Raw genomic sequence first — 60,948 nt, forward strand, 5'->3', positions numbered from 1 at the left:
TCATGACAAATTTGTTTCAAAGATGATGTATGAAAGGATCTTTTTCATTCCCCTCTCGTTTTTCCCCCCAAAACCAAACATATTAACCTGTACAATGTGTCCTACCTGGTTAGTCGGGGCATTTATTTTCTGACTGAGGCGTTCAAAACACAAATCATCGGAATCACCATTATTTTTAGCCGCCTTCTCAGATTGCACTGTAACTCCACATGTTCTACAGACAAAATGAACCGGGGTGCTCTCAGATGAAATGTCACAGCCATATATCCTCAGGCTCATTTTAGTGTTGAAGCAGCCACAGTGTGGCTTGTTGAGCAGCACGGGCAGAAGCATGACATCCGTTCACCTACCTAGCTCCTTCTTCTCCCTCCTCCTCCTCCTCTATATGAATCCTAGAAGCAGAAGATTCCCAGCAGAGGAAACACAGACGCTCTCCAGGTTCTAGGTTAAATACAGACACCACAAGGCCGCCACGGCGCTCATCGCAAACCTCTCATCCCGCCATACATAGTGTGCCATCTTTTGGGCGCTCGAGGAACTGCTTCCTCCTTCCTCTTCTCTTTTCCTTTTTTTTTTCTTCCTTTTCAGGAAAAGATCATAAAATCAGTGAAATAAAGTGAAATGGTTGTCTGGGGATGGATATGTCCCTTGCAACGTGAAGTGGAACTTGAGGAAATCGACGGATCTCCTGCAGCTTTGCGGAGGACTATTGCTGCAGGGCTCTTTTCTTTTTTTTTTCAAACCCTTACAATTTATGCAAGGCTCTCCAGCCGTAAAAACACACATTTCTGCCTTCTGATGTCTCACACGCTCGCTCCTGATGAGAGGATTGGACGAATGAATGAGCCGAGAGCTGAAAGTAATTATGGCAGTTAAAAACAATTAGACATAAATATTACAACTTCATATAAAATCACATGGACTCGTGTGCGTATATACGTGTGAATGCGCGCGTATGTGTGTATGTGTGTGTGTGTGTGTGTGTGTGTGTGTGTGTGTGTGTGTGTGTGAATGGCAAGCATGCATACACTTCCACATTGCAAAATACAGAGAGAGATAGAGATATTCACCTTCGAAGGGTCACTCTCTTCTTCCTGGCTCATTAAAAACAGCCCCATTAGCAGTGTTCCTTCAGAGGCTGACTGCCGACAGATATGTGAGTGTGTGTGTGTGTGCGTGCATGCGTGTGAGTGTGTGTGTGTGTGTGTGTGTGTGTGTGTGTGTGGAGACACTGGATTGTAAAGACATGCAGCGTTTTGGAGGCCTCTGGGCTGCCGAAGAATACATTAAACAGCAAAGAGCCCCTCTCCTCTTCCTGACTGACTCCTGCTGGGACTACTTAGCATTTCTGGGGTGAAAACTTCTCCAGCAAGGTTGTCAAACACTATATACAAATTACGGCAGAGCTAAATTGCTCCCGTATTTAACTTTTGTGGTGGCTCGTGTGTGTTTTTGAGCGTGTGTTTGTCTTGGCCTGATGAAGGCTGTATTCCCTCGATGCACTACGGGCAATGTCGCTGGAAGGTAGAGAGCAGATTTGTAAAAAATTGTGAATGAGACGTTCAAAGCTACAAATCCCACTAGAGTCCAAGACATCTTCACAATCGTTTGCTCATGAAAATTCTGGAGGTTTTAATGTGTTTTTGGGTCACAGATGGCAAAGGAAGTAAAAATATCTAATTTCTTTGCACTCACTGCATCATGATCCATAGAGAATTAAACTGAAAGATTAGAATTAAGATGAAATGCTAATCACAATCAGTCTACATGTAAGTTTGTCCTTGTTGCCTCATTGAGCTAACGAGTGAGGTTTGATTGGCAAAGGCCAGATCTCAGATCAGCACTGGAAGTCAGTCTCCAAACTACTTTAAAAGGTGTCTGTACTGTACTTCCTGCTTTATTGCTATATTTGTAAGAACTACTGCAAGTTTGGAAGTTTCAGAGGTGGAAGAAGTGGCCTACTCTGATTCTTTACTTAAGTTTAAGCAACAAATACAACATTGTAAAGATATTCCTCATGTAGACAACCTCCGTTCAAAAGTAAAAGTACAGAAGTATTATCAGCAAAATGTACAAAAAGTATCCTACGTAAAAATAGTCAGTCTGCAGAAAACTGGCACAATGCATCAACGTGTAAATATCATTTTTCAGCTGTAGCTGGTGGAGATGGAGCTACTTTTCACCATTTTAGTTCCTAGTTTATTCCAGTGTTTCCCAAACTAGGGTTCCGGCCCCCTCCAAGATAAATCGGAGGGGTTGTGAGATGATTAATGGCAAGGAAAGAAGAAAACACAAAGCTTCGCTACACAAGTTTGTATTTTTTTTTCTCAACTTCAATTTACTTTTTCTGTGAAATGTGTGATAGTTTTACCTCTTTCGGCCTGGATCAGTTATTTAAATGGAACTATATGTTATATAGGTTTTTAAGGGAAATCAATTTTTGGTGTTATTGCTGACAACTCGTAGATATCCGAAATGAAAAAGATGACACTTTTTTGTTCTTTTCAAAAAATAAATTATAAGAGGTCACAAGCCTCTCAACACTGTGATACTCTTTAACAAGGTATTTCCACCATTGGGAGATTTCAATTTTTCTTTTTTGAAGGTAGTTTATGATACAGACTTGAGGATTAGGATGTGTTCATTTAGGTTGAGAAGGAAATCGCCTCTTGAATAAGAATTTAAAAAATGTCCCCTATATAATCATTTAGTGAAATTCAGTTTTGCATGTGAGGACAGTTATTATGACTTTATCTATTTTGTTATTGATATATTTATATTTTAATGGAATTCTAAATTAATTCTAGCTTAGAATACTAGAATGAATGGTGTCTCTTGTGATCCTTAGAAGGACATAAACACCAATGTGTGCGTGTGCGTGCGTGCATGCATGTGGACGTGTCTTGTAAGACTGATAACAAATCACTCCGCCACTCACCACCACCGGTCATCCATTAAAACTGAACCAGGATTCAAATACTCGACCCATCAGAGGTGCCAATAACGAGGAGCCCCTTAGAAAATTACAGGGGGATTTTAGTATGCTGGCTAATGGCATTGGCACCGACACTTTGCCAATACATGTTTAGCGCTGTGGTGGTGCGGCTGGCCCGGGGTGCCGGCGGAGACTGACACATCTCTCTTGAGTCTGTCCAGGCGGGAGATTGGCCTGTCTGTCAGCGGCCAGGTCCCTGCCCATTATCCGTGATCACCCCCAGCTCTTCTTACCCTTTTAACCCCCCCACCCCTGCACTAACATAGCCTCTCTTCTCCCTTTGTCCACATCATCCCTCTGTGTTTTCCTCTCTCACTGCCACCTCTGTCCTCCATCCTTGTATTACAGCGGTGTTGTGGTGGTAAACAAAAAAAGGTGTTTAAACTCTGCCCTCCAGTCGATGATCTTAGTGAAGGAAAACAAGCGATGTAATAAAAATCAGATAAAGCTGCAGAAAAGCTCTAATTAAAGGGCTTTTTGCCTTTATAAAACTCAAATTGCTCTACCACCATTTGGTTTATATGATACATTGAAATTATTCTGGAGCACTGTCAGTTACGTTACAGTACAATACTGATTAGAAATGATACCGCTAAAGTGCCAATGTGTGTTATCTTAATTTGATTGCACTTATTGAATTAATATAAATTCTAAAAGAAATGTAAACAAAAAATGAATAGGATATAAGTTCAACTCAAACTCTTAGTTTTTGCTTAAAATCTTACTCAATTTAATTAAGTCTGGTTCATATGCAAACTTTTTTGGAGTTGGTTAAACTCATTTTATTGACAGTTTCTTATATGACTCATTTTTTTTTTTGCATGAGGTCAAATCCATTTCAGTGAGTTTGTCCTGCTCAAAAATATGCAGAAGTTCACAAGGCTTAAAAAATGGTTGGAAAATCTGCCCTCCAAGTTTCATCAAAAGAACAGTGTACATAATACGAATTTGCATTTGAATTAATTAAATTTAATCTAAGTTTATAAAGTAAAGGTTACATGAGTGTCTGATGGCTTACACCCATTACATTCCTGCACCCCCCCCCCCCCCCCTCAAAAGTATGATGAAATGTTGTAGCTGGAGAGGCTGATGCTGAACCACCTTCGTCACACGCTCGCCATGGGATCGTGTGACCTCCCTGTAGAAACACATGGGAAAAGCTCTCTGCCCTTGAACAAGGTTGGAGACCATCACTAATTACCAGAGAGCAGGGCGGAGGGCTGCTGGAGACTCTCGTTTGATAGCAACACAATGCTCATTTTTCACGCAATAATCTCCTCCATGTACAGATATCTAAGTGAAAGAATGATAATAAAATGCCAGCATGTCCTCAGGCCCTGTTATCCTCTGTGATTTGGCTTTGCTGGGGGAAAACTATAGTGGAGTGAGGTTCGAGCCGCTGGAGGAGAAGAAGAGATGAAGGGTATCGGACGGCATTTGTTTCAACAAGAAGGGCTGAGGGTGATAGAACAGGCGTTGAGCCAGAAAAGAGATGACCCCCCCCCCCCCCCCTCCCTTTTCTTAATCTGCCACGATGGTCGTGTCAATTGGTAAAGGGGGTGTGACCGATAGAATAGATTCACAACTTAAAGGCTTTAAACGACTCCCTCCATCCCTCCCCTTCTTTAATTCTTCCTCCCTTGTTGTCTTCCTGCAAAGGACCGGGGAAAAAAAGTAAAGTGTAAAAGAGGACGACTGAAAGATCTCTGCCAAAAGTGCAACGTGAGATTTAAGCTGCAAGAGGAAAGCCAGCAGCATTAGCTGGTTAAGTATCAGCAGCAGAGAAGGGGTAATGGATGTAGAAGGGGAGACATATGAAATGTCATTAATGTTAATTCTAATCACTTTTTGGCTATTAAGCACAAATTAGTGAAGGCAATGTTAAATGTCATGGTCTGTCCTGGGATTCACATAAGAGAGGGTGGGGGCCACCGAATAGGTTCTCATTTACATACTTAAGATCCAACTTAATTCTCACAAGGGGTGATGGGAAATGAAGCCGAGTCGTAAACCGACGACGATGAAACGCAGGCCGGGGAAAAACACAAACGTTTTCTGGCGGCTGATTCTTCATTGTTCGTCCTCAAGGTTATTTTCATGAGCCTGTCGTCGAACGTCATTCCCTTGAATAATTCCGCTCAGGCTTTTTCCTCCCTTTGGCTTTAAGGTTTGCGCTATTTAAGACCAATCATGTCAACGTGGAAAGAATTAATCCTGCTTAAAAATATCTTACATGACTAGAATGTACGTTAACAGCCCCCTGATCCTGTCTCTGGATATAGACTTTAGTTTGGTAGAGCGGGAGATAGTTGAAGTAAATAATCATGTGGGCTAGATATCAAGAGGAGTTCATTGTCAAGTTCACTTATGTGCTCACAGGCGCTTGTTTTCATGTAGGTACTCCGTATCTGTCAAGCACTCCAGTCCTGGAAAGAAATCAAGGCAGTGAAGAATGCAGCATTTTAAAAGCAAGTCGAGCTGGAGTCCCACAAAAACCATGTCATGTAATTCATTGCGATAGATAGATTAACCTCAGTGCACCGCAGAGGCCTCTGCATTCTTGTCCACATTGTTCTAATGGCAGCCCACGGTCTTTGGGAATATCCTGTGTTTTGTTATTTTTTTATTTTTTTTTGCTGCTCTCTCTCTTTCTTTCCTCTGTGGCTACAGTTGACTGTGGGAGAGTAAATAACATTTGATATGCATAAACAGCCCCTTCCTATTCATTACTGTCAGAGCGTTGGAGTGCAGGAGGCGGAGGTCAGCATGTGAAGGTCCTCCTCAGGCAGGAGAAACGCCTGTGGTAGCTGTCACTCCTCAACTCCCCCCCCCCTCCTCCCCTTGCCACCACCGCAACTCAACCCCCAGCTCTCCCTCCATCACCTTCTCTCCTCCCCCCCCCCCTCCCTCACTCCCCTATTAGCACAGGCTCCGGGTCATAACCTTTCCGTGGCATTTTGCGATTCCACAACCCTTTGATTAGTGCAATATTTACATATTTCACAGTGGTGAGGGCGTTCTTGTGTCGCAGACACTTGAAGTGTTGTAAATGCGTTTGGCCTTTTGCCTGGGAGATGCGGAGGAGTCGGACTCTCTGGTGGTAACTGTAGTCAAGGCTGCCGCGCTGATATATACGGCGTAGTGTGTTTTAAGTATATTTACCCCTCCACCGCCCACGCTGCCGCAGCCATAGCACATGTACAAGTGCCATTTGGTCCGCGATGTGGCCCCTTGTCCTCCTGAGGAAGGCCGTTTAGCAGCCATTAGAGAGGGGTAGTGCTCCCTGGTGGCAGATATAGATCATGCCCTCTGCCTTGGACGGTACACAGCAGAGCTCTGGAGGGTTGCATGCAAAGAAGAGGAGGGGGCGCTACTCCAGGCGGATGACTACAGTTCATTTTTAAATGCGAGAACAGCGCTAGAGAGACCAGAGAACCGTGGCTGAAATGCAAGGTATGCTTATGGTGAGCCACACAATATAGTGTACTGTGACAAGAGTTACAGATCTTACACATACAGGTGTAACACTGACAAGTGTTGGTCAGAGAGAAAATTAATCAAGTGTTATTTGGAAGGATTTTTAGTCTCACTAGCAGTGTACTTTTTAAGATGGCGGCCTGTCAATTTATCAGTCCACCACTTTGGTCTCTACATCTGTTGGATCAGGGGCATGGGTTTGCATATAGACGGTAGACATGTCCCTACCAATATTTTGGAGGACAGGATTGTCCCTACCGATATTTGAGTGGCCTCAATCGCATTATGTTTGGAGTGAAGTCATATTTGATCATTTCAACGGGCCCTCCCAGAGGCTACGACTCCCAGACGACCAAGCATGCTTACGTTTGATTGGCTGAAAGGGAGGGGCCCACCTGAAGGGTCACTTCTCATCGCGAACATCGCACTTACTGCCCGAACTCAGGAGTGAGCTGATCAGTGTGCTTCAGTTATTTTGACATGGGAAAAGTTCGGACTGCCGTGTGGCGTCTTTCCTCTGACCTGTAACTCTGTGTGGCGGTCTCTGTGTCCCCCTCACTTAGAGACGACCTGTAGCTCTGTGTGGCGGTCTCTGTGTCCCCCTCACTTAGAGACGACCTGTAGCTATGTGTGGCGGTCTCTGTGTCCCCCTCACTTAGAGACGACCTGTAGCTCTGTGTGGCGGTCTCTGTGTCCCCCTCACTTAGAGACGACCTGTAGCTCTGTGTAGCGGTCTCTGTGTCCCCCTCACTTAGAGACGACCTGTAGCTCTGTGTGGCGGTCTCTGTGTCCCCCTCACTTAGAGACAGCTTTGCCCCGTTTGGGACTGTCTCTGTACCGGCTGTGAGCTGGATCGGAAGTGGTGAAGTAAGATTTGTGTGGACACTAAGCCACAGAATGATGAGATTTATGCCTGATCAGATGTGTTTCCTGTTAGTTTCGGCTTCTGGAAACTTTGTCTCATGCAAAGAGTCTCAAACGGGGTTCTGTATCTGTCAGACGGTCTGTGTAATGTAATGCACATCTAAAGTCAGAATGTTTCTAACTGTTATGAATGGCCAAATTGGAATGCAGGGTGAAAAGCTGTCATATTATATTGTTCAAATGAGGATAACACGCACGTATTTGTACAGCCTCTCCTTGAAGTTATTCTTGGTGTTGCACTCGTTTGAACAACACGAAAAGTGATGAAAGTATTTGTGTGGAGAATGAAAGAAGAGAGTAAATCCTGCCTACTTTCTTACGTCAGTCCCGTGTGAAATGGGCTTGCTTTGTCAGATTGGGTTTTCGTAAAAGTTATGAAAATTGTCAGACACAGCCCCCTCAGATCCAAACACCAAAAGGTGTGGAGGGAACGGGTTTCCTGTGCTGTTCGACAATCCAAAAAGCATTTCTTTTGAAGCATACTGATGACCTTTTATGTTCCCTGGAAGTCTAAATGTTGTTTTAGACTTTCTAACCTTGATCAGAATATGATTCTGAATGAAACACGAAATCCTTCAAATGGTCACATAACATCCATCACAATGAGATGTCTCTCCAAAAGCCCCTTCTTAAAGACCTGTACCTGTTGCACCCAGACATAGGTAGAATAGACAAGCATTCAAACAGGTAAAAATGAAAACCTTCTATCTGCTCGAATGCAAAGGTTATCTGTAGATATAACCCTGTGGTAAAAGCAAAGTCTTCCGAAGAGAACAACAATGGCTTTCTTTTGCGACATAAAGACGTGAAATAAGAAAAGCACATCATACCGTGTTCTCCACCACACCTATCCATCAAATCTGAGTCGGCCTGACGTTCGCCGTATTTTCCGCCTCAGTCAGTCATTCCGTCAGTCAGTCAGCTTCTCTCTGCTGTGTGACAGAGAGAAGAGATGTCAGCGAACAGGTTTTCCAGGGAGCTCAGGGCCGTAACGTCTGCCTCCGCAGTGACTGATGAGGTTGGGAAGAGTGACGGGCAGCTGCAGTCTTCTCTCAGCCCGCGGGCCTGCCTGGCATTAACGTTATGTGCCATGTTCTCAGAGGGAACCTGTCATTCACCCGTCGCTCAAACCGACAGACAGATGGTGCACATAGACACCGCACATGAAAGAGACTGGCAGAGTAGCGACGAATCCCTAGGTGGTCCCTCGTAGTTGAAGGGTGAGGGTTTGTCATCACCGTTGCTTGGCAGCTCGACTTCAACCGCACGGCCACACATGGACATCAAGGTGCCAACGGGCCCGGACCAAGATCAAAGTCGCTATCCATCAAACATGTCACATGCTATGAAAGGGAACAGCTTGCAGTATGGCTTAGGTCTGATCTGTTTTCACCTCATCGTCATCAATCATGACCATTTTCACTGTCTTCTGCAGGTCGTGGACATTGTGTGGGGAGCCAAATCACAGCCCCATGGGTTTTAGAAAATAGATGCAATTAACAGTCAGCTTGTTGTTTTGGGGGATGAAGTGGCAGATTTGACCACAAATAGCATTTCTCCAAGGATGGCAAGTTTGTTGTGAGTGTGGAAATACTTCTGTAAGAGCGTGTATTCCATAATGAGACACTAAAAAGCCAGGTATGGGAAATATGTTCGACAGAGTGGTCAGACCCGTCTATTCATCCATTCAACTAAGCGGATTCCTATCCCATTATTATAGAGGTCGTGAAAATCCTGGACGCTGGATACGTTGGTCACAGGTAGTATCCATGTTTGAATAGATTGATATACCAGAAAAACGACATCAGAAATTCCTCATGTGTACCGTAAATGTTAAAGTGGCTATAAACAATACTTTTATAATAACTATGTATCCTTTTCGGTTGTAGCAAGCTGATTCTTTTCAGTAATAAAGCTCTGAAAACTGCAGATCGGTGAATGTGGTTTCTCTTACCTGTAGCTGGTTAAACTAACTGTTGAACAGGAACTTAAATAGGAAAAGTCCCTATTGTATAAAAACAAACCAACAGACAGGCTATTTGTTACTTTAGAGTGAACAACACCAGGTCACTGGAAGATAAAAGGGCCTGTTAGGAATCTGAGGGTCTGCAACCTTTGCAATGACTGTCTGGGAGGCAATATCCAGAAAGTATACACTACATGTAAATGAGGTTCCACACTATATGCAACCATGGTCTTGAATCAATGAATAGGAATCTGGTCATTTAGAGCTTCCAGTAAATCTAACCTGGATGTACTGAGTGAGGAACCCAGATATGCTGGGACAACATATAAACATAACAGTGTGGGTCCACTGTGTTGGATTTTGGGGTATTTGCAGAAATGAAATATAAAACTGTATTGTTTTGTTTTCATTAGTGTATAATCACCTGAAACTAAGAACTGTTGTGTTTTCATTTGCTTAGAATGAGCCCTTCATAACTTCATAGGGAGCGGCTCCTCTTCGCGTAGTCTGTCGTGTTGCGCCGCCATGTTTCTACAGGAGCCCAGAACAGACAAACCAAACACTGGGTCTATCGAGTGACTTTCACACTTTTACGTTATCGGAAGGCTACTGTAGTTCTCCGACATGGTAACACCAGCCTCCGTCTACCTTCTGTCGGCCCTAGTAGTGTTATTATTGTAAGAGTGGCCTCTGAGTGAGGCAACCTTATGCGGCAACCTCAGGGTCAGAAAATAGAAGCCAGTGCCTTAAGCTTGCATTCTTTTTAATGGCCATGAGGGGGCAACTCCTGTTTGAAAGAAAAAGTCAGAATGTCTATGAGAAATTTAGCTTACTCCTCACTTGAATTATTGCTCAGTGAACATTTTGAACATGACTTTATGGTCTCAATCGCTAGTTTCAAGTCTTTTTCAATACAACATCATGTGAATTTCGTAAATTATGGTCCATTTAGAGTAAAATAGACCAGAAAGAAGGTATGTTTTAGGGCGTAGCTACCTTGTGATTGACAGTTCGCTACCACGGCATTGTCCGGTCTGGAAGTTATCCGTGTTTTTCACAACATAAACCCTTTCACAGTGTGTTTTCACTTTATGAAAGTTAATTGTAATAGTTTGGTTGCCTAAAAATGTCTTATTCAGGACTCTGTTGTACTTACAAACCAGTGAGTGACGTCACGGTGACTACGTCCACTTCTTAAATACAGTCTATGGGTGAACGGCGTTACCACAGTTTTGCACTGAATCCTACACACTCGCCCTTTAACATTAAAGCCCCATTTAGTTTAAACACGTGACTGCCTTTATACAAGGTGGCAATGCTAACCATAGGTAACATTAGGGTGTATCAATTCATTTTAAACCTAAATTATAGCTAAATCAAAGTTTGTTGCAGGTTTTTGTGTACTGAAGGATGAATTGTGGACATGAATATTTAGGATTGATATGCCAGTACAGCTTGTGTGCACAGTGCTGACGGTAACATCTGACGACAGTGAGTGCCTGTGGCAAGAATATGTTGTATGAGTGACACAAAATCATTTTTGAAATATGTCCAGTTTTTAATAAGAGATGGTGCATTTTTTGGTTGTTTGTAAATTCATCAGTGGTGTGAGTAAAAGGGAAAAAAAGAACATTTGCAAACTGCTAATCTGTTTGAAGCTTTTTCATCTAAACTTGGACGTGTTCAGTCACAGTTGCTGAGGTAGATTTTATACAAACAAGCAAACCCAGATGAAACACTGCCAACAGGTGCCATTTTGTGTGTCTTTATTGTGGACATGACATTACATCTTTTTGAAATGATGTACAAAAGTGTAACAGAACTGAGAATGGCTCAGACGAGGTAGAGCTTTCACATCGGTTGCTGGCATGAAAACTACACGGTATAAAAACAAAAACAACCCGGAGAAATCAAATTAAACAAACGCTCCTGTCTGCCTCTGTCCTCTAATCCTTTTTGAAGTGATAATAAATACAGATATCAACCAAATACATTTGGAATAATAATGTCTTCTAAGGTAAATTAATCATGAAGTTCACAACAAATAAAAAAAAGCAATACGGACACAAATAATACAACTTAAGAAGCATGATAAAAACCCAACCGCAAGAAAAGAACAACGCCTGCCAGCCCCTCTGGGAGGGCCAGCCATGACTAGCTACTGAACAACTCCTACAGTTTAGCAAAGAGAAAGACAATAAACACACTCTTACATCTTTATGAAAAAGTAAGCACTGGTGCACCTAGCATTATCACACTTTCAATGAGGAAACAGAGCTAAAAAAGCCATCAAAGAACAAATCATTTGTCATTAATATCTATGGAATCATCCTAACAAAAAGCCTCTAAACCAGAAATGACATTGAAGCGTGTTAGCTGGCACCGTTAAAAAGACACTCGTAAAGAAACCTTAGCTAGAGTCGGACAAAAGGAGAACGGTTAAAGCAGTAACCTAGTCTAAGTGCACTAGTAATGCCATTTGGTTTCTACCGCTGTATATAAGGGTTTGGTAAGAGTGGATTACAGATAAACAGTTTATATATACAGTCACTCCTGCTTCATAGTTTTTCTAAGTCACACTTCGGAGTACAAATTCATAACTGAGGAGTTAATCTTAAAGGGAATTCTGTACAACATTGGTATTAGTACTACACTACCTCGAAGGCTAGAGTATCCGTTTCAAGTATTTTCACTACCCACACCTTCAATATACACATTTGTGTATTATTAGGCATATTCAAGCACACAACGCTGTATGCATAACTCAACAACCCACTGGTATAGCAACCATTTCATCATCATGGGAAAAACTGCTGAGGTCTCAGAATAGATGGGAAGTACAGTACTCTGTTTGCTCCGTAATCTTTAACTGTTTTGAAATTTGGATTTTTATGCTTATAAAAAATAAAAAATGTCTCCACATGTTCCACTCTTGCTTTATAAGTCTGAGCTGCTTTCAGCTGCCCTGCTTTTCTTCCTCTTTTCCCCGACGTGTCGAGGCCGTTGAGGAGAGAAAACCAAGCCCAGGACACGAAAACAGCATCCCCCCCTCCTAGCAAAGAACAGTCCCGGCTTCACACCAGCCTATGGACTTAAAAACAGGCTTTCATTGCAAAGGAGTACACAGGAGTTAGTCAACCTCTCATACAGTATGGAGAGGTTTGAAAAGAATGCACATACTCACGCATAAATGCGAAACTCTTACACACACCTGTGTTAAGGCTGTGACGGCTCGACAATTCAATAGGCTTCAAAACGTCTCCATCTCGTCTTATCATACCTGAGCTCCCTGGAAGCCTGACCTCCTGACCTCCTGGCCGCTCTCTGTCTGTCTGTCTCTCTGACCTCCTCACTCTTTCCCTCCCAGAATGCAAATCTTCACATCTCCATTCAAGAAATTAGACCGACAGTATTGGGAGTGTGGCTCATTAGTGTGTTTAAATGCTTTGGTAACAAAATCAGCTCTGCGTCTCTGGTTGTTCGCTATGTCGGACGTGCATGCTGATACACAACGGACATGCTGAATTAATATGTCTGCTTTATCTGTTCAAAGGAAGAGTTTGGGACATTTTGGGAAGTAAGATTGTTCGTTTTCTTGCTGAGATAACACTCTCATGTGTCTCTCCACTAAATATACAGCAAGCAGCCTGTTAGCTTAGCTTAGCACAAAGACTGGAAACAGCGGTTAACAGCTAGCCTGGCTCTGAATTTCCATTCTCAAATTGTTTAAGTTGAATAACTTTCAGAGGCATTTTACAAGATTAGAAAATAAACCTAACATTGTGGAGCAGAAGTTTGTTTCTGAATCAGGTTACATTGATGCTGAGGTATGATGTGCTGCTGACAGGCATTTTAACCAGAGAGACTGGGTAGGTTTTGGTATCAAAGCGTTCATCACATAAAAACCAACAGGCCAAAGAGTCAGTGTTGCCCTTTAGCGATATGGAATCAAGTTGCATCTTTGCTGGTTAACACTTGCAGTACCATATTCTCCTCTGCAAGCGCACAGGTTGGTAGATCTATCTGTGCAATCCACAGCTGAGCCAGCGTCTTCCCGTCATCCCCGCTGTTTTGAAGTCAAGTCGAACTCAAAGTCAGAAGTGTCGGAGTCGGAAACACTCCTTAATGCGATGGAGTTATGGAGGAAAACTGCCTCCACTCAGTCCCTTCCTCTTAAATTGACAATAATTGAATGACCATAAAAATGGTACGCTCATTTATATAGGCTATTAAAAACGCACACTCTTTTTAATGAGCACTAAAGCAGACACCCCCATTAGCGTTCTCTCTCTCTCTCTCTCTCTCTCTCTCTCTCTCTCTCTCTCTCTCTCTCTCTTTAAACCTACCTCTCTCCAACTCTCTCTCTCTGTCCTTCTAATCATCCGCTACACAGCCTCAGAGTGGTCATTGCACTCCTAACATTTCACTGTGGAGTGGAGGGAAGTGAGTTTAACACACACGTGCATGCAGACACACACACACACACACACACACACGCACACGCAGACAAATGCACGTCTTCATCTTCATGAACCCCGAGGAAAAATGAACTTGCAACGCGTCAATTGTCTGTTGAGGAATTGCAGAGCATCTTCTCTCTCATCTCATCTCTGATGATTGGTGTCCTGAGGAATGCACAAACTCTTATACAATAAAGCTTTAAAAAAAAAGAAAAAAGAAAGGGAAAGAGGGAGGCAACTACAGCAGCCATGCAATGCAACAATCCTTGATTAAAACGCTAGCAGTTGCATTCAAGTTCAGTTTTTCCTTCGCTTTTCTTGTAAAGCTGCACGAGGCAACTTCACGTGTTGGTACCTCCGAAATGGCAGCAAGAGGTAACTCTTTGAATTTTGAGGGCTTCCATATTCAGAATCCTTTAAGGTGATGTAAACTACACACAATCTGCTTAATTTTGCCAACCTTCAAACTAAAGAAGCAAAAGATCAATCAGCTTTCGCGCCGAGGACACAACTTTATATTTCACTCTTCAGCTGTGTGCACACCCGACACCTACATAACTGCAGAATTTCACCAGAAATTCTTCCTGTTGGTAAATAAGACACTCTTCTCTGCCGCAGCCCCACATTGTGATTTTAAAATGGCCGAGCACTGCTGTATTTAGCTTCGTATTAAAAACTACAAGAGCCTTCATTGTAGAAAATTCTTCTAAGGGCATTAAAGGATGATGGGTGAAGAGGAGAGGCTCAAAACGTCTATCATGGGTCTTGGGTCCTACTTCCAGTCCTCTGATTTTTAGGAATGGCCGATGATCTTTTCAGGATGTACGATTCCCTGACTACTCTGGTCCCAAGTCCGGATCCTGGTCTATCAAGTGGTCTCTACTGCTGTTGCTGTTGTTGCTGTTGTTGTGGCATTGGTGAGTGTTTGGCAGCCAGCGGTTCTTGCTCCTCCTGGCTCAGTAACAAGCTCCTTGTGTCTGGGTACTGGCTGTTGTCAAAAGGCATATGGTGGACACTCTGGACGTGCGTCTTTAGGTTCCCTTTCTGTGATGCTCGGTATGGGCAGAGCTGGCAGCGGAATGGCCTCTCCCCTGAGGAACACACGCAGTAAGTTCAAAGGTCAGGCAGAGGCCAGAGAGGACGTCATACATGGGATTAGGAGAGGACAAGGCTTTTTAGAGAGTTTTGAATATACAGGGGATTAAACGAGACACAACGATGTAAGCCACGGATGAGACTCTCTGCAGTACAAAAAAACCAGGATGGAGAAGCGAGCAAACACACAGACAAACATAGACACATGGTGGCATTCAACTAGAAATAGAGGAATATTATGCAGGTCGAGAGTAGCATTCACATTACATTTTTTACACCTAATTTCACTTAAAAAGTTAACTTTGCTTCCTTGTGCTGCCGACCCAGATGGACAAACTATTCCTTTCTCGTTCCTGCCATCTGGAGAAGTGTGCCACACATCCCCTGTCTGAACAGTCCTAATGTCGTCTCCATGTGTTTTTTCTCAATCACCCGGACCACCCTATGCCCCCACACACCCTTCCAAACACACTCGGCACACACCCCGTACTCTCTCTTCTAATTAGACTGACCTACAACGGCACAGACGCCTCGGCAAAAATATTTAAAAAATAATAATTTAAAAAACTCAGCAGCACACACCTGAACAAAACAAATGAGATTGCCATTTAATTGCACCTAATTATCATTTTGATAAATGGAAGAGTATCAAAGCAGGAAAACAAATGACTCCCCGTGCCCCTCCCGCACCCTTCTCCCTGAAGAAGAAACAGGGAAATATAGCTGTTATCATACATCATCAGAAACACAACCGAGAGAAAGAAGAGGAGGGGGTTGGCGGGGTAGGGGGGGTTGAGGAAGAGAGAGATAAAAACTAAAAAAGGTATAATTAATCACACAAAATGCAAAAAAAAAAAAAAAGCAAACAGCTGGAGAGACGGTGAGGGCGAGACGTGAGAAGAAAGCGAGAACCTCCACGACATCGTCCTGCGAGGAAACATCGCTGACGGGACCGGTGCACTACATTATAATAAAGGTTATCGTCACCGTAAAGCAGCGTCAACACTACATCTAATTGGACCCCTCCGCCGCGCCTGCTCCCATCATTCATCGCGTGCGGTAAATCTGAGTCCTATGTGGGTGTGTGGGTGTGTGTGTGTGTGTGTGTGTGATTAATTAAGATGGAGGTGCAGCGTGTAGAACCCGGCTCTCTCCGAATGTCAGAGCAGAACAGATTTACTCCTCGGCTCCTCCTCTGTCTCGATGACTGACTCTAACAACTCTTTAAAGACATTAAAGAAACTACGGGGAATGTGTTTCTTTAAGTTTCTTACATGTTTGTGCTAAAACCCATTTACACTTTTCTGGTCCCTAATGGGGACAAACTAGCTTTAAGTGACATTTACAAGCATCTGGTGACTTTTCCTCACCTACTAAAATAACCGATAACCCTTCAAGTGTAATTAAGACCAAAAAGTTTTCTTTCTTTTTTTCAATAAGACATCTGCGGTGTGTATACTGGATACACACAATAATGTCAGGTGTGATCCAGCAGCATATGAGGATGCCAGGTGTTAATGCCAGGTGCAGAGAGTGCCACATGTGACTGTTACACATGAAAAAGAACGAAACGAAATGCTCACAAAAGGATGGGGGGTGCGGGATTGACACAGACACACATGCGGAGGTGAGACATTAAGAATACGAAACATGCAGAAGCGATGAGGGGGCCCAGTGGTTAGCCATCATGCCACATACTTGTTTGGGAGCCTCAGAAGCGGTGGTGTGAGCGTCAGTACCTCTGTGGAGTCCGTTAAAATCAAACCCAACTGTTGGCGGGAGAAGGAGGATGGGGGGAGGGGGGGGTGGGGGAGGAAAAGGAGGTGGAGGGGAGGAAGGGGAGGAGGGCATTCGGTTAAAAGCTCTACCAGATCCACACAAGCATTTTTCTTTCTCCTTGCACCGCCACCACCACCAACCCCCCCCCCCCCCCCCCGCACACACTAGCGTTTGCCACCAGCACCCTTGCTAATAGAGGGGAGCTGGCAGTGATGATGGTGATGATGATGATGGCGGCGATGATGGTGATGGAACCTGGTGGAGGCAAGTCAGTGATTTAATATGACGCATGTTAATAGAGGCCTCAGGGTGGCTGGCCTTTTCTGCGTGTGCACGTCCATGCTGAAGACAACCGTCGGTGACAACATTAATTACAGCTTCTGCGAGTGTTTACAGACCCTATGCATGGGCGTGTGTGTGTGTGTGTGTTTAGAGCAGGGCTTGGGGGGAAGCTGAGCGCTGCATCACTTACCATTTGGCCTCTGTCACTTAGAATCACTGGCTGTGCCACATATCATTCACACTCTCTATAAAGAAGCTACTTATCTCATTGTCTACTGTGATCACTGCCGGGTCCGCTTGATGGACATGACAGCACGGGAGAGGGAAGAGGAGGAGGAGGAGGAGGAAGGGGGAATTGAAGAGGGAGGAAGGTAGACAAATGGGAGAGGAGAGGAGACAAAAGTGAGAAGGACAGGCGAGAGGAGAAAAGGTGAGATGAGAGGAAAGAATTAAGGAAAAGGGGAGAGAAATAGGGGAGGAGAGACCGAATAGGTGGGTAGAAAAGAACAGGTGAGATGAGACAGGAAAAGAACAGGTGAGCAGAATAAATGACGGGAAACAGGAGAGGAAGAGGAGAAAAGATGAAATGAAAGAGGAAGAGGACAGGAGGAACGGTGGGACAAGAGGAAACAAGAGATGGGAGGAAAAAAGAAGAGGAGAGGAAATTAAAGTGCACTAAGGAAAAGTAAACAGGAAATGGAGAAAGTGGAGGAAAAGGCAGGATGTCTAAATCGAGCTGTTTCGTAAATGGCGTCGGGATGCATGCAAATGGTTTCATAAGGTTGGCGTGGACAAATGCTGTTCTGCTTCATTAGAATGCGCAATTCCATCTCTCTAATTGACATGTGATTAATAATGTATACAATTTGTCACAGGTCAGTATCCGCAGCAAATCATGTTTCAGTTTAAAAAATAGAGACAGCTGCCCAGCCCAGGGCGGGTGAAGGGACTCACAGACTGGCTGTCACACTCAACTGAACAAAAAAAGATCTGTTTTGATTTATTTTGGAGAATGCAGGGGACGCAGCGGACGTATGGAGAGTCGGACGATGAAATATCGTCGAGAATGTGAATCCCCATGCATATATTCTCTATATCTCATGTGAGTGTTTCTGGGTGAATGAATAGCGGCCAGGGGGATGATGATGTGCGTGCACAAGTGGCGCGGGAATGACTGTTGAAGGAGTGGCCAAAAAAAGTGGGAACATCTAGTGAGACATGAATAATAGTGGAGGATGCTCCACAGGACTGCTCTTACGTACGGTATGCTAAATTGTCATTGCTGTTTCTTGTTCGCTGAGGTTGTTCGTCTATGTCTGTCATACCTTGCCCTTTTAAATAATTCTACAGTTTTTGTGACTCTTGCTGTTTGGGGGGGGGGGGGGGGTTACTGCATGTGTTGACATTGAAAACTAATGTTAAAGGACTCAATTGGTCTGTTTGGGGTCCTGGAGACCCAGGGCCCTATATTAGCACAAAAACAAACATACCTAACATTGTTTCATCATACTTGATACGTCATGGCTTCTCCTAATTTGCAGAGAATTTGCTTGAAGATAATGAGTCATGCTCATTTTGGTGTTTTGTCACCTTAGTCATATGTGCACGCTCATTTTGTGGGTTGCTGCTTAAATACCTTTCTACATATTGGGTTTTAATAAGGTGAGAAGAAAAGGAAAGAACACATCAAAGGGAATTGCTTGATTTTGTAATTATTATTATGATTATTTACATACAGCAGGGGGAGTCTATGTGATCCCAAAAATGAGGAGGTAAGGCCGATTTCAACAAAGCACAAGGGTTTAAAGTTGTGATTTAGAACGCATTTCTGTCAGGTGTTTCCATTAATTCCACCGAGCCTCTGGAAGTACGCGTACGTATGTAATCTGTGTTCCTGTGGCTGTGTTTGTGTGTCACCGTCTTGTGGCTGTATTTACCTGTATGGGATCTCATATGTGTACGCAGGTGGCTGGGCTGACTGAAACTCTTCCCGCACTCATGGCAGAAATACTGTCCCTGCCGCATCAGAGACCTCAGCATCCCTGATGACACACACACACACACACACACACACACACACACACACACACACACACACACACACACACACACAGAGAAACATACGATTAAGCAAGGTACCACAGAGCAAATCTCAGTACAGTTCAATCACAGGTTCATTATATTAGTGGTCAAAACAGATATGGATCAAATGCAGTCTATTCTTTAAACACTGGTGAGTTAAAGCAACCTTTAAATATTATTCCGTATCAGTATTTCGTTCTGGCTACACCCATTTCTATTTTAGCAGATCATATTTTGCCAATATTTTACGGAAAATGTAAAGAAAAGGTACATGTTCACATTTAAAGGCTAGTGTGTGCTTTGTATTCCTGTGTGATATTTCACATGTGACTTTTTCTTCGAGGATGTCCACCTTAGAAAAAGGTGGACATCAGCAACAGTTTATTCCGAGGCGGAAGACGCTTTCAGATTGAATGACGGCGTAAAGGTCAGTAATGGGCAGAAAGCGAGTGGGTGTACGTGTATGAGCTCAGAGCTTGGCTGCAGCGGTGGAGGTGGGTAGCGTCAGTAGTGGACTCGCGCATGCAGGCATCATTAGTATGTCTAATGTGTCATTATGAGCGGCTAGCTCCAGGGGCTGGACTGCAGCTGTCACACAGCATCATCTCAGAGGCTGACAGCCAGACACACACACACACACACACTGCATAAATTACAGGCAATTAAAACGCCCCGGCTGTGATGTGCCCGCTCCGCTGCCCGTGTGTCACATGTCAGGTGTGTGTGTGTGTGTGTTTTAAGAGTTGTATATGCGTGTGTTTGGTCCGAGGGAGGAAAGTGAGGCATGGACTGGCTACACACACACACACACACACACACACACACACACACATACACACACACACACTCATAATGACACAATGACACTGCCATTACATGCACAAGTCCGATTTACATGTTAATGGCCTTAATAAATGGCAAAAGAAACTTGTTGAATTTTGATGACTTCAAATCTCGTAAATCCTATCACCAGACATGACACGTGTAAACGAGAAATCCGAAATATTTTTTCTCTCAGTCGGTCTCCTAGTGGAGGCGGGGAAAAGATTACATCGTTGTTGATAAGTTGCTTTACTTTCTTGCCCTCTCAGTGTTCATGCAAGCCTTTGAATGTTCTTGAAGCTTGCTCAGTGTTCATAGCGGATACAACAATGCAAACTGGATGCATTTACCATCCAGTATTATTGCAACAATTCACTGAAGTTATTCTACCTGAGATGAACTAACTGCATTTTAAATTAATATCATGACACTCACGTGATATCAAAACCTCCTCAAAGTAACTGTACACCTGGGCACACCTTGCACTTCTTGTTTCAATACTATAATGCCTAACAAGAACATATTTATGCTAATTGCAGGTAAACAAATTAAATGTAAAACTTTATTTCAATTTTTTGAATAGAGCTAAACCAATACATCAGCAGGCCCATATATATCAGCCGATATCAGCTTGTTGAAGATATATACTGTTATCAAAAAACGCAAAGTTGTGTCATTACATAATTTGTCCACTAGAGAGCACATCCAGGTTGATTTTCTTTTAACTGTGAAATGTCTCGTTCAGAATGTTTCTTTTTGGAATAAAAACAAACATTTGAATTCAAATGGATCCGTATTAGATTGTATTAGATTAGGTTAGATCAGATTGTATATTGTCTATGTAAAACAAATACTGTTAACTAATTTGACTTTAAGACTTTAAAAACAACTAAAAAAGGCAAAACCAAATGATATCTCACTCAACACAGTCAGTAAAAGTTCTGAAACTTTAATGAGGCACTATGAGAAAAATCCCACCAGGAAGTTAATTGTTAAGGGACATGAAGCCCGACTGTGTTTCATAAAGCAGACAAAAGGCATACTGAGTGGCCATTCAGCAAATGAACATGGTGTTACCTGGTGAGGAAAGCGGACTGTATTTAAAATATTACATTTTATAACTCAGATAACAATTGAAGGACCTGTCGGTCATGTTATAATCATGTTTTCAGGTGTGTGTGATTGTGTGATTGTGTGAGTATGGTCAGAGCAGCTGGAGCCACAGAGGAAAAGAAGGTTTTAGGTTCAAAGATAGTTGGATCCATTTCATGTCATTGCGACCACTACCAATACACACACTCATGCACAGAAACACACACACACGTACACGTGCACTCCTGTGACCTCTCCTGCTGACAGATAACAGGCCTGGGGGTTTGGTGGTGCTTTCGGTGAGGGGGATTCCTACGACACGAACCCCCGGCATCATCAACACCCACAGCATTAATGCTGGGCATATACCTGGGCAGTGCCCAACAGTTGTGTGCATGCTTGTGTGTGTGGAAAGTGCTGGGGATTGGAGGGACACAGCAGGACAGGGAGGACAGGGAGGACAGGGAGGCGGAGGAGGTGACAGAGAGTGTCTCTGGCAGCCCGACTGCTGGCCTCTGGATACTCTACTTCTACTCTGGGCCGCCAGCCCTTCTCACTGATGCACTAATGAAAGACAAGACAGAGCTGGACGGAAAACACAAGCAGACACACACACACACACACACACACACACACACACACACTCGTACACATATTACAGGGAGAAATGGGAGAAAGACTCAGTTGCTCAAAAAAAGGTCACTTTATAGCATGTGACTCAAAGGGCTAAGGCGGATCGTGACGATATGCGCCTGGACGGGTGACAGCGATGTCACGCGTCTGCTCTGGGGCTGTTGTCTTTGACCTCTGGCTCCATACAGCCCCACTTGACCTTAGAGACACAACCGAAAATGGGCAAATAATACGCGTGTTCGGTAATGACCATTTCCAAAGCAGCTGGTGGGGTAATTATTCTGTCTCATCTCTCTCTTTGCCTCTTATTTTCCCTCTCTCTCGCTCCGTTTTCACCTCCCTCCATTCGCATCTGTGAGAGTCTCTCGTCAGGCAGAGCCCTGACCTAAACAGTTTGTGACAGCTTTCTGGGAGAGTGGAGCTGGAGACTAGGCATGCCTCGCAGACCTGAGAGTAGCAAAGGTTCTCTCACGTCTCTCACATGAAATTAGAAAAAGCAAAACACACACACACACACTCATTTTGCATCTCAAAACCCAAGCACATATGGACACACATGCACGGACACACATGCTGCCCCAGATACATCACATCCCACAAACGTGTAAAGCACACGGGTGCGTGCCCATCTCCTCTTCATTATTCAAAAAGCTTGTCAGAATCGAGCAGTACGTGTGTCCGTCAATCACTTTCTGCCAGATGGCGAGTTAGTGTGAGAGAGGGAGTCGGCATGTGTTAGAGAGGATAAATACACACGCTTAATTGAATATGGCTCATACGTTTTGGATCTATGTTCGTGTCTTTTCCTGGTTTAGCCTGTCGAGTTTAGGTCATTTTACTCATGACAGCTCAAAACCAAATGCTAAGACACTGGAAAACATTTCTCCTCAACTCCTGACATTTGGCATTTTCTCCAAAGCAAAGATCCTGATGACGAGGGATTTAACAGGACTTTCTCCTATTCCCAACGATGGTATTACAAGGACTTAAACAAAAAAAAACACAATTTGGGTTTTCTACACATTTTTTTCATGTATATAAATCAACGAATTGAACAAAAATTGTAATTGGTCCCTACCAGTGGGATCCATCAGTGCATTGGCTGCACCCCAGCGGTGGTAGAGGGACGCCAGCTCATGGGGGTTGTAGTTTTTGAGGAAGCCGAGGATGTCAGTTGGCATCTCTGGTGTCTCCGCGATTGGCTCCTGCTTCACATCTCCGCGAGCCTCGGAAGGCAAAGATGTAGAGAAGGAGGAGGAGGACAAGGAAGAATTCACCAGGGTGCCCCCGTGCGCCTGGGAGGCTCCGTAGTTGTGTCCTGCTGTGGAGCTATGAGTGATGGTGCTGGGCCTCGTCGTGTTAGCCCGGCCCTGGCCGTGGGAGTTGGAAAGCGGCTGATGAGGGGAACCCCGAGCTCGGCTGTACTCTGCTAGGCCGTGTTTGCTGGACAGCATGAAGCCAAGGCCCTCTTGGGGCATCAAGTAGCGGTCAGCAATCCGGGACGCAGTAGCAGAGCTGGGGCTTGGGGCTGAGGAACGTGAGAGGGCGCCAGTGCTCTTCTCCATGGAGCTGGAGGAAGACAATGGGCCTCCCCGAGGGTACATATCCGTTTTGGGTCTGAAGCGAGACTGATGACTCTGGTCCTCCGTGTGTCTGACGCTGCTGCTGCTGCTATTGCTGCTGCTATTGCTGCTGCTGCCTGGCTGGACTGGGACTTTCCCAGCTTGGGCGCCTGAGGTGGATGAGGAGCCCCTGGAGAACGAGGAGGATGGGGTAGAGGAGGATGATGATGATGGCATGGCTGCCTGACTGGCTGGCCTGCTCTTCTTCAGAACCTCGCTGGAGTAGGTTGGGGGTCGGGTACGTTGGGCACGCATCAGTGGAGGCAGCGGTGGGCATTCCTTCCCCTCCAGGACTGGCGGGGGACCAGTGCGTCTCCTGGAGGATAACGAGTTATCCCTGGAGCCCTTGGAGCTGTTTTTCAGGGCCCATTTAGGAGCCAGATTGGAGCTGCTGCTGTTGATGCGGTGAGCCACGGTCTGGTGCATCCAGAGCACCTCTGGGTAGCGGGTGGAGTGGGAGCAGAAGGAGCACTTGTGGCTTGGGAGGCTCTTCCTGTCCTGGGTTAGGGTGGCTATGCCCCTGCAGCCCTCAGCCCTCACACACAGATCCACGGGAGTCAGGCCGGGATTGAGCGGGGAGGATCGAGCTGAAAGGTAAGCAGGGGGGGACGCAGAGTTGCTCAACCCCTGTAGAAGAGCTCTCTTCAGCTTAGGATAACCACTTGGGGTGCCTCTGTCCGAGCTGGAGCCGGGGCTGGGAATGGGGCTGGGTCTGTCTCTGGGGGCAGCCGGGTGTTGGACATGAACATGAGTCAAATAGGCCTGCAACTCTGAGGCGACAAAGTCACAAAGGCTGCAGATGTAAGGCTTCTCATCTGTAGGGAAAAAGGAAAGACAACAGAAAGGTCAATGACTGCAACGAAAATGATCTACATTATACTCTTCCCTACTGCCAGCTATAAACCGGAGTTCATTACTCCAGCTCACTGTGCCAGATTCATATTGTTACATCCAGATGTAGGTTTGCTGAACAGCCACCAGGCTGCAGTATTGGCCAGTATTTCCATATCTCTCCTCATCTCAACCTATCCTGAAATAAAACTATTACTTCTACTATTACAAGCACAATAAACATATCAACAGAAGAATAAACAATGAATAATTATATCCATCATCAATTAGATATCGTTTTAAGGATTTGATGTTTGTTCAATGATTCATAATGATGCTGTAATAGTTATTATGTTCAGATGTCTCAGAGAGTTGTTGATCCATCACTATGGTAATGGTTGGTAATGTATTATGGTCCATATGGTGCGAGACAATTACACCATGATATTAAACAGCACAGTAGAGTTGAATCAACACAGTCTGACAAATTAAACAACTGGGCTGTTATAAAGCTTATTAAGTTGGTTTAATCATTGTAAAGAATTCATTGTTTACTAATATTGCTTCCTGATTTCTGAAGCGCAGCTCTGTGAATTCCCCACAAGATGGCGTCTGTGACCAGTCTTTCTTTACAAGTGAATGTTACTGTTGTCCCTGGGACACTTTAAATCTCCCAAAGTGTTACAGTTCAGGAATTAAGAGAATAAAGATACAAATAAAAATAGGTATTGTGGTAGTAGAAGAAGTTGTATTCATAGTGAAAGGTTATTAAATGTAAAGTAATCCCCAAGTTTAAAACCAAAGGTTTTGAACATAAACCCTCAAATTAGCCAGAGTCTGGGTCATTCTATCATCTTACACGCACATACATGCACACACTCCAACAGATCAGACTCTGTAAGTATCACATTATGGTACTCTCCACTACTCCTCTTGTTCACAATAACACCAGTAACATGCAATCTGTTTTTCATTTGGCTTCCTGCTGGCAGCACTAGCCAACACACACACAGCTCAAACTCTGCCAAGGTGAGGCCCTGGTGCTGTGCAGTTCTAGTGGGGCGGCTAGTTAGACTGGTGTGTCCTGTTTATCAGGCCGCTATCGGCCTTTTGTTATTTAGTTATTGTTATTGAAAAAGTCAAAGAATTGAATAACCTGATCATAAATAGCTTCACACTCAAAATATTTTATTGCTCTTCTATAGAAAGTCCAATCCTGAATCAGAACTGATTTGTTGAAGTTGGTATGTGCCTGCACACTGTCACTTATCATCTACATCCACAAAAAGTACAGCTGTGAGGGACATCAGAGTATTCGCAACTATAGCGTCCTCTGAGTGTCTCTTTCCCAATTGCCTGCCTCCCTCTCCATCGGGAGGTGACTCTATAAATAACCAATCCCTCAGACGTCGGTCGGCCAGCCTGGCTGGCTCAATGGTAAGAAGAGCGGATGAGTGACAGTGGAAGTGTCACAGGAGGTAACCTTAGAGATTAGGAAAGAGTCAGAGGGGGACAGGGAGAAAAAGGGATGGACGGACGGACAGAAGCCATCTCGACAAGAATACTCGTCTGGTAAACACTGAATTCTTTAAAACGTATACATAGGCTGGCTTTGTCACAAATATAAATACATTTCATCAAAAGAAATGCATCAGATTCTATCTCATTTTACAATGTCCCTTGACGTTGCAAAGTTTTGTATCTGATACATTTGTACATAGTGTATATGTTGAGCTGAAAAGATCCTATGTCCCAAATGCAATTTCTGAAATCAGACACCAGGGTGCATGTGGGTTGGAAGAGAGTGAATAATATACAGTATATGTATTATTATAAGTTAACCACGCCTTTAACTGCTGGAGTACAGGACTATTATAATGCTTCATAACTAATAATTGGTTGTTATCGAAAAAAACAAGCAAAGGGAACATGCAGACAGATTTTCATGGCAAAGACATAAAAAAGGAGAGCAAAAGACATATTCATGCACAGATAAGGGGGGGGGGGGGGGGGGTGAGGGGAGTTTCCTGAGACAGGAAGACCTGAAATAGCACACAGCTCGATCAGGCCCGAAGAAATGTTGCTGCTATTTTTGAATGTCTGTACTAACAGGGAGGAATGGAGGCTATCACTACAATTCGTAGCCATCCACTATCCTAACCTGTACAAACAGTGTTTTTTCAGTGAGTCTGAAAGTTAAAAAGACAAAAGCCAGAGAGCTCTGACGGGCTGCTTACACAGGGATCCTTCCTTTTAACATATTTCAGCTGTGATTATGGGTGTTTTGCCCTTGCATGGGTAGGTTTTCTTTTTCTGCTCGGCAGTGTTTATTGGTTGTGGAGGTGAAAAAAATGATAGGCATTCCAAAAATGCCCTCTCCTCTACTGACATGCCACTGAAAGGCGCAAACTTCCACTTAACCGTGAGCCTTATTGCTCTGTGATACAAAATAATTGCACTGTTGTAAACAGAATTTTTTCGGTGGCCGTTAAAGTTTATTGACCACATTTTGATAGTATCCGTGAGTAGCCTCTCTATAAAAGAGCTGAAGTCAGATGTTATTCTGACATTTTGCCACACGGTGGCTCCAGCTCCCACTCCACAGAGCCTGATGAGCTGAGGAGCTGCACCTACACAAAGCACATTTCATCAACAGATGTTTACTACAGAGTGACAGAGGCAGGGGCCTCGAGTGGGAGGCTTGAAAAGGGCTACAGTCATTTCTGCTAATACAAATGCTGCAGAGCGTGCTTCTTTTAGTGAACTGGTGTGTATACCATTTATCTCTTTGCATAGCTGGAACATTTTCCTATTACAAACAGTAAAGTAAGCTGTAATTCCCAAAAGACTAATACTTACCCGCATCAAATTCTTCAGTATCTATTTAATTATAGATAATCATTTAAATGTCAAGATAAAACAAGATAAAAACAAGACAGAAGTTTTTGACCGACCTGCAATCTCTCCAGAGTTTGCGGTACCCATCTCTGAGGCCTGGTTTCCCAGGGTAGAGGCTGGTGGAGAGTCTCCGTACCCCGGGGTGCTGGGCCTGCTAGGGGAGCCTGACTCCGGATCACTGGTGGAGCCCCATCGGTCGTCTCTTGTAGTTCTGTCCTTGTCACCCACAGACGCCCGTCCTCCATCCTTCCTGTGGACCCGCTGGTGGACGATCATCTGGTGACGACTGCGGAACACCTTCCCGCACTCAAAGCACTCGTTGGACTTGGAGGACGATGGTCGCCGTCGGTCCTGGCGAGACGAAGGCCGGTACTCGGAGTCGCTGAGGCTCTCTGGTGTCCGGTCCCCTGAAGAAGCGTGGCTTCCCAAACCAGAGTTGCTGCGTCGGCCCGAGCTGCGTTTCTCTTGACCTTGCAGGACATAACGACTGCTCTCCTTTTCAAAAACCACAGCAGCTCCAGCGAGGGCCTCCTCCCCCATACTTCCTCCCCCATAGGAGGCCTTGTAACTCGGCTCCACTGGCTCAACAACCCTTCCTTTCGTAGCTAATTGCCAGGCCTGGTAGCTGCAAACTGGATCTAGCTCTGGGATTCTTTGACCTAGCATCTTCTTCTCACTCACCTCTTCTTCATTCAGGGTCTTTTCTTCAACAGGCTTGAGGTTTAAGTAGTCAATCAAACGTCTCTTAGCAGCTGGTGAGTCCTCATCGTCACTGAGTCTGCATTGGCTCTGGGACTTCTTGCCATAGCTGAGACTGTGGATTTTTTCATGGGCCCTCAGACTATCTCTGTTGGGGAACAGGTTCCCACATTTGGAACACATTTGATAGATGGATGTTATGGAGCAAGTGGCAATTTCCGGATCCTGGGCTACGTCGTTAATGGTGGCCGGATGCTCAGCGGAATCTACTTTTGACCGTGACCTGGATTTGGTGTTGTGGGTTTTCATGTGCGATTTGAGGAACCAAGCTTCCCGGAACCGCCTTCCACAAATACGACAGCAGTGGTCCAGGATCCCTGCATGTTTCTTCATGTGTGACTTAAGAAACCAGGCCTGGGTAAAGACCTGGCCGCAGGTCTCACAGGGGAAGGTCCCGTCACCCTGGGGTTGGGCGACATCAGGTTCGGGCATAACCTCTTCCTTAACAGTGGCCTCCTCCTCTGTGTCTGCTGTTATGTGGACCTTTTCAATATGGCTGAGGAGCTGGTCTTCTCGATGGGCCTCGTAGCCGCACAGGCGGCAACAGTAAGGCCTCTGGTCGGTCACAAGCTTCTCTCTTTTCAGGCTCCTCCCAGGCACTTTCCTCCGACTCTCCTCGCCACTGTCCCCGTTGATCATCCGGTTACAGGCTGAGCTGCTCTTAGTTGGACTCGTACCTCCGTCGAGACCCTCTGAAACGCTCATCTCCTCCTCCTCAGCAACACCCTCCTCATCCTCATTGGAGTGGTGGCTAGAGAGCGTGCCCAGTTTGTGGCTGCGGATGTGAACTTTGAGGTTGCCCTTCTGAGAGGCCCTGTGGTCGCAGTAAGGGCATTTGTAAGGGCGCGCACCAGTGTGGCGTCTCATATGCTGCGACAAGGAGCTGAGGAACGGGAAGCTGCGTCCGCAGACGTTGCAGTCGTAAGCCCCAGGGATTTTGTCGTCCTCACCGTCAACCTCGTTTTGGACCTGGTCTTCAACCAGCTTCTCCTTCCCTCCCGCCTGGGTCTCCATCACCTCCACACTGTCTCTACGATTCATTGTACGAACTGAACTACCCCTTCTACCTGGCCTGACGCAAGCTCAATAAAACCCCAAACTACTGCTATCTGCAGTTGCACATCTAGGGATGTCTGGCGTGCCTTTGTTGGTCAGTTAAAATGCTATCTGCCGTCAATCATCCAGAAATCAAGCTGCTTACACAGCAGCTCATTTAGCACTCTCCGGTTACTGGATGCAACACCATCTATCCATCTTCATCAAGCACTGTCAATGAATCAGTGGCTCAAACTATCTGAGTGCCACTGGCACATGCAGCTGTATCATTTATTTAGTCACAAGAGGTAAAATGTAAACTCTTTTTCATGCTAAATGAGTCTTTGTCCAAATAAAGGGAGGGTTTTCACTTAATTCCAGGTCGTCATTGTGTCGGTTGACAGAGGTTTCGAAGGGTCTTTTCATCAGTGTTACTTTTCCACCACACTTCTGTCCTTCATTTTATTATCTTCTCTTCAGTTTTTACGCACATTAGCAGCATCCAGGTCATGTAACAGGGAGCTCTCTATAGCGCGGCCTGCACGTACTCCATATCATTCACCTGAGAAAGACACACGATAGAAAGAGACAAAGTGGGGAGGAAGGTGAGAAAAGAGACAAAGAACATGTGAGTAAAGCAAAAATTCAAAGGCGCGTTCAGTTTTCAGACACATTTGGCTCAGCTAGCTACAGCATGGAGGTGGACTGCATGTGTCATAAGGGAGATCTGCATTTGTTTGTGTAGTAAGCTATGAATTAAAAAGTAGAACCTGGTGTTGGGGATCATCACATAGACTTAAACAGAAATAAAATACAATCCATGACGTCTTTAGAAACATGTACAGTTGTGCTTTTGGAGTAAAATTGCAAACCCTAACACATAAGCAACTTATGATTAAAAATGAAAATGTTTTTAGATTCACTTCATATACAAAATCAATGAGTTTGATAACCAACTCCTTCAACTCCAACTACTCCTTCCTAAACCTCCAAATCCATTGTAACGTAAATGAGTTTAAATTGACCTAAAAAAGATTTACATCAGTATAAATGGAGGGCAGATGGGGTGTTATCATGTCCACAATGTATCTCTGGCTGACACTGTGCACCACCACCATGCACGTGTATGTGTGTGTGTGTCCTGGTTGTGCATGATTCGCGCAGGGCTTGGGGCTCTGACGCCACACTGGCTGAGTTGACACTTTACACAATCAGCGTGCGTGGGCGGGGGTTGGGGGTGGTGGGGTTGGGCTGTGTTCACATCAGCAAGATCAGCAGTGCTACCATATTCCCTCCCCATACTGGCCTCAACCACCCGCCTCAACTGACACTGTCACATGACAGGGATCTTAAGTACACAACAGGAAGTGGCTCTTCAGACGGTTTGCTTTGCTCTATTTCTCAAACTAGAGTTGAACAGGGTCGGGTAGAGAGTTAAACAGAAACACGGTGTTGACTAATTTCATACTTCATAAATTTCCTTCAGTGGGTGGAATAACTTGCATATTTTCACCAACAGTTTATGTGTATTATTTCTTGCTGCAAAGTCCCAATCTTCTCACAAGAATCACCCAAGGTTAATCACGTCTTCATTCTTTTCTCTTTCTCAGCTCATCGATAATATCATTACAAAAGCCCCCTTTCTGTTACAGCGTTGTTGATTACAATGACATATTTCTGACTGGAGTATTACTTTCAGCAGATGCTAGAGCCTGCAAGTGTGGACTGTATGAAATGTGACTGACAGCATTATTACAGGCTATTATATAAAGTGCCAGGGCCCATAAGCTGAGTTACTGCCAGGCTCTAATTATAAGTGGATAATTGATCATGATCATAAGAGGATAAGGTGGTGGAGCAGGGAAGTTAGCACAAGAACAATCATATGTCTTAAACTCTCACACTGACTCGAAATGACTACCCTGCGCCAGAGCCACCGATCTATCTAGAAGGATTTATGCTATTGAAATCACTGCGCCCCCAATGGTTCGCCATGCTTCCTCCTGGAGTGCTATCATTTAGGCTCCCAGCTAGCGAGTACAATGCTGTCTCAGCCATTACATTGCATTTGAAAACTCTTAGACTTTCACATCTGTGGCAGTGACGTTCTGTCGGTCAGTTGGGCCACCACTTTGGACCAGACTGAACTACTTGATGGATTGCCTTAAAATCTTCTACATACATTCATGTCCACAAGAGGATGAATCCTGATGACTTTGGTGATCCCCCCTGACTTTTCCTCTAGTGTCACCATCAGTTTAAAGTTTGCACTTTACATAGACTTGATGGATAGGCATACAATTTGGCAGGACATTCATATGTCCCACAGGATGAATAACGATCCCTGACTTATCCTCCAGCGCCACTACGAGGTTCACATTTATGGTTTCGAGTGAAATGTCTCAACTATTTGGATGGATTGCCATGAAATTTGGTACGGACATTAATGTCACCTCCGGAATGAATAATCACGTCAGTGATCTCCTGACTTTTCATATCGAGGCATCATCAGGTGAAAATATTAATTTGTCCAATAATTCGGTTTATGAGAAAATACCCAAATCACCTTCAGCTGCATTTAGTTTGGTGCCGATTAGCAAATGTTAGCATGCTAACATGCTAAACTAAGCTGGTGACTGTGGTAAACAATATGCCTGCTCAGCATTTGCATGTTGGAATTGTAATTGTGAGCATGTTCACGTGCTGGCTTTAACATCTAGCTCAAAGCACCACTGTGCCTAAGTACAGCCTCACAGAGCTGCTAGCATGCAGTAGACTCTTTTAGTCTTGTTTTTAAAAGTATTACAATGTTTATTGCACGCAATAGAATCAACATTGTTATCATTGTGATCTGTGTGCCTTGTGCAATCACATGAGACGGCACAGCAGTGTGCAGTTTTTAGTTTTAATTATTTTAACACCATTTTGATTCTTAGTGTAATATACAGCTCACATTCATCATGTCTGCGCAGGTGCAGTGTTTGGTGGGATTGATTCAGGTGCCTCGGTTACATAAGATACCCACAAGCTGTTTATAAAGTAGAAAAACATCAAATCTGACCAAGTGAATTATCTGAATTTATGAGTTTATGGCTTTATTAGACAGATTAAAGATAAAAGAAGATTGATGATTGTGACGTACCACTTAAACGAGGAACAAGAGCTTAAGGGAATTACATCCAGCACACGGCGTGGTGGACAATCGGGTGATGATGGACATAAGTCAAAAAAATAAGTAACACAAATCCGTCCAACCCCATCTATCCATCCACTGGCTTTTCCCTCCATCTGTTCCATCTCTCTGTCTCCACATCCTAATGTTGCTCATTAATACTTAGTGGTTTCTTCCAGTTCTGCCGCTAAAAACAGAGGATAATAATCTTATTTCCTGTTAAATGGCCTTGCTAATTGGGGGTCAGCAGGGCCGGTGGCAGGGGGGGGGGATTCAACAGTAAGCCACCAGACAGTCGCATGTGCAAATTGAAATGTAATGAGATTAGCCCCCAGAAGGGAAACAATGCAGGCTCCTGGCTATACAGGCAAAAGGGGAGGAGAAAAATGACAAATTGGCTTATGGAAGGAGAAACTGTCCAGGAGAGACGGAAATATTAGCAATCATCGAAGTCATCAGAAAAGAGAAGAGAGGCATCAAAGCTCTCTGAAAGGCCAACATGGTTCAGTAACTGGATAAAGTGTCTTCCTGAAGCTAGCAAGAACAGTCCACTTTGTAAATTGTCATTGATATCCTCCAGCTAATAAACCTCTCTCACACACACACACAGAGATTAGTAAGACTGGACATAGGGTGTAGCTGTAGTGTGTTATAGTTAAATGCTGTATTCTGATGGAAACCCTTTGGAGTCACTGTCTTTTTTTGTCCTGCAGGAAAATAATCACCTTTAAATACTTCAGACCAGTCCAACCCTCAATGGGAACGTCATTGGTCTGATATCAGACGTGCCATTAATGGACACTTAAGCAGCCCCACCATGAGTCACAGGGAGTGAGTGGAGTGGAGGCCTACACTCAGCTGATAATGACTGCTGTGTCGAACAAAAACAAACTGTTCTTTTTTTCTTTCTCCCCTCCTTCCTTGCATGCTCAACCTCTGCTGTTTAGCTCTCTGAACGCTGAACCGTGGCAGCTGAGGTCCGGCAAGAGGACGAAATCCACTCTTATTTTCCCATCCACACACACATCCTTTTCAGAGCAGCCCGGCTATTTCTGTTCCTGAGACTCCTGAGGTTCACATCTGGAGTGAGTCTTGAAACAAACAGTGTCAAACGGAGAACCTGCCTCCAGCTTTAATGTTTTTCTGTTTTGTTATTGTTTTCACACATTAGGTCTGTCACAAAGGCTGAATTTCAGCTTAAAAACTGCATTTAATATCAATACTACTATGACGCTGTGAAAAATACAGAGCAGTACAATGACCAGAAACTTGTAATATTTATTATAGGTCTTTCTGACACTCTCCGTGAAACAACTCAACTCCAGTTCTAAACTAAGTGGTCTGTTTGGCTTTTCATGTGCCGTTCATTATTGAAATCTGCTCATTTGCTCCATCTAGAGGCCACACATCCAGCTGGCAGAACACATTTGGTGCACTAATATGAAAAAAAGTATTCAAATTTGGTTACAAAACAAAACGAGTGCAGTCTACTATTTAAAGAGCATTTTTTTTAAAGAGTCAAACAAAGCTTTAGCGGAAGGTGCTCAGCCTCTTTTCTTTTTTTTTGTGCTCCTCTGTGATAGAAAACACTGTCATCCAGCCAGGAAGCACCTTCATCATAGCAATCATCTCAGAGGCAGCCATGGCACACATCTCCTGCACCCAAGGGTGTGGAGATGGGCTTTCATAACACACTGACTCACTCACGCTGTCACCTTATCACTGATAATGACTGCGGGTCGTTCTCGTGTGGGACATCCTTCAGCCATGATGGGCTCTGCTTCCCTCCCACACAGCGGCACAGAGACGAGCATTAGAGGTTAAGAAAAAATACACAGCGGGGGGAGAAAATAAAGAGTGGACCTCTTGTTTAAATGCACACACACACACACACACGCGCGCGCTCACGCATACATGCAGGGGAACTGAGGAATCAAGAAGCAAAACAGAGGGGTCTTTTAATGTTGTCCACACACATCGTTTGAAAGTCTATATGTGCACACTGTGGGCTTTTGACACTGTTTCATACAGGCAGCATTGAGAGCTTAACGGCCCGTACAGAGAGCTGCTCACACACACACACACACACACACACACACACTGCTCACAGAGCATAACATACAGGGAGCACTTTACAAAAAACCTTGCCATCCTCTGTTCGGTTGCTCATAAAGTGGAGACATTCAGGGCTCAGAGTGGGACAGAGGGGATGGTATGGAGTTTTAAACACACACACATATACACTCACACACAAACACACACACAAACACACAGTACAGAACCAGTGTATTCTCAGACCAATCAATAATCCATTATGAACAGACTGCTCTTCACCTCACACCCTGCTCTAAATCGGCAGACAAAGAGGTCTACTGCAAGCTCCACGATGGAGTGAGAGAGGGGTAAAGCATAGCTGGATGCACACACACACACACACACACACTCTCACACACACACACACACACACAGGCTGTTTGCAAAAACACACGCAGTGGAGCTTTAGGACATTATTAGGGTGACAAAGCGTCAGCTGTGGAGCACAGAAGAAGCTTTTTGAAAATTTAGCGGTTGACAGACAGCGTTCTGCTTCAACTGCTGTTAAGTACTGTAGATTCAGTTTATCAACACATAGACGAGTTAGTCTCTTCTTCTTATTCCTACATTGATATCACTGCATTGTAAAAATGTATGTGCTCAATCCAGGATTCACTTGCATTGCTCACATACTTGCACATAACCACATCTGGCCATGTATGCACTTGTGTCTGCATCCAAGCTAGATGGGGAAATCCTTTAGAGACTAAATGCAGATGGTTGTGGTCCAGATGTTTGTTTAAGTCATTTTCGTACTCGACACTGCCTGATTTAGGTCTGTTCTGACTCCAGATTGTGTCTGGACTGGCAGGTTATTAAGTTTTACTCAAGTTTGGCTCTTTTCTTCATTCTATTCTGACTCGATTGTAACTCCAGTTTTGACTCTAGTTTTGGCGTATGACTGATTTGGGTCTAGTCTGGCTTAGTGGTGCTCTTTTGAGTTATTTTTGATTGACTCTAGGTGGAAAGTATTTTTCGCAAACAACACACAATACAAGTATCCCCATTGTGAGGAAATTTAGTTTGGCTGATGTGACTCCTGTCTAAATTGACTCATAATTGACCCCAATTAATGATCTAATCTAGGAGCAGTTTAGGTTTGCTCTACAACCTTTTTGTGCGCAGTTTGGACTGAGTTATGTTGTAGTTTTGGTCTAGTGTCCCTCTAGTCCGCATCCGTCCCTGGTCTGTCAGAGCAGGTCATGCTCATAAGCAGGAAGAGCAGTGGGGGGTTTTGGTTGCATTGTTGGGGTCTCCAATTCCCATCCTATCCCCAATTCCATCCCTGCCCCCCCCCCCCCCCCCCACCCCACCCCATCCCTTAAACCCAGCCAGAACAATAGAGGGGGTCCACTCTGTCTGTCCCTTCTGAAACCCCCCCTCTCTGATAAATAGGCTGACAAGGGATCCTGCCTGCCTCCTCTATTTGCGTGAGAAGGGCCTTTGGACAGAAAAGAGTCCACTGGGTCTCAGTGTGTGTGTGTGTGTGTGTGTGTGTGTGTGTGTGTGTGTTTAGTGGCAGGTGTTTGGGTCAATACTGTCATGTTACATTTTGGTGACCGGTCCATGCTGGGATTAATGTATGGGTCAGGAGGAGAAGGGGGCCGGTTGTCAGCCGTATAGAGTACACTACAGAGTACAAAACCAACAAAACACTCTGTAGTGAAGGATGGAAATTTGACGAAAACAGCTCCCCATTAGGAGTGATTCGTTTCCAATACGATTGATATGCACCTGTAAGTTGCTCTCTGACTGTTGCGCCGTGTGACTTAACACTATTGTCTATTTTCTTGACATCTTATTTCGGATACGAAAACTGATCAGCATGGAGTGATACCTGCTGCTTTCATTAAGCTCTGTTTAAAGCGAGAGCTGCCTGCTCTCGGGGGCCCGACTATCTTCAGCTTCCTATGGGACTCAGTGTGTGTGTGTCCGTGTGTGTGTGTGTGTGTGTGTGTGTGTGTGCGTATGCTTCCCTCCCCCCTCCTTCTCAAACTCGGCCTGTTTTTCTCACACCGCTCGTTAACCCCTGGGTGCTCCTGCCCATAGAGCCCCCCTTCCTCCTCCTGCACCACAGCAGCATACCTCACACACACACACACACACACACACACACACACATATACACACACACACACATATACACGCATTGAGATCTGCTGTCACTGTGCAATGCAGACCAAACTATCACTACGTGATCAAAACTACTTTAGAGTGGATAGATGTGCTTCCTGCATAAACTGTTCTCGTGCAGGATTGCTAGTTTTAACTCTTCATCTACAAACACTTGAACGCAAGGTTAACCCTGACCTAGACCTTAATTTAACCCATCAACCTAAATCCAAATCTTAATCCTAAACTACTTAATTAGATGTAAGGATGATCAAAATGTTCTTATGAAACAGGATCTTGCTCATTTTCCTCACAGGGATCGACATTTAACAACACACAAGCATTAACTTCTAAGCTAATTATTTAGAAAGTCGCAACTGTGCGTGTTAAAGGATGAGATGTTTCATTGTTTGCTGTTTGGATCATAGATTGTATATAAGAAGTGGATGTAGTCACCATGATGTCACCCATTGGTTTATGAACTACGTTTTTCAAGCCTTGAGTTAAGCATTTTGGCGGTCGCAATCTTTGTTTTTTGCAACCGGAAGTGACACAAGTGGGAGAAGCTAAATACATCTGAACGCTGAATAATAATAACAATCATTTTTAGATGACCAAAACTGTTAAAAATGACTGTTAATGAACTGAAAACACTCTGATAAAACTTGTTAGATGAAAACGCGGACAGCTCCCAGACCAAATAACTCTGTGGTAGCCACACCATAAATCATACTCATGGTCTATTTGACTCTAAATGGACCATAATTTACTAAATGAGCATCATGCTGTATTGGTGAAGACTTGAAAGTAGAGATTGACATCATAAACTCATGTTCACAATGTTTACTGAGGTAATAAATCAAGTGAGAAGTAGGGTCATTCTATCATAGACTTCCATACAATCTCACTTATTTTTGCAACCAGAGGAGTCGCCCCCTGCTGGCCATTGTGCTTTGGCTTCACTTTTCCGAACCGGAGGTTGCCCTCTGGTTAAGATACATGCAAATGTTTGCAAACTTCTATGACTTCCCTTACATTGACATCAAATACAAGGACAGGCAGTACGGGCCAGAGAGAGATGAGGTGAAAGAAGCGCTGCTGTAACTTGTTGGCGTGACGGCCGCGAAAGCAGAAGAGGCACTCGTGGTAATAGTGTTCGATTGAAATCTAAATTGAAACTCCTCCATCTCTTTTCACTCCATGTCCAACTGTCCACCCTTCTCCAACCTCTCCCTGTCTACTACCTCCTCTGCCTCCGCGCCCCTCCATCCGTCTGCAGCCCCTTAACAACCTCTGCAACCGAACCTAAATCAGTCTCTCTGAAGTGTAATTAGACCGGTGACCTCAAAGCCGGCCACCAGTCTTTCAGACTGTCACACTTTCTGATATAACCGCTTTATTCTGCCGCTCGCTGCACCAGTGGTTAGTGAGTTTACACAAACACACACACACACACACACACACACACACACACACACACACACAATTTCAGCTGAATTTCAACCTTAAAGGACATCAGATTACAAAAAAACGAACTGCAATGATACCAAAATGACTGCAATGTATTTTAATATCCAAAATTCAGCTTCAAAACTGTTCCACTAGCAGTATTTAACATGTGTTAGCATGGAGCTGTCAGGCCAATGTTGTACTCGAGAACCAAAAAGGATTTTGGTGTCTGTCATCGCGTTGCTTGATAGCTAAATTGACCATTCATGCATGATTATAGGAACAAAAGTCCATGCTGAGGTGTTGAACTGGCACTCCGATAGCTTTGTTTTTCCTACGCATGAACACAGTGTGTCTGTTTGACTTTTCTTTGACTTCTCATTTACATGGTTACTTGTTCTTGTGGTTTTGTTTTAAAACCTGTCTTTACCTTTAGGCAAAATCTCAAGATCGCATCCTCCAAGAGTTGTCAAAAGGAGATATGAGAACATAACAGGGCATCAGATCTGGCTTTGACTCTTTATGCCTGAACACAAATAAACACACAAACACACAAACACACACACACACTAACACACACACACACAAACACACACACACACACACACACACACAAACACACAAACACACACACACACGCACACACGCACACACTGGCAGGCAGGATGGGAGGGTTTTCCACAGAAATCTCCTGATGGCTCTAGTACAGAGAGAATGTGTGGGCTCCAACAAGCAGTTGTTGTTGCAAGGTGGTTCACACACTGCTCTTAAGTACAAACACACACATACATGCCAGAAACAAAAAGAACACATAAATATTATAAAGAAGCAAAAAGAAACTCCAAGCAAACCTGTGGCTAAAATCCAATTGAATCCCCTGTAAAGCGTGTTATTGTGCGGAGTACACTGGATTGAGTATTGAACCCCCTCTGTGTGTGCATGTGTGTGATACCACGTATAGCCTACTATAAATCCTTATTGGCTTGTCATAGAAACATTGTAGAGAAATTGTTATGATTTGTAAAGAGATAAAACTGCCGTAGATAATGCCATAATTTCATTGTGATAATAGTGCTGTGCAATACCAAAATCAATACCACAATATGAATAGACTATATTTTTCAAATATTAATGGTTTAAAGGCATTACATCAGCCAAAACTCTACATGCATGTAAAACAAAAACATAAATTACCATCTTATTGTTGTCTTATTGTCTTATTGTTCAGTCCGACTGAGCTGAACACGATTAGTTAATTAGGTGAGTTTTAAGTGGATTTTGTTACTTTTGGATGGAGTTAGGCTCACCCCCCCGCCCCCGCCCCCCCCCCCCCCCCCCCCCCCCCCTGTCTTTATGCTAAACTGAGCTAACAGGCTGCTGGTTAGGTTTGATAGCTTCATATTTACTGTTCAGATATGAAAGTGGGATCTTTCCAACGTTTTCCCAAAACAAACTCTTCCACTAAAAGAGATAGAACCCAACATCTTATACTATCCACTGTAATAACGTGCCTTTAAATCCACTATTATGTCCTACATACTTTGAGTCCCCATGGGACGATTACAGAAATACCAAAGCGATACAATCGGAAATAAATAATACCACAAAGTTCAATAAGGTCACCCAAACTCGTTATTGGCCATCATAAGTCTCTGAAGGAATATTTTGTTTGTAGTGGAGTGTTTTTGTTTGTGTGTGTGTGTGTGTGTGTGTGTGTGTGTGTGTGCCCAGGATTTCATAGCCAAAAATAATAATGATAAAAAAAAAAGTAAGCGCCACACAGGAACTGGGGCTGCTAGATGAGAATAACAAACGTTGTTAGCCTTTTATACGGGACACGGAGTTTTTCTAGAGAGCGCGGCGAAGCTACATGACACATTTCTTTCATATGCCGGCTGACAGCCATTACCGTGAGAGAGAGCTTAATGTGGCTACGTGGTCGTGATGGATGGCTGTACAAAAAGAGCCGGGAGATCCCATCTGGGTCACGTCTTATCAGGCTGCCTGATTCACATTGATGAAATCATGCCGGCTTGTTAACCCACCCAGTGGACAAAAAAAAGCTCTAAACTAATACTGAGGAAAACAAGGCAGCATCTGACGAGAGAGGGAGCGAGAGAGACGCATGTCAAGGAGAGGAGAAAAGGCAGAGGAAATAATGAGAGGGAGGGAAGCAGAGGGAAGATAAGTGGTAAATAGTGATGTAAAGTCACGGCAGGAGATAGATTGGGATAATACGAGCTGACTGAGAGGGAGATTTGAGAGATCGAGGCGGACAGAGAGCAGGAGAGAGAGAAATGCGGGCTGTAGGCCGAACACTAGAAAATGAACATCATACAGGAATTGGTTTTTTTTGGGTTTATTAGCTGTGTCTGGTGTTTTCTCATTTTCTCTAAGGAAGCGTGATTGAATCACTCAAGAGCAGACTACACGGCTTGTTATGACAGATATTCTTTCCAGTGTAACCACAGCACAGGAAATTGGCCAGGATCCACTCTCTCAACGCTCATCCAATAGTCCTACTGAGACAATCTGCTAGTTTAGTTACACTCTAACCCCCTCACCCCCCAAATCAACCCACACTGTGCCATGCAACAGTGTGCACAGCATGTGTGTGTGTGTGTGTGTGTGTGTGTGTTCATCAGGTTTGTGTGTAGGTGTGTTTGTGTAAAGGTGGGTGGCTGCGTGTGGGAAATGGTGAGTTTTCAGGAAAATTTGACTTACTTTTTCCTCTGTTTTTACAGATGTTTCGGTTTAAAAACATTCAAAATCAGAGAAATCTCCAACTAAAGAGTTGGCCGTTTCAATCTGTGGGCCAAAGTAGCAGTAAAGAAAAACCAATCACCCTAATGTCTTTAATGTCTTTAAACAGCTGTTCCCAGAGGTTTAACTGAATATGACGACTTCATGAAAGCGGTTACTAGAAATGACATCGGATGCGGTGTGGAATGTCAACATATGACAAACAACAAACACACCTACATGAATGACATACTTTAAGTTCAAAATAGGAAAATTGTAATCATGTGATATCTGTATTGTTAATGTAGCAAAATACAGGGCGAAAAAAACTCCCATCTTGTAGCTGAATCTGGTTCACTTTCCCTTCTGATGCAGGTGGGCTTAAGAAAACCAGATCACAGCGTCTTGTCGGTACACAAGCAGCATTCCTCAAACCGCCTGTTTGCAATAAACCCACCAGCACAACCCAATCTGCACCAGTTACCGTGTTTAGACAGTAGTGGATTTACCAGATCGACATCTGGAAGCATGCAGCTCCTACACTGGCTGTCCGGCTGACAACCTGTCTGCTAATGGGATACATAACGTCATCTGGGATATTAATGGGAACAAATTGCTGTCAAAGTTTTTGCTTTAAATGAAGGAAACTAACCTCCATAGGCTTGGAAACAGTGTATGGTCAAGGTTTGTAAATCTATTTCATATGTATATGTGTGGATACAGCCACCGTAGTTGCTCTGTGTTAGTTGCGATCAGACACCAATAATCAATTACTAATGGTCATTCTGGGACTGACCCTGATATTGAGGAGTAACTGACGCGTACAATGCTGGTTGGCAGCACAGAGATATCAGCTGGCTGGAGATATGTGGCTGAATTTTGAATGCAGATTGTATTTATGACACAACAATGTCTGCACTCTTTCAGAAATCCACCCTTAGCACAGGATATAGTGTTGTGTGTATATGTTTGTAATAATAAACCGGGCCCACATAGGAGATATGGGGTATTAGGCTTTCATTCAAAGTAGTAGTAGCCATTGTACAGTATTAGCAGTAATACTAGCAATGACATATACAAGAGGCGTTTGCATTGCGACATTTAGATATTTGTGGCGAGGCTATCTTTGCTTATCGGAGTTGTGCAAAGCGCCACAGAATATCAGCTCCACTCTGCAGCACTCCAGTTAATGTCAAACTATTAATTCAGCGGAGCAGCTGAGGGCAATACGGGAGTAAAGCAAATGTTGCATCAAGCAGTCGTGTTTGCGCAGCTTTCCCCGGAGAGATCAGACGCTTCCAACGGGAGCTATACCTGCATCAGCCAGGCAGCAAAACAGCCATTAAGTCAGCCAAGCAGCCAATCAGGCCTGCCGCTAAAAAACCGACAGGCCCGTTACACAAGAAGTAAGCGACAGAGGATTACGCACGCTGTCAGTCTCTCCACATCGCACCAGTGGACCAGCTTTACACAACACGCTGCGCCAGGCCCAGACTCAAAGACCGCAGGATGGGTTACTAAAAATGGAGACAAGTCACTCCTAAGCACACACACACACACACACACACAAAGAGAGAGAGAGAGAGAGAGAGAGAGAGAGAGAGAGAGAGAGAGAGAGAGAGTCATCGGGTTAACTTGCATGTATTTGTATGAATCTAAGATAAGCAAATCAAATAGCGCCGCGGGTCTAGCTGACAGAGAAAGAACAGAGAGATGGTGACAGTAATCGATTACAACAAATATGGTTTGGGATGTAGAGATAATGATATAAAAAGGATCAGAGGGAGCTTCATTGTAAATACTTTATCGGGCAGCTATCTTGAGCTCAGCTTGTGTCATGGAGTATACGAGATATTGATTGTTACAACAAGACGACAATTTCCCTTTGTCGCAGATCAGACCGACTGTAATGTATCTGATATTGTTGGCATAATGCAGCGTGATTGATTACACAATTACCGTAGAATCAATCAATACCGCACTTGTTGAACTGATTCTAATGAGATATTTGGAATTGTTCACACACTATTAGCAGCAGCAGTTTAAATATGATAGTGGTATGAAATGCTGTTTCAGGGGATTTGCTCACTAAATATTTGGAATTCCTCGAAAGGTTTAAATATTTAAAAAAAATGTTTTTAGAAATACTGAAATTTGGCACAAAATTCTCTGCTGCTTCAGTTTAAGAGTTGGCAGTACCAGCCTTCAAACAATTCCTAATACATACAAGTATAGCACACAAAGCTGTACCTCAGATCTATCTGGGACAATGATGCCTGTGGAGCCGGCTGTCCAGGTATTTAAACCTAAGCATACCAACTGCTTGTGGGACTCCAGGCTCAAACCTAGTTGTGTTCAAAAAGAAGTCATATCAGAAAATGTGCAGCAGCCAGCCAGCTGCTACCTTCAATAACCGCATCAGAGTGGGGCGCTCATAGCATCTGTAGCTGGGTGGTAATATACATCTCAGATTAAGATGGTCTCAATATGGTTTAGTGCAAATGTCAACTGGCATGAAAATACAGATTTGTTGTTCCCATTGTCAGCTCTTTTACTACATGAGAAGTCATCTGTTTGAGACTCAGTATTAGATTAAGACTCAATAGATTGGTCCGATTTTTTTTGCGATTTATTGGGGTTTGTTTTTTTAGGGAAGACAGGCTTTTGTGACCATTGTTAAGACTATTAATTGGGTGATTTTGGGAAGTTGGTCAACTATAATCTGATGGGATTAGCGGCTATGCTCTTTAAATAGAGTTCTACCGCCAGGGATTAGATGATCGCAGCCAGTTGGCCTCAAGAGCAACAGGTTTTCATCTCTAAAACATGGAAACAGGACGTTACAGTGGGTCACGATGCTGTAGACTATGTAGATGTTTGTGTGTGCGCGCAACAAAAAAAAAAACATAATGGAATATTGAAGAAAACAAGCCTTAAGTGTGCGAATGTGTTTGGGATGTGTTTAGCCGGGGTGGTGTGTTTGGGGGCTGGGGGTGAGGGGGGGGCACCACCAGGGGCCCCTACCTTCCTCCCCTCAACTACCCTCCTCACATCTGGATACAATGTGGGAACAGGGCACTGAGGCCAGGGGGATCGCTGAAGGGAGGGTGCGAGTGTGCTGGGGGATTCTTTACAAAACATCAAGAGCCAATGGAAAGAGGTGGTGCTGCTGCTGCTGCTGCTGGATGTGAGGCGGTGGGGCTGTGTGTGTGTGTGTTGTGGTGGTGGTGGGGAGGGGGGGTACTAAAAAGCTCCCTGTCTTTGGTCTCTTCTTCCCTGTGTAGTTGACTGCAAGGCCCCGAGCAACAGACAGATAGAGAGGCAGCTGGGAACTGAGGTAGGTAGCAAACAGCAGCCCGGAAAGCACAATGTGCACGGAGCATGAATCCAGACCAGGTAAAAAAATAAAAAGTGATGTTTCTGTTCTTAAATAAATACGACGGTTATAACAAGCAATCACTCCAGGTTTGGATAAATACAGATATTGGGTTCCACTTTTGATGTGAAACACAGGAGTCAAATCATAGTTTATGTTAATGGGTTCACCAAATTAAATTCAAGGCTTTTAAAGGCATTTCAAACACCACATCAAATCAGATTTAATACCTGTTTCACGACCATACCGGCCAAGTATGATAGAAAACCAGAAGGAACGATATGGCCTGTAATCATTTATTATCATATAACATTTTATCTTTACAACAGTAAATAACAATAATTCCTCGTGATAATATTGATGCACCTGGACCCAGATAAGCAGCATAAAATGGAGGGATGGGTTAAACAATGAAGAATTATTAATTCATCTAAGCAACTTTTTGCTAAAAGTTACACTTGCCCTCCATTATGAGACAATGAGCTTCCTATAGCTTTTTTACATACCAGCAGTGACGGTGATTTCTACAGGTCTGACAGCACCGACTGAAAGTCCACGCACAATCCACTGTCTCAACAATCACACATTTATTTTACAGGTGTATAACGTCCCCCAGGCAGCCAGCAATCGGATACAAAAACCTTTTTTTATAACTAACAAGCAGACTTTGTGGAACAAAGGTGGTTGTTGTTTTTTAAACATATGCACTAGTCCTCTAGACTTTGATGTTTTTGGCACATTTAATTTATGATATCATGTAGTACGTCCATCTGGTAAAAAAAAAAAAGCCAAAATAATCTATACAATCTGATTTGCCAACATTAACAAAGCTCGGGCTACAACGACCGTCTCACTTGAAAGAGTATAATGTAATTTATATTACCCACAGTCATAACAACACTTAGTAAGTAAGTGATTGAGAGGAGAGTGCTTGTGCTATTTATAATCGGTAACAGGCGTTCTTTGTAGAAAAAAGCAAATTGCATAAATATGAAAGAGGAATGAAAAATGAAGAAGAGTAGCCTTGCACTTATTTTTCTTTGCTGAATAGAAACCCCTCAGAATAGATAATAGATGCAGATGGCCTGAAACTCCTGAAACTCCTGCTTGCTTACATTCATCTCGCCTGCCGCCATGCGTGGAGTTGAACTGTATCTCTGATATGTGGATCTGGGATGAGCTCATTAGCCCCTGTGTGACCTGCCTCCTCCTCCTCACCTCTGTCCTCGGTGACCCTTAAGCCTCCTTGACCCCGCCAGAGCTCAACTACTACTTCCTATACCCTGTTTCCTAACGCCTGTTCGATCCCTTCACTGCAAAAGTAGCATATTAGGTATAAAAACAAAGGGAGTAAGACTGCCAAAGTATTTCTATCACACATTTACTTATAGAATTTGGGTTTCCTAGCTCTTCCAGTTGGCTGATAATGAAGCTTTTACATTGCACAAACAAAGTCACTTATTATTTTTTCTCTTGACTCATTTTGAGACAGCAAACCGTTTCTGGCAGAAAACGAGAAGTCAAAATGTATTTCCATATGAGTGTGTCTGCTCTACCTCTTTTCCCACAGCAAAAGCACATAACAATAGTGGCATGCAGGCGCGTCAGTGACAGCTTTGTCCTGCTCATTTAGAAACCGCTGTCATCACTTTTATTCATTGTTCTTTTGGCGAACAAATTTGTTATAATACTTTTTTATTTTTACGTTGAAATGCCATAATTGCTAAAAGCCGTATCTTTCTCCTCGATAATGATCAGAAAGCATTTTTGACAGGGTTAAGTCCAAACTTCCGTCCCCGTGTACCCCGCTCTCCCATACATAGCACACACACACACACACACACACACGCTCACTAACGCACACCGCATCAAGGTTAGGCTGACATCAGCGCCTAACGATCAGTTCCTCTGTGGGCCGAATGATTAGCTGCAGTAGCCTGGAGACTTTTCCAGCTTGTTACCCTAAGTTGGTCAGACATGCAACATCACTGGCCTTCAATCTGCACTAACTACATACACTCTCTTCCATTCTATCTGACTCCAAAAAAAAAAAACAGACTAACAGACTAATAGATGACGCTAACAATGTAGAGAAAGTGGGACAATTGAGATGGATAAATAAATTTAAGTGTGTTGTATTTAAAGTAGTGCTGGGCAACGATTAAAATATTTAATCGCGATTAATCGCATGGAGTTTTTGCGATTAATTGCGATTAATTGCATTGTTATGGCAAAGTTCAATAATGAATTCAAAAGTAGTGTATTGCGCACTTTTATTTTAAAGGTACTGCTATATGAACAAAAGGGCAATAACATTTGGTTCACGAGATGCAGGTAGCATGTTTTATACTTAATGTCAATATAATTCATACTTTGTTGGCATCTTATTCTGAAAACCGGATATTCGTCTGAAGAAACCGGATGTTGTCTCACGTTAATCTTTCCGCTAACTTTCAAAGTCCTTCGCTCGCTCCCGATCTGTGCTGTTTAAATGCGTTTACCGTGAATTTCAGCATATAGGTGCACTAAAATTACTGACTATAGGATGTTTGCTGGCTTTTATCCCACTGTTCTTGTCATCCTCTTGTTGTTATGTATATGTATTGTCTCTTGTCTTTAAATAAAAAATAAAATAAAAAATAAAATAAAAATTATAATAAAAATGCGTTAACGCGCGATAAAATAATTGTCGGCGTTAATTAATGAATGCGTTAACGCGAAATTAACTCGTTAACTTGCCCAGCACTAATTTAAAGTTGTTTCATGGAGTAACAACGGTAGTGCCTAGAGGGAGATTAGACAACACTGTGCGTGTGTGTGTGTGTGTGTAATGGGGCGGAGTTGCTCGTGAAAGGGAGGTTGCAAGGGAGGTTGCAAATATCCTTAAAGATGCAATCCCTAAATGTCTGTTTTTTCTTTGTTTAGTTTCCAACTGAAGTTCTTAATACTTGCCAGATATCATGTATCAATCAAATCTAAGCATTATTCTGTTCATGAAGTTTGAGCTCCCAGAAGTGACACTCCTTACTTTGTCCACATACCACCTACTCCTTCACTTCATTCTAAAGCAGCCGCAGACAAAGCATGACCTCCTGTGCATCTCTTGTTTTCCGAGAAAAAGAACCTAAATTTGTATCATTTAGGATCTATTTTCATTTTTTGTAGAACTTTTTAATTCCCATTTCGAGTGTGCATATAATAACTGGAACGGAATGGTGAATGCTGGAAAAAAAAAAGGAGCCTCTCTGCTTGGGAAACAGCTCACCCAACCCCCACCCATCCTTAATGCCCTCTGGGCTGCTGTGAGTTTGGATTAAGTTTGGGTGCCACGTCCCCTCCCTCCCGAGGCCGGCCGTCACCCCTGCAAAACATACATATAGTTGTTTTTGTTGTTGTGTGCGTGATTGAGTGGCCCATCACATGTGAAGAAGGCCATTAGGAAGGCCTTAGTCTTACAGAGGGACACATAGATTAGATAGACGAGACAGAAAGAATGCAGAGGAAAGAAAAGCTGATTTTACAAATGATCAGGGAACTACTAGATGCCATGTAGTGTGTAAAATATATCACAACTAAGCTTAAAGTAATCTATTACAAGGTGTATCTGTAGCAGCATTGACTGTGTCGTTCTTAAATTCCAATTTTAATGCCTGCTAATTAAGTGCATTTGTGTGTGTGTGTGTGTGTGCGTGCGTGTGTGTGTGTGTGTGTGTGTGTGTGTGTGTGTGCGTGCGTGTGTGTGTAAAGCAGTGGATCAATAATGGCAGTCTACTATGGTGACATCTGGGCTGGACAAAGAGGGCTGTTCCTTCCCCCGGCAGCTCTCCCCGTCTCTCTCTCTCTCTCTCTCTCTCTCTCTCTCTCTCTCTCTCTCTCTCTCTCTCTCTCCCTCCCTCCCTCCCTCTCAATCCCTGATCACAGCCACGTGGTTCTCTGGGCTATTTCTCCCAGCTAAGCTTATTTCTCCTCTTTAATCCCGCAGCAATCACTGCGACAATGCCAAGCGTCGGTTCATAGGCGCAGGCAGAAATCTATTAACTACGATCAGCGTGTCAGCTCAAAACCTGATAAGGACTGCTAATGAATCCAGCGCATTCAGCTCAGCGCTGTGCGCTCGTGATTGTTATTTCATTGGATCATCAATAATGTGTAAGATGGAAAATCAACATGAGTGCCAGTGATGGATTACGCCGCTTGCAATGTAGTGAAGGGGGCTTCCATTTGAAGCTGAAGTGAGATTCTACTTTTTGTTTAAAAAAAAAACAAACATCAATTCAACGGATGGAATCTATATGCACTGACAGGGGGGCTCTCAAGCTGCAGGGCCGGGCTGCTGCGAGTGTCCTCAGTTAATGCAGACACAGTTAAACTGATCAATGGGGTCAATATCCAACTCTGATTATCCGATTACCAGCCACTCGGTGTGGTACACCTCTGATTTAAATGGTGGTTCCAACCTGTGCACATCTGATGGAATTATTATTAGTACTTCTAGTAATGGTGGTCGTGCTAGTTTGACCATGCAAAACATAAAAACGTTATTACACACTTGCACTGATTTCACATGATCTAAGCATTTAGAATAACTTCATACTAACATTTTGGTATCGGTTACAAATAAAAAATGTTTTGTTGGTGATACATTTTTTTGTATATGCATGAAAATTCCAATCAGAGGACTTTAGTTAAAACACGTTCACTGCCTACAGCTCTCAAATACATTTGCGGCAACTGTAATCATCTTCTTTCATCGCTCAAATATTCGGGCATGGTGCTCGTCACTGGGAGTGATCTCAGCACGGAATGACTTCAACTGTTTCCTATGAACTCTTTCATGTCAATCATTGTAATTAAAAAGCAGGCGCACACTTTGTTCTTTCTTCAGCATTCAAGTGTGAACTTTATTGTGTGTACTGTCTATTTATGCTGATTTTAAAAAATCGGTGTTGTTCTGCTTTAAGCTGTCGATGTTTAACAACTGTGGGTGTGTGCAGATGTGGTAACAATATTTATAATAATAATAAACCTTTTGGAATGCACATTGAACAAAATGGCTGCAGCTAATTAGCGTGGGTTGTTTCCACACCTATATTGAACTGGTGTCACTTTAATGACAGGGAATGTATAAAAACCATTGTCATCATTTTATAAGTAACCCTGAAACAGTTGATTTCATTTCCATTAAGGGTTTCTCAAAAAAAAAAAAAAGCATTTAGTCTTATTTTGTATTTTCAATAAAATGCAGATGTTGCCGTTCATGGAGTATGAGAGTATGAATAAACTGCACCAGATAGATCTACATGTGCACAGTGTGATGTCTTTCACTGTTTGTATTTGATAAAACTTAAGTGTCAGGTATAGAGCTCGAACCATCAACCTCCTGTCTTAAAACATGCATGTAGTTTGGCTCGTACTGGGGAGTTTCTAGCGTCCCATGACGGCATGATGCCTTCCTCTCCACCACTTGTGGTGAAAAAGACTGAATGTTTGTCATGATGGTACAGTTTGATGATTACAATCTCAGCACGAACTATCAGCTATCGGCAGCTTTGAGGAAAAACGTCACTATGCGCAACAGTTAGAAACCCTACGCAACACCACCCGCTCCTCTCCACCCTCCCGCACCACCATGGGTGAAGGCTAAAAAGGTCCTGTGCCTTAATCCCCCCCCCCCCCCGCCCAACTAACCCCCTCTCCTATCTTAATCCTCAGATTACTACATCATTTTCTTTGGGTCTAATTTAGGCAGCTATTGGGCCCTCACGGTTCACTACCTGGACAGTGCTGCTCAGCTTGGCAGAGCTCTTTGATCATTTTGGGTGGGGAGGGTGCAGGTGTGACAAATAAAATAAAGTCATTAACTGCCCACCTGTAAGCAAAGTTTCACAAAAATGGGCAACCAAGAATGTTTGAGTAACATTACGAATGGACATATATACATATAATGGAAATGTGCAGGGTGACGGCCACAGGGAATGTAAATTCCTTCTGATTATACAAAGCAGTAAGCATAAGGTTTCCCATGGAGGGCTCATTTATAATTTAATCTAGGAGCTCGGTGTTTCTAGGCTGACACAGAGAGATTGCCCTTTCAGAGTGGAAACCCCCACCATGCAGCGGGGAATCAATGCCGTCACCACAGAACAGACGCCAGTCCTCGTAGTATTTTCGTTTTTTGTTTCAACCCCCCCCCCTGCCCAAAACATAAAAAACATAAACAGCTGCTTTTAAAACGTGTTGTTTGCTGCCTCTCTCCATATATGCCACAGGAAGTTATTTAAGGCCGTGAAGGAAGATACGGCTGTGCTTTCATGTAGAAGGGACTGATGCAATCTAACAACAAAGGAAGAGTTGAGAGAACAAACAGAAGGAACAGGACGCAGAAGACTTCAGCCTAACTGACTTTAACTGAGTGTCTGTCTCATGACTTTTCATATTTATTCTATCAAAGCCACACCACGTTAACATGAGCAGTTTAGACAGAGATGAAGAAGTAGAGCCAAAGCAGGGTAATTACACTCTAACAAGGACTGAATGGATTCAATCTAAGACAAGAGTATGCACAAACCAACTAGCTCCCTCTGGATCTCCTCCAGACGTAAATTCCACAAGGTGCTGGAAACCACCCACAGAGACCTTGGTCCACGCTAACACATGTCGGTATTGCATAGAAGAAACCAGGAGATTGACACACATAAGCCACCGCCATCTCCCAGGACAGAGTAAATGCAAACCTGGTTGTAAAAAACATCTTGCAATGAGGCAAGTTAAAAGATGATTTCGACAACATAGATCAAAAACCCAGTGTGCTATTCTTAAACCTGCATCAGGTGATCTTTTGGCCACTTAGGGGCAGCAGAAACATCCATTATTAATTAAGTTGATATGACAAACTTGCCAGCTCACAGTGGCTCATTTACATATCCAGTAACTGCTGAGCAACATTAGACTTAATTTGGGGTTTTGTCTCTGGCCACCTGATGAATGTGAGTCCAAAATTCACTCTCCTTCTAGCTCTGTTGTGGTCTACACCAAGTCCTGAGGGAAATACCTGGTTCTTTAACTGTTAAATAACTCACTATTTTCACTTGGTAGTTTCTTTTTGGGGGTTTTTTTTTAGCAGGTAGCAGGGGTTTTTTAGAGGTTTTTTCTGGAAAAAACAACACCATGAGAGAATTGACGGTGAAAAAAAAACCAGTAAAGTTCCAGGCCAGAAAATGGAAACTACAAATAGTCATTTGATGCCATTTTTTTATTGGAGCAAGTTCGATATTAACTGCTGAGTAAGCTCAAATTCAGCGGAACCAGTAACTTATCAATGAGCAAAAAAACCACACACAAAAAAAAAAAAGGTTCGGTCCATATCCAGCTCAGTGATATTAGCAAAAGAAATCTCCTATGACAGTCTTTGTAGCATTGAGGTTGAGGCCCCCCTCTCAGTTGGTGAAGGTAAATGACTATGTCCATGGTGAAAAGGCAAAAGGCAGTAATGAGTAATGAAAACAGCAGAGTTAGTGCTGCCATTCAGTAAAGGGCCTGCTGCTGTGGAATGTGAGGCGCCATTCATTCACATGGGTTAAAAATGCATTTCTGCCACCACAAAGCCCTGCCTTGTCCTCATTGTTTCTCACCACACCAATAAAACACTTCTACATTCTGAAGGGAGAAGATTAAAAAAATAAAAATGAAATTGCTAATTTTACTCCTACAGATACAGGAGGGGGGGGGGGGGGGGGGGGGGGGAAAGGAGGGTGGGGAGTGGGAGGGGTGGTGAACTTTGCAAAAAAAAAAGTCACAGTAGAGTTGAAAGTTTGATCGCGATAAGCACGGGGATGGAAGAGTGAGCACACGAGCTGCTTACAAAAGACAAACAGTCCTATTGACAAAAGCCGAATGTATGCGGCACTTATTCAACGTATGAAAAGAGACACAAGGGTGGAGGGCAAGCAAATACAAAAAAAAAGGCTTCACTCGAGTCTTGTGGGAGGTCTCGAGGGATCCGTTTGTGAATATGAGGCATCTGCGACAGGCTAATAAAATCCCAACTGAGAAACAAGCTTGATTCAACATCAACGCGGATCACATTTGAATTAGTCAAAGCCATGCTTCCACAACATGTCACAATGAAACATAGGTCATGTTCCCCTTTTGCCTCGCTTAACAATGCTCAACAAGTGACCTCAGACATGACAGTGTTTGGACACTTGTGTGACACAACCGTCTTAGAGAGAAAAACACTCCCACATTATGGCTTTCCCTTGAACAGACACGTAAACAAACTAAAAAACTGTGACTTAAAGTCTGCCAGTTGTGCCGTTGCACACCAAAATCAATTCATTGTTCAGAAAAAAACATTTCTTTACGTTTTACCCAAAGCCTCACGGACTAAATGTGTTTACCTTCAAACGTTGTCCCGGTTGCTATTCGCGGGTTGGAAAACAGGTGGCACTCTTAAGGACAATTTATCACCTAACAGCCAATTTGAGGAAGTGTGTCTTTTGTTGTCGTATTCACTCGCATAGCCACAGAGTGAGGGCTGCAGGCTGTAGAAGAAATGTTTAACATAACGTCTGAAATCTGACATAGGGGAGACAATGTTATCCTGTCTGCAAAACAACGCTCTGTCTCCCCCCCCCCTCCCTCCCTCGCTTCCTCCCTCCCTCCCTCCCTGCCTCTCTTTCTCTTTCTGTATGTGACCTTACACAGAAGAAAATACTGTATCTTTACACAACTGGAGAGGAACAACACAGTACACCACAGAAAGACAATATCAAAGGAGGAGGAGAGAGAGAGGGGGGGGGGGGGGGGTGCTGGAGTGTACAGAAAGCTCACAGTTTGATGATCCCGTGCACACTGTGAGTTTGTAAAAGATAATTCCTGTGATACTGAAGAGAGAGTACAATACTCATATCACCAAGTACTAACAAAATAAATCCCTTCAAAGTTGACACCCCCCCCCCCCCCCCCACCCACCCACCCACACACACACACCCTCCTCTGTCTCTCTCTCTCTCTACTGCAAACTATGCTTTTGCATAACTATCTCCTCTGATACTCCAGCCTGCCGCCCTAAGGAAGGGTCACTGTGACAATCATGTAATGTTGCTATAACAGGCGTATTTAATATTTCATAGCTCTCATTGTGACCTTGATGGATTTTTGCTCCTGTTATCACCTATGGTATAGCTATCATCGTGACTTATGGGCTCCTGCTGCTGGTTAGTAAGTTTATATCGCTCTTATGCTACTTTATAACATTGTTATATCACCTATAATAATCATTATAACATTTCACAACTTAGTGTCCCGTGTTATTTGTGTAGCACCCTGCCTAAGTGTATCCTATGATTACTGTGACTCCTTTCTTTTTCTTTTTTTTTCGCAAGGTTCCAACTCTGTTATCAGTCAGACATTCCTCACAATGCCCCTTATCTCCGTGGTAGCAAATGCACTTTTGCTGCCCGTTTCTTAATAATCAGTCTTCTCTACACTCTTAAGGGAGGAACGACCGGGTTAAAAAGCAAAGACTCCGTATTTAACAGCCAAAGGTTGCACTAGCAGCAGCGCGGCGACGAACGCACCCTCAACATAACAAACAATGATAATCATATACAGTCACTTCCTTACCAGTTAAAACACCGCTGAGCTCAAACACTCACAAAAAGAGGGGGGGGGGGGGGGGGGGGGACCGGTGCAGCTCTCCAAAAAAAATAAAAATAAAAAGCAAATATAAAGAGTCCAGATCCGGCAGAGATAAGAGGAGACACGCTGGGTCTTTCCAGGGCAGCGACTGACAACGGCGACCCGCGGTTCAACTCTGCAAAGATCGTGCGTAATTATTATTATCTCTGGCGAATTCCTATCTCCTTGTGTTGGAGAGCAGTACAGGTTCCTCTCTCTCTCTCTCTCTCTCTCTCTCTCCCCCCCTCCCTCGCTGTTTCTCTATGTCTCTCTGTCGCTCTCTCTCGTCTCTTGTCGTTTCACTGTGGTTGCCTTCAGGTGTTGTCGGAAATGTCGTGACTCAGAGATCAAAACTGGCAAACGTAGGTATTCCGAGGTGAATTCAGTGGTTCAATTAGCTCGTTGATTCGGTCTCCAGTGCGTATGCATGCATACAGATGTCGAGATTCTAGACGATGTGTCTTGAATAAGGGGACGTTGGGGGGGGGGTGATATATAGGCAACAGTATGCTGATAAGAGAGTTGAAAGCATTGGTTGATTAATTGCCTGGTTGATCGAATAAAAAGAAACAGCAACTAGGACGATTGATTAAATCAAATGTGAGGACTCGCTGCTTCTCTCTGTCATGCTGACTGACGGACTGTTTATCAGACGTAAGACATTAGATGAAACCTCTTTGGTCCTGTCAGTAATGTTCTTTATTTTCTGACATTTAAGAGCATAATCGATTAATCAGCAATTAGAGAAAATAACTTATATGGGTTAATCAACTTTATAGTGGTTTATAGATAAATCTATAATCTAGGGTTGAATGATATGTTTATAGTGAAATCTGACTTTTCTCATAATGACAATGATGGGGACCTAAGCCCACTCCATTTCCCATAGTTCACTCATCTGTAAGGAAGTGAAATAAGTAGGCTCAGGTGGCTTCCTTTCCCCCATTTAACAGGATGAGAGTAATTCTGATCGAATTCGTGCGATTCAATAATGGAAACGGCGGAGCTTTCGGGGTACGTGAACGCACCACGAATGGAAAGAAGCCCTGTGTGTGTGTGTGTGTGTGTGTGTGTGTGTGTGTGTGTGTGTGTGTGTGTGTGTGTGTGTGTGTGTGTGAAACACCGAGGACAAGATCGAGGGCGAAAAAAAAAAGGAGAAGCTGAAAAAAGTTTGTCCCCGCGGTGTAGTCCTTGTCACTTAAACCTCAGTCCACACACATAGGTCACACATTTCCCCGTGTCTTTGTTTCGTTTGCGCCTCCAGCGCTTTCCTATCAGCGGGATCAGCTGATGTGTTCGTGTGTGTTTAGTATAAAGTGTCCAGAGAAGAGAAGAGAGGAGGAGACGCTGAACGATTGTCCCCAGCTCACCAGCGGTCCCACCACCATACATGCGCAATCGGTTGTCGTACGCAAAAAGATACGTTCGGCGGCCCACGGGCAGATAGCGCCATCTGTGATGGGGTTGCATAGGCCTACTTTGTTTTGCCCCCGCACAGACTCATTCTGGTATACGGTCACCTGTACGTACAGGTCCGATAATGGAGTTAAAGAGAAAACGTCATTAATTGGGATTGTCTTGCACTGATCCCCCCTGCAGCAGCAGCTTAATCCCATTGTGTCCTTTACCATAACAGAAGGCTCACATCGTGTAGGTGCATCATCATCTTTTTTTGGGGGGAGTTACAGGACCCCCCCCCCCCCCCCCGCCCCCAACACACACACAGACACACTATAGACCTGACCCCCCTTTTCCTTTACTCCTCGTCACATGTTTCCGCCCAACCCAAACACACACACACATTCACACACGCACGCACGTGCCGCATGCAGATGAGTTGTGAGTGCTTGAATTGGCGCAGAGATTGAAAGGAGAAGGAGAAATGCGACACGCCAGAGATCTTCCAGCGGTTTCAGATCCTCATCTTATAGACGAGCAGTTTCGGGCTTGCTGGCTGGCACCTGTGCCTTGCTCAGTGGCAGCTCAGTCTCAGTGCCATACATATTAGCCTATGTAGGACACGTCTTCCTAATATGGATATACCCCCCTTACCCCTGAGTCTGTCTCCGTGTGAATAAAACAATCTTCATAAAAGACACTGTTCACCAATGTCCTGAATGTTTTCAGCACTGAGCTGTCTTTTTTTTTTTTTTTTTTTTTTTTTTTAATTCTACTCGCACTTTGATTGTTGCCACGAATAATCTGTCTGCCCGATGCTGCGGTGATTGCGTGTGTTGTCCAAAAAATTACTCAAGGAAGAGATGAGTGTGTACGGGTGAGCTGGTGGAAAGTTTGCTGAACCTCAGGGATGTTGGCGGAGGATACGAGTCCGGCTATTCTCCGCGTATTCCTACAATTCTTATTTGAATAACCGACTTTCGGCAGCTTTTTAAGTATGATTAAGTATGATGACTCGCATACATCGCAAGTATCACTATAAACTCCTGCAAATGATATCCTATGGCGTAGCCTACATGAAAAGCAGAAATTATAAATATTTTTTACACACTTCTGGCTCTGGTGCCTTGAGATGATCACCGACAGGAGGTCAAATAAGCTTCTTTTTTTTTAATCAACCACTACACCCTCGCCTGCATGTAACCTATTTATAAATCAAGATCCGACAATCGGCTTCCACCTACTTCCCATTCAGAGCACACGAGGTGGTCCGGTAGACTGTGTATGCGCGTAAAAAGGAGAAAATCAGAGATGTTCGTACCTGCTTTATCCAAAAGAGTAATCCAGGGTGACTTCAAGAAGCAGAGACAATCCTAAAGGTGAAAGCATGCTCTTTGCAGTGTATGCTGAAGTGCATGATTGAGTAGGTCGAGTCCATTCTGTCCTGCGGGGGCGGGCTGTGATTTCTCTCCGCGACGATTTGCATATTGCCGACTTGTTTAGTGTTGAAATTGATCATATAAACTCTTCTGTTTGTTATTTTAACCGTGCTGTTTACCACTATACAAATGATAACCTGGTGCCTCAGTGCGTGTTTTCTTACATTCCTGACACCCCTTTTCCGTGACCGAATAGTTTCTCCCGCATTAAATGTAACTATCTGCTATTGTCTCATCAGCAAAAAGTTGTTGATGCTGTTAGGGACTCAGAAAAAAAAGTGCGTAAAGAGTACGAGAATGATATGATGACTTTTTCACACTGGTGTAGCGACTTAAAAAGATGTCATGGTAAATGAAAGGGACAGAATGATAGATGGTGATGTACTCTATTATAGATAGCTGGAGCGATACATTGCTTTGCTGGTTAAAGCATGAAAACACACACTCCCTCTTTTTTCACAAAGCTGATACACACACTGAAACCATTCTTACATTATTCTAACAGCACATTGTTTCACTATGTGCTGTCAAGACACTGATTCTTGTTTTACGTGGGAAAAATATTGAAGGAAATGCAGCTGCGTCAAAACATTTATGGTTCTACTTTTACTGTCAGAGTTCCCCTTGTTTTTGATACTGATGGAATGTATGAGTATAGCCGAACAACTTTATTTTCAGTCAAGCAGGTTCTTAATCCTGTTCCATGCACAACGCTAGACAATGACAAACAAAATAACACAGCAACAGCCAAAGTTTAATCTATGCCCAAATGTTGATTACATAATAACTGCAAAGTCATTACAACACACATGATCTGCTGGTTGTAGCTCTAATATAACTTCACTTGTGCTCCACTTATGGATAATAAGCCTAGAAAAACTGAAATTAGGTGATTAATTAGGTCCTGTGTTACACAAACTGAGTAAATGCCAGGCAAAAAAAAAGGAGATAACGCCCTTGGAGGACTGGAAAATCTAGAAAAGCAAGTACATTAAATGTGATAAACTAATGGTGTAGAAATGTTTGGACAACTATAGTTCTTTGGCCAATAAATCTGATTATGCATCGGCAAATATCATACTTATCACCCCCAAAATGTACACATTGTTTTCCAGGCATTGGGAGCGTGAGACTACACATTTTTTTCTTCTTCTTTTTTTGGTAGTACCTCTGTTAAAATGTAGTCCAGGTTATTGTATGATGAAGTCATGTGTAATAACTGTCACTCCAAGGTGTTGTTGTCGGTGCTGTGCAGAGGTCAGGCTTGTTTGCTCAGCATGCTTCTAGTGAGAGGGAGCCATGTTGCTGACTGGTGATGAACCAGTGAGTTAAGACACACAAACATCTTATCAGCGAAGAGCCCTTGAATTCCAGCAGCAGTGCTTTTTATATATATATATATATATATATATAGATATATATATATATCTATATATATATGTATATAGCTTCCGGAGCTCCATTGGGACTCCCTTATCATTTGCACACATGAATATCTCAAGCGCTCAAATGTATTGCTGCTTCCTCAAATGTAAGGACATACAGATGAACGTAAAAGACTGTTAAATAAGTAATTATATCCTTGATGACATGTGATCTACTCCATTAGCTTCACACATAAGCACATAAGAAACACATGAAAACACACTGATATCCCCTCCAGCACACGTATACACACCCATATCTACTGAAATGCAGCGCTGCATTCTTGAAATGTGATCTAATCGCACACTCGAACACCCACGCCCGGACTCATGCACGTGGACTTCCTTACCCACACACACAAACACACATGCACACACACAAACACACATGCACACACACACATGAATATTTGTTTAATATGCAATATAGATACTAAAAATCCGTCACTCCATGCTTCAAATGGTCACACTCCAATGCACGCACACACCCTCACTGCTGACATTCGTTATTACACGAATGGAGTAAAAAATAGTCCTCACACCCATAAATGTAATAACAAACACACAGCACATTAGTGGTATTTAGTTACAACACAATGAACAGAACCTCCCTGCTCTCTCTCTGTCTTTCTCTCCTTGTGTGTGAGTCACTGTTCAGATACTTCCTGTAAGAGAGCAGTCTCTAAAACAGCCTCCCTCTCTCTCTCTCTCTCTCTCTCTCTCTCTCTCTCGCTCCCTATTCCTGCTCTCCATGTCAGAGGGAATGTCAGGGCCAAACGCACACCAAGGTGTCCTCTCCCTCTCTCTCTATTCTCTCTGAACCAGTCGGCAGAGAAGCCCTTCAATCTCCAGGTCACCCATTCGGCATTTTAAAACAAACCGCAATGAACCCTCACCTCTAAAAAAAAAATGGAGGGGGGGGGGGGGGGGGGTTGACAATATTCTGCTACCTACTCTGTACCAGCGGTGCAAATGCATACAACAACGCATGCATGCATTTGCCCACTATTGCATGCATAGCTGCCTGCGTGCGTGGCAGACACAAACGCACTCCTCAGGGCAGCCATTGCAATAGCTACACGTGATATCCAACGCGATGATGTGCATTGTTCCAGGCAGCATTGATTTGCATTACTGTATATGGCGTTTGTGCGTGTCTGTGTTACCTGACTACAGGTTGAACCGGGTTTAATAAAAGAAGGATAGTAAATATGTTGTTTGCGCCCCAGTGCTAGAAGTATCAAATGGAAGTCACAATCGGCAAGTCATAAACCCTATTTATTCCTCATTTTGTCTACATAAAAATATAATGCAACTATAAAATATACCCTTATTTTGAAGGGGTTCACACTGTCTTCACTTTGTTGTGGCCCGCTTACTGTAAAATGTCACTAGTGTTCAGTCCTAGGATACGCAGCTCTCACAAGCCCTCTCCAGTGACTGACACCTTCAGCCCCCATGTGCTCAATTAGCTAGTAGTGCATTAGCAACCGCATGCTAATTGTCAGATGGCAAAGGAGTGCAAGAAGAACCCTCAAGGAGATACCTCAGGGAGGGGGAGGCGGGGGTGGGGGTGGGGGGTGGGGTGGGGTGGTGGTGTGTGTGCTTTGTTGCCAAACCAGCCCATGAGCAAATACAGTATCTTCGAGCAGCAGGAGGAAGCCCGCATCTTGCCATACAGCGTGAAATATTCATGGGATATCACATTACCTCTTTTGAATAAGACAGATTAGACCCTTTTTTGTGCTCCGATGCCACACCTCTCTTGATTCAGTTGAGCAGAAAAATAATTCAACTCAAGTCAAATGTGCTTGAAAGGTATACGAAACAAATACCTCTTACACATACAGAATTCTTCGGATGGCCTGAAATGGGGGCAGCTTTGCGCACATGTTGTGTTCAATCTCTCCATCTTTCTCTTCAGGTGACGTTTCAACAGGGATTTAAGGTTGAGAAGGACAGTTCGTTACAGGAGGAAGTGCGGCTCCCTCATTCTCTCTCGTTCTCTATCTTGTTGACTCAATCTGAAACAGCTTTCGGATCTCATCTATTTCCTGGTTACATGTCTCCCTTCCTCTCATCTGTACATTTTTCACATCTCTCTCATTTCGACCCCCGCCCCCTCCCTCGATTCCTCTTCTTCTCTTTTGACCACCTTTTCCTTTCCATCTCATCAAATTCCATAGGGTGGGGAGGGGAAGTGAGGGTGGATCCACCCACGTGAGTAATCATTCATGCTATTTTAGCGCCGTCGTCTTCAGCTGGGCCGCAACATCCACCTGCAGAGAGCTCCCAGTACAGCATGAATCTTGTTGCGTCACTGGATCGACATATAATCAGAGACGTACAAAATGGCAAATACATCCCAGTGCAAATGTTGTTACAGTTTGCTTATAATAGCTAATTCACCAGCAAGCAGCAGCAGCAGCAGGGAGGAGAGAGATGGAGGCAAATGGCTGACTCCTTCTGTTGTTAGTTCAGGGTGTGTATAGTGAGTATCTGTGTGTAAGGCAGGGAGGGGTTGTTGAAAAGTCCTCTCGGTATTAAGGGAAGGTGACTGATTGAGAAGTCCCAGGTTGTGTTCTGTTGCTAATATAGTTATGTGGTGTAATCGTGCAGTAATAACATCATAATCCCATCTGGAATGAGAAACTGTGGACTGTGTGCTACAGTGATTGAGGCCATTTCCTGTGTGTGTGTGTGTGTGTGTTTGAAGGAGAGAGAGTGTGTGTGTCTGTGGCAGTGCATTTTAAGCAGCGGTGACTGCAGGAGGCAGCCTGATGGATACAGGATCATACTGCAGCGCTCACATTGTCTTCAGTCCTCCTCCTCTTCCTCCTCCTTCACCCTCCCCTACTGTCTGCCTGCCTCTCAGCAGAATTATCACTCTAAAACACACACACACACACGCACACTAGCCCTGAGAACACACACACACACACACACACACACACACACACACACATGCACACTAGCCCTGAGAACACGCACACACACACACACGCACACTAGCCCTGAGAACACACACACACACACACACACACACACACACACACACACACACGCAGGAGCAGCCACATGCAAGTATAATACACATCCTCTGTATGAAAAGCATGACACACAGTGAAAAAGTGCACAAGCCGATTGTAGGAGAACTGGTGTCCAAAAGTGCAAACACACACTCAAATGGTATCAACCCCCCCCCCCCCCCCCCCCCCCCCCCTCCCCACAGCTCATTCAAAAGCAACCATGCATGTTTAGGGACAAGGTGCCGCGAGAGCATACAACAAGACAAAAACAGCCATCGGG

At 43.8% G+C, this 60,948-nt stretch overlaps 1 protein-coding gene across 3 annotated transcripts; it reads right to left on the bottom strand.

The window, feature by feature from the left end:
* Window positions 1–11,111: 11,111 nt before the first annotated feature.
* Window positions 11,112–56,243, bottom strand: LOC142955154 (zinc finger protein 516-like). 3 transcript variants are annotated; one of them, XM_076096545.1, is made up of 6 exons: window positions 53,325–56,243; window positions 27,015–29,314; window positions 22,686–24,044; window positions 18,916–19,020; window positions 16,616–16,686; window positions 14,725–14,913 (listed from the first exon to the last, which is right to left on the bottom strand). In XM_076096545.1, the coding sequence occupies exons 2-6, from the start codon at window positions 28,756–28,758 to the stop codon at window positions 14,854–14,856; spliced, it is 3,339 nt and encodes a 1,112-aa protein (XP_075952660.1). In that variant the 5' UTR covers window positions 28,759–29,314; window positions 53,325–56,243; the 3' UTR covers window positions 14,725–14,853. The 3 variants fall into 3 exon arrangements, with proteins under 3 accessions (XP_075952659.1, XP_075952658.1, XP_075952660.1); XM_076096544.1 differs by lacking the exon at window positions 16,616–16,686 and having other exon boundaries at window positions 11,112–14,913; window positions 56,098–56,243; XM_076096543.1 differs by lacking the exon at window positions 16,616–16,686 and having other exon boundaries at window positions 11,112–14,913.
* Window positions 56,244–60,948: the final 4,705 nt, after the last annotated feature.

This window comes from Anarhichas minor, unplaced genomic scaffold (assembly GCF_050575085.1).
Source record: "Anarhichas minor isolate MPS153535 unplaced genomic scaffold, ASM5057508v1 ptg000022l, whole genome shotgun sequence".
NCBI lineage: Eukaryota > Metazoa > Chordata > Actinopteri > Perciformes > Anarhichadidae > Anarhichas > Anarhichas minor.

Bases quoted from the DNA above. Each gene is read 5' to 3' on its own strand.
- LOC142955154 (XM_076096544.1), bottom strand. From the start codon at position 28,758: ATGAATCGTAGAGACAGTGTGGAGGTGATGGAGACCCAGGCGGGAGGG. The intron at 24,045-27,014 runs GTCGGTCAAAAA...TTTTCCCTACAG, and splicing joins AAACTCTGGAGAGATTGCAG to ATGAGAAGCCTTACATCTGC. The intron at 19,021-22,685 runs GTAGGGACCAAT...GTGTGTCATCAG, and splicing joins TGCACTGATGGATCCCACTG to GGATGCTGAGGTCTCTGATG.